The sequence below is a fragment of the Leptosomus discolor genome, chromosome 11 (genome assembly GCF_034619465.1).
Source record: "Leptosomus discolor isolate bLepDis1 chromosome 11, bLepDis1.hap2, whole genome shotgun sequence".
Lineage (NCBI taxonomy): Eukaryota > Metazoa > Chordata > Aves > Leptosomiformes > Leptosomidae > Leptosomus > Leptosomus discolor.
Genome location: NC_141401.1, coordinates 20,533,619 through 20,604,617, shown reverse-complemented (window position 1 = coordinate 20,604,617; position 70,999 = coordinate 20,533,619). Strand labels below are relative to the sequence as shown.

Below are 70,999 nucleotides of genomic sequence, written 5' to 3'. Positions count from 1 at the left end.
AAGCCCCAAATGTAACTGAGAGGTGCCTAAGGGCTCTTCCAAATTAGGCTGGTGAGAAGGTTTGTGGAGGAACTTCTGCACAGGCTGGAGATGAATACAGAACAAGACCTCCCCTGCAGCTCCTGCCATCAAGGTCTTGATGCCTCTCAGATCAGTGTAAAATGAAGCAAGTGGAGGAAGTCTGGAAGCACTGCCTTGATGCCACTAGGATATCTCTGCATGACGTAATGAGCCACGCTACCTGGAAATTGTAAGGGTGGGAAATGCAGGTTGGGCATTTTTTAATCCGTTTGGGTTGATGCTATTAAAATGCTTAAATCTAGCTGTTAAATAAAGATGAGTGTGGCTAAAACATCTGTACTCAGAAGTATTGCAGGGTGAAGCCAATGGCGGTAACGCAAAAGTAGGTATACAAACAGAAGACCACTTTCTCAAGCTATCCTTGCTATTGTGGTTATAGGTATCTTGAAAAGGAATTATGATGAATTCTCTTCCATGCAACTAGACCCACTTGTATGTATATATGGATGAATTAAAAAACAAACCCAAAATGGTTATTACCTCTAAAACAAAACTTTTAGAACATGTTGATATTTTAGTTATATTCGTTTATAATTCTCTCAGTTTCAGTAACAGATTGTAGGGATTTATTAGTTCTTGCGGACTATTAAATTCCTACAAGCACATAACTTGATTCCATTTTAATGCACTTTCCAAAGTGGTTACTACTGGTGACATTTAAATTAGAGTTGATTCTTCATAGGGTTTTTTTTTTTAGCGCATTTCAAATTTGTTTCACTGCATACTGTATCTTCTAGTCTATCTCTGATTGTCTTCATCCTTTGGCTATAATATTCTCCCAAGTGTGACGGGTTTATACCGCAGAGGTGGCAGCCGTGTCAAAAGCAGTTGCGGTACGTCACTTAATAGGCAGTAATTGTCTTCAGGAATCACAGGAATCTTGATCTGCTGCATCAGACCTCACTTCTTTGACAGATAAAGCTGAAAAGACATTTGGGGATATAACCTAAAATACACTCTGTTCCAGGTTGTAGGGACTGCTCCAAAAGCACAAAGTGCTTAAGTTCTGAAAGAAAACACAGCCATAGATTTGCCTTGATTTATATTTTAGAAAATCCCTTCATTTCTATATGAACAAGGCTTATGTGACAACACTGTGTCATGCTGCTCCAAGTAGGGATTTTTTTAAAAATCCACTGGCCGGTTTCAGACACGCCTCACATATGGGTACTGTTCACAACAGCAGAAAGGTCTGATGCGTTTCAGGAAGACGAGGCAGAGCAGCGCTGTTAAGGTTTCCACTGAGAAAGAGGCTGCCACCGAAACGCATGCTTTTCAACAGCAGGCACCGTATGTGCAAGAGCTGCTTTCAGTGCATGGATGCTGCAGCCTAAGCTCTCACCTGTCTAGACACAAAAGTCAACCAACCATGAGACACAAACTGATAAGAAACCTGTTTTTGTCCCTGCCTGTGCTCCCAGAAGTAAGTGTTGGTCTAGACTCAGCAGAGGGAGGGCAGTTGAAGTTCTGTTAGTGTTCCTAAGCTAATCCTGCTTTTGTGTGATGCGTAATGCAGCCGTACGCTTTTCAGATGTTTTAACTTGATGTTCAGCTTCTGAGGTCAGAAATGCATTTCAGTACTGTCATTGTTCTAAAAAAATTTTCAAGGATGTGTAAGCAAATTCCCATGGTTGAAGCCCCTTATGCCATACTTTCTCTGTGTATTCATGCAGGGCTTATTGTTTTGTTGGTGGCTGGGAGGGAAGCTACGAGTTCAAGGCCATTTCTAGCCATTTTAGCTGAACTAAGTCCACAAATTTGTTTGGGTTGTCTATTCATATTTTGTTTTGAATATTGTAAGCGAAATATTGTATAATTAGTTCTCTCTGATAATTATCTATTTTCTGTTAATCTTTTTTCAGATACATTATATGTCTATGTGCTCAAAAGGGAAACTGTCCTCCTTTGTCTGAAGTGAAGCAGGACCTGAAGCATGTATCTCAGACATACTCATTGCTCTTTGGGCCCAGAAATGATCTGACTGAGGAGGGGAAGCTGATCCTGAAATCTCCTACACAGTCCCGTAGCGTAGGACTGCACACCAGACCTGACTTAGTCTTGTCATATCACTTACAATTTTCTTTTTTTTTTTTGATAAATGGTTTTCGGGTTGGCACCTAAACTTCCCATTGGCTTGAACTCCTATGATCTACAAAGTAATGGGAAACTGTGCACTTACTATTTGCCTCATTAATTAAGAAAACACTACAGAAAAAGTGCTTTGAGAGAGCATTTTCTTGGAAATTGGGCCTATTTGTGACTGGTGAGCTGTTTTTAAAAAAAAAAAGTGTCAAAGTGAGATTAAGGCTTTAAAAACTTGTACAAAATACTACGTGAAGCGTAACAGTTAAATAGGTACAGTTGTAGTTAACCAGTAGAAAGGCAGATTTGATTTTGACTGTAAAAAACAAAATTAGAACAAGATACAAACTAATTTGCAATGTCTCACAGCAACAATTATTGGCCTAAAGGATGTGACTTCTCATTATGACGACTATCACCAGTAGGAGGATCTGACAGGTGGCTGAATCATGCCCAGTGTAGTCACACTGAGCATATACATACATCTACAGTATTTATTGCTCAGTCAAATTCTTCCTTTTATAATTCTGGATTGCCACATTTGCAATTATATTGCATCCGGCAGAGAGCTCTGGGATCTGTAATTACCAAACACATCTACAGCAGACACACAGCAACAGAAGAGACACTCATGTACTTACGAGTGTAATATCAAAGCACTGCATGTGATACCTTCCTACTTGCCTATGTATTTCGGGATATGACTGGAATAAGAGATGTTTACCGGACAGTTTATTCTCTGAGGCACCCTCCCAGTGTAATGATGTATAACTGATAAATGAAAGAGTGAATAGGTGCAGTTCAGTTCATACAAGCCAAACAGCGTAGAGTTGTTCTGGAATTTTATGTTCTTTGCAGTATCTTCAGTGTCTGCTTGGCTAGCTGTGAGAAGAGGGTGGCTACACAGACCCTAGGTGTATATACACCTGCAGGGATCCTGGTGCACCAGAAATGGTGGGGCATTGACTGACCCATGCGTCTTGTTTCTCTATAGAAAGGGCAGAAGATGTGCATATTTATAAATCATCTTGTTGTAGGGAGTGAGTGCCCCCCGTAGGGCTCAATCTATAAGATGGGAGTGTTTAAACAATAATCACAGTGGCCAGGAATTGCCAGTGTAATGATTGGAGGTGCAGCAGTGTCTGCGTATATCCCAACTACAGGGGCACATTAAAGCGAGAGAGGCCTGTCTTTTCTCATCTGTCTTTTCTGTCTGAGTCCAACTCAGAGCAATAGAGCTGTCTGTGGGGCTTTCCCGGTCCTGATACCGTCTCCAGGTGAGCTAGTGTCTTCCCCTGAAAGGGGAAAGGCTATTCCCTCTAGTGTCACGGGGCCATGATACCACAGGCACTTTAATCTGCACAGATCTGGGACCCTGGTGAAAAAAGGAGCCCTATCACCGCAGCAGTTTGTTCCCCCATTTTCTGTGGTGGCATTAGCAGTGCGCTGCACCCTAACGGAGTGGGCTCAGGGCACAGGAAGGGCTGCAGCCGCGGGGACGCTCCTGGCCTGCTTTGCCAGGCGGCCATGCAGGCCTTGAAATGAGGGACGGCGCAGGCCCGTCCCTTTCGGGGAAACTTGCATTTCTGCCTGATTAAGGCGGTTGTATAACCACGGCCCAGCTGACTCCATTGTTTCTCCGCACAAAGTTGTTATCAGTGTGAAGTGAGCGGCAAGCACGGCGCTGCCAGGCAGGGCGGTCAGTGGGTGTGTGAGGGAAGGCCATCAAGGCAGCGGCCTCCCCTGGGGCCAGGGACACAGGCGAGGCCTCCTCCCCTCCTTCGCAGCCACTCTGGCTGGGCGGTGTGAGCGGGCGGGGGCACAATCTTCCGCGGATCGGGCAGTTCGCGCTTTGAATCACCGCTCATCAGGCGCCTATATATGTATGTGTGTGTGTTTATGTGTGTAAATCCTTACAGCCACGGGCGCGCACTCGTGTGGCAATACGGGAGCGCCTGTGTAGCTGTACGGGGCGAAAAGGGAGAGCCGGCAAGCGGTTGGCGGCGGTGTGGGAAGGGCCCTTCGCGGGAGCGGACTGAGGCGCCGCGCCAGCCTCCGCCGGAGCGTGGTGAGTGAGGTGCCGCTCTCTTCCACGGGGCGGGAACCTGCCTGCCAAAGCACTTGGGGGGGGCAAGCAGGAGGGGAGGATGCCGTTAGGGTGAACCGACTAAACCGCAGCGGCGCCGTTTGCAGCGCCGCCAGGGCAGCGGCGGCCGCGCTCCCCGCGGCCGGCAGGCCCCAACCGGGCCGGCACTGTGTCGCCATGACAACCGAGTTGCTCGGCGGGCGGGCAGCCAGGCAGGAAGTGAGGGCAGGGGATTGGCCGCCGTTGGGCACGTGAGGCGGGCGACGGGCGGGGCGGTCGGGCCCGGCCCGGGGGGCGGGATGAGCGCGGCGCGGGGCGGTCGCGTGCAGGCTGCGTCCCGCGTTCCCCCCTGGCGGCGGCCGGCGCGTCTTCCGCTGCCGGTGTCCTGCCGCGGCGCTTCCCTGCCCGCCGCCGCCGGGCTGTGATGTGTGTGCCCCGCTCGGTGGGAGGCGGGGAGTGCCCGGCGGAGAGGAGGGGAGTTAGTCAGCGGCGAGAAGGAGGAGGAAGGGCAGAAGGCAGAGCCATGGAGAGCAGCGCTCCGCGACGGCGGGAGGGGCGGGCTGTCTGACCGGGGCGAAGCGCGGGGGGGCACGGCCCGGCAGCCCGGGCGGCAGCGGCGAGGCCGGGAATGAAGGTGCCGAGCCGCCCCCCGCCACCAACCGCCGGCCGGTGACAGGCCGAGGGCCGGGGGGGTGGGGGGGCGCTCGCTGACCTCCTCGGGGCCGGCGGGAGGGAAGGGACTCCTGCCGGGGCTGCCATCGCCCGGGGCCGCGGTGACTCAGAGCCGGCGCGGCCGGGGGTGAGCCGAGGTCTGTTGTTGTGGGATTTTTCCCCCGGCAGGTTATAAATAGCCCCGCTCGGCGCCGTGTCACGGAAGGACACCCTGGCCGGGCGCGGGGAGAGGCCGCCGGAGCCCAGCCTCCCCCGGCTGGCCGCCGCCAGCCTGCCTGCCGGCGGGCCCAGCTGCTAGCGGCGGGGTCGGGCGAGCCCCCGGCGGCGCGGCTGGGCTGCGGCTTCGCTTTTTACACGCGAAAAACAATTAATATCGTTCGGGGGAGGCGGCGACGGCCCGTCTTCGCGGGGAGAGCGGCAGAGCGCCTCGGCTTCTTTCAGACCTCTCGGAGGAAACGGAGAAAATGAAGCCGGAACGAGGTAAACGGTTCATCAAGGGTTTTTTTTTGTTTGTTTGTTTGTTTTTGGTTTTTTTTGGGGGGGGTGTGTGTGTTCTCTTTCTGTGATTAGAAGTAGCCTGGCATTTTGTTTCAGTGTTATCGCTCTACCTCCTTATCCCCTCCCCTGTCATTTTGGGGGATAGGAGAGAACCCAGGTACTAGGGAAATGCTAATGAAGTGGGAAACTGGAAGGTACCCTGCGAAGGTGATTAACAGCCCCTTGTCCTGCCTGCCCTTCGGCTTCCCATTGTCTTGGCTGGATGGAAGGGAGACGAGCACCGTAGCAAACTGCTTTTCCTCGGAGAATGCTGCAGTTTGCGTGTCAAATACAGTCGGCTTGTTAGCACAGAACTGCAATGCTGAGGCGAGAGTCGGTCAAAGGCAAATCGGACATCGACAGACGATGCCGGCACACGCACAAAAATGTCAAAATATACCTGAAAAACACCTGAAAATAACCCTAACTTCCAGCGGTGTTGTTTTATAACCCGGCAGTGGGTTTTGTTCCGGTTATAAAGGAGATGTATCATAATAAGCATGCTGAAATAGTAATTTTTAACGATCCCTTGGTTACATCTTACCTGGATTACGGATACCCAGTTTTACGGAAAAATAAAGTCGACCGACTACGTATGTATGTTTATAACACTTCAGCTCTTTTGCAGTGTAGCAACAGCTGCTGGTGCCCCTAGAGTTGAAAATATGTCATGACTTCTATTTTGATCCACATGAGCAGCGATAATTCGTTCCAGTTAGTTAAAGCAAGATTATTTTTTTAAACCAATCTTATGACTGTTCATCGTAGAATTCTGATTGTTAAATAAATAATAAAAAAAAAATCTTGCTTAGATATTTGGGTTCCTTAAAGTTTTGATGATTCTATTGTTTACCTGGTTGCTTTCAGTTTTAAAAACACATTCTTTTTGTGTTATAATCACGTTGGTGTTTTGTGAAACACTTTAATATAGCTTAGATAGCCGTGTATTAAATACTAACACTTACATGACATACACATCTTAATGAGGTTTGTTAATGACATGTTTGCTAATAGCGACACCACATAAATGACCACTCTTAGGTGGATTTCTTGTATGTATATGCTGTAAGGATTATATGGTGTGAATATAGCACAGATAGTACAAAATGATCATAAACATATGTGTAAATTAATGGGATTTAAGTACTAGCGATTTGAAATGGGCTTTTCTCTTTGATTTCCTCGTCTCTTATTTGCTTAAGCCTTCACCTTGATCGATTGCAGCAAGGCAGGTTGTTTTTAGAATCTCTCTAGATTTTAATACCAGACCCTCAAGTTTGAAAATTATTTCCTGTCAAGGTGAACTAAAATTTAAAAATAGCCAGGTAAACCCCAGTTCAATATTTGCAGCTTTAAAATGTTTGCTGTAGCAGTTCCAAACCTCTGTATGACCTTTGTCTATTCTTTTCTTTAATTTTTAGGCAGAAAAAGTTAAAACGTTGGAACCCTTTTTAGTTGCTGTGTGATAAGTGATGAGATGCCTTCTTTTAACCCATCTGATGCAGAGGAAGCCCAGTTTATAGAGAAAGCAAGTTATTAGGTTGTTTGTTGTTTTTTTTTTTCCTAAGCTGATAGTTAATAAATTGAGATTCCTATCCGTTCTACAGTGTCTATCACAAACTGGGTGAAACTCTTCAGAAGTAACGTCTCGAAATTATTTTAAGATAATCTTGAAATAAATTGCCAAACATTGGAGAGTATCTCCAGTCATTTTAGTGGATACATTAGCACACAGTTAAGCTAGAGGTAATAGAGCAATATCATGCATAAAGGGGATTGTGAAAGTGCTGCCTAAATGCCACATGCGGCCCACAGAGACTTAGGAGGCACAAATCATGCAAATGTTTACATGTGCTGCTTTCTGCATAGCAGCTGCACCATAGGATACAAGCAGTCAAGTGTGCAGTCACCTGCTACCAATTGTCCAAAATTAATAGCAAAGGACAGGGGAGAAGCAGACCACTCAGCTTGTGTCAGTCTTTGCTTTTCTACAGACCCTCAAAATCCTGAGAAGACCGTGAATCCACACACCAAGTAAAATGTGAAGAAACAGACTTAAAAAGTCTTTAAATGTTTGGGGTTTTTTCATTCTTGCAAATAATTATATCAGAATCCATTTGGAGCAGAGAGATGTAGTTCTTGTAGTTAGAATTAAGCTTAAAACTATACTTAGTAAGATTGTAATGCCCAGGCATGTTGGGAGAAGGTATGGTTTAGCCTTTGTTGTACTACCAATAAAATTCTTTTTATCACCAGCAAAAATGGGGGTTGTGCGAGAAGAAAGGGGAGATCTAAATACATGTGCAACCACTTTTTGAACAGGGGGAAATGTTATGGAATATTTTAATTTAGGGAGGTGAGAGGGATGAGCAGAAATGAAGAAAAGAGGGAAATTGGGCCTTAAGGTACTTAACCTTCTGTTATAATAAGGAAAGTTTGAAATTACAGATATAAACGTGCAGTGTAGGAGAGCAGCACAGAGGAATGTGGAGTGTTGCATAGCAAACCCGTGGAGCAGTTTTACGAGTGAGGAAGAGAGGTTTGAAAGTGCAGGCAAAAATGTGGACTTACTCCTTTGCCATGCACAGGGCACATCTCGTGAGCATCAGGTGGGGTGTCAGTGTGGAAGGGCAGTGGTTGCTCTGAGCACGTTTACTAACTGCCTCTGTACCAGGTCTAGGAGCTACTGGTGGCTGCTGCTGGGCTTTACCTTTCCGATGCTGCCATTCTTAACGTGAAACGTTGAAGCATCTTAAAATACGGTGGTCGCGTTGCTTCAGCTGAGGCTTCAGTGCCAATGAGAAGATTTATCTCCTGTTCTTACAATACAATGCTTTTGGAGCGACTTTCGAGTTTTGGGATTTTTTGTCTTTCTGTAGTAACAAAATATCAGCTTACCTAGCTTTGGTCTGCAGTATCATCACGATTTAGTTCCTGCAGTACAGCTGCCTAGTCAGCTGCTTTGCGTTGCGTGTTTGGACCGCTGTTTCCTTTCTCAAGTACAGAGCTTTGCTCTTGCTTCTATTGAACTTCGTTCTAATGACTTCTGATCGCTTCGCCAGTTTATTGCGTTTGGAAGACAGAACTAGACTTCGTAGCAGTGCTTGCAAACTCCTCCAGTTCAGCTTTGTTCATAAACTGTATAAACACAGTTTCACCATCAGAGTTAATGAAAACATTGCCTAATGTCAGGGTGATAGCTTCCTGCCAAACTCAGGAGGCTTGTTATGTGCTCTTGGAGTACACTTGGTGCACAACTGGAAAAAATCTTGTGGTTTAGATGAATCTACAGTATAGTCATATTTTACTGTGGGAATGTTACAAGACATCAAAAGTCTTACTAGAGTCTAAATGGCTCAGAGTTACTGCTCCTTCCTCTTCCCTCCCCCTCACTGCATAAATGATCAGTTAAAGGAGGAAGACAGGCTTGTTTGTCTCTAAATGTATGCCGGCTGGTTTTTATCACCTTATTCTAGTCTTTTCTTACTCTTTTATTACCTTGCTTTGTTTATTCCTCTACTGTGTGTACTCCATGTAGAGACTATTCTGTTTTCACTTACAAATTAAGCAAAAAGCAGTTGTGTCTCATTTTCTGAAACATTAATTCCCTCCTTGAGATTATCCTAATTTAAAGAAAGGGCTTTCTGTCTACAAGAGAGGAACAATCAGTCTGAAGATTGCTTTTTCTGTTCTCCTTCCCTCTTTGTAAGTCAAACTCTGATGTGTGCCCCTGGGTCTGTTTGTAGTAACTGGGTTAGGAGACTTTCTTCCACCTTATTTGGTGATTTGGTATGGAAAGAGTAACTATTTGGGTTCAACAACAGTCTGTTCACTACCTCTTGATGGAAACATAGCTGAAGGATTTTTGGATGTATCTGTGAGGAAAGCTGGAGGAGAGATTACTAAGATGAACAGTTGAATGCTTTTCTTCAGATTCTTAGGAGGAAGGATGAGGAGGCATGAGATTGGGGGAAAGTGAGCTGAACCACTGTGTTTAGAAGTTGTTAAGTTAGGAGATCTGGGTAAGGTCCTTGTTTTATGCCCTGTATTATTAACTCCATGAAAGACTTGGTGGAAAACTTTTTAGCAAAGATGATGTGCTACAGAGTATGCAGATCAGGAAGTGAAAATATCTTTTGAAAGAGGATGAGTGGTATTTTAATGTCCTATGTTGCACTGCGATACAGACACTTTAATTTTGTAATACCTTCGCAGTGAAATGTCGTGAAGCACTTAAACTTTTCCGTGGTGGAACGATGTATCCAGTAAACAAAGTCATAAACTGGAAATGAGGTGCTTCCTGCTTAGTGGAGCTGTCACTCCAAAAATGTTTGGGCAATGCTTCGGGCTTGGTTGCCACAGGTAAGTGCAGGTTGAGTGATAATGAGCTGGAGGTGACGCTGCTCCCTGGCCCGGGAGGAATCTGAGCTGGCAAACACGCTCTGCTGTGTGGAGGCACGTGCGAGAAGGTGCGTGCGGCAAGGGCGGCTGGCTCTGACAGGCAGGAAAGGGTGGGGGGTGTCTGCTTTTCCGGCGTGGATTACTTTCAAATAAACCCAGCTTATTCTTTAAAAGAAAGGAAAACTAAAACTGCTTAGGATAAAAAAACCCCAACCAAACCAACCAAACTGACAGGTGGTTGGGATATTAGACTCAGATTCCATTTATAAGGCATGAAGCCATCTAGCTCTAAGCTTTGGAGAGAGCAGATTTGTCCTGATAACACATAATATGTAGATGCAGTAGATGAACATGAGTGGTTTTTTTGAGTGGAGTCTATATGCTTTCAATACAGCTCTGTCCTTGCGCCCAAGAAATGGGAATATATGCTCTTTTATTAAATTTCTACTATAAAAATTTAAGTTGCAAGAATTTTTAGCTTTTTAGGTGCTTAACTTTTTTTTTTTCTTCCACTAAAAATAAATCTATAGAATCTAATAAACCATTTGTAGAATTGGAAAATCTTAAGTTTTTGTTTGAAATGCTTGCTTATGTGGGAGTTTTCCTACCTGTTCTGAAACTCGTACCTAGATGTCAGCAGCAAGGCAAGTCTTTCTGTTGTAGAAGTGCCTCTTGGGTTGGAAGAGTGCTTTTATCAGTGTTCAACAGTGATGAGGGTTCTTCGCTGTGTGCCTATTCCTCGGAGAGACGAAACCTTGGTAGTAACAACTTTGCTGTTTTGTTTTTGTTTGGTTGGTGTTGTCCATACTATCCGCCTTCAGAGGGGCTCTTGTTGCTAAAACAGATGCTGCTGGAGTGGTATTTAGGTGGATATTTTGGGGCTTGTGGATATGCCAAGCCCATAGGCTTGGGCTGTATAACTGACCCTTCTGACCATATTCTTTACTTGCTGAAGTGAGAAACTTTGGCATGCCAGATCAGGTCCCTGGGCTGAAGCCTATTAGGTTGGACTTTGTTGTTAAGGGCAGTGTTGAAACTATTATTGGATCTGAGGTCTGCCAGCTTCTAAATGTTATTAAAAATAAACTAACATTTATAAATACAGATTCTCATGAGAGAGGTGAGTTTGTTGCCAAATGAAATTCTGATTATTAAAATTAGAAATATTCTGTGAAAACGGAGTAACTGATGGGAACAAACCGGCTATATGACATTTGTTAAAAGAACTTGCTCTGTCTGCTTCACTGTTTACAAAATGTTTCTTTGTTATTTTGACAAGCATTTGGTAATAGCAACTGTTAAATGGTGGTGAAATAGCCATAGCCTTTTGTCCTATCATCAGCAACAAGTTTAGGATAACAGTCTGGCAGTTACTAGCTGTTCTTTTAGCCAATAGGGTCTTGCAGTTTAACTGTAGTTATAGCTATAATAACTGCTTTCTCCATTCTGATGTGATACCTGGCAAAATATGATTTTTAGATTTTTGAAGATGTCACATCTTGGACATTCAAGGTGGTAGTAAATTGTTCAGTCTTTGCAGGTCATTTGTATTTAATGTTTAGACAGAAGCCGGTTTTTAAGTTTAAATTGGTTTAGAAGTGCATGTACAATTGCATTGGTTACCTTTGTACTACTGAGTACAAAAACTTCATGTACAAGTAGGCAGTTGAGGATGTCTATAAACCTGGGTGAATGCAAATACAGCAGGGTGCCTCTTGGACTTGGGTAGGTAGTTGGACTTTGGAAGACTACACATTCGTTACATATTCCTTTTTCTGCTGGTTGCGTACAGGGTGGGATGACTGTAGTCGTAAGCACACAGCCAAAGCCACGTGCAGTTATTCTTGATCTGCATGCGTAACTACCAAGATTGGAAGATTTTTTTTTTTTATAAAAGCTACTTGTAAATATACTTGTAGAATATAATTGAGTTATACTTGTACAGTATAATTAAGTAATAAGAGAGTCACAAAATTCTCCAGCTGTCCTTAACAATTCAGTGTTGTTCTGACCAGGTCAAATCAAACTCACTTGTATTAATAGATTTTCTTCCTTGTTAAATGGGCCAGTTCTTTTGGCTGGTCATTGTTGTGTTATGTTTTAATGTTAGCTTTGGGACCAAAGCTATTGCTATCTGGGATAGTATTACTACTTGATGTTGACTCAAAATGCAAAGATGTAATTGGATAGTATGGATGTTCTAACAGATAATTTGGAGAGGAAAGCTGTGCATGAATCAATGGAGGCAGATAAATACATGAGGAAGGAAGCACTCCGTGTGTGTGAAATACTAGTGACACTTTCCTGTCTCTTCTGAATGTAAGAATCCTTATTATGAATAAAGGTAAACAAAATAGTCTTGCTGAGAAGTCTTCTGGACATCTTTGTTTCTCTAAGTGCAGTAAGAGGAGTGCTTCAGCTCTCCCCATACACATTTCTTCTGATTTGGTTACTTTTCATTTTGTGGGAAAGCACCCAATCTCTCTCTGTCCAGGTATGTAGTAGCCAGTAACCACAAGGCACTTACACTTCTCTCTTAGCAGTGATTGATGCATTTCCCAAACCTATTGCCAAGTATCAGTTTTTTGTTCCTAGGGAGAAGAAAGCAAGTTGGATTTTCTTCTGACGTGTGATAAAAAAAGAGGATGTATCTGAAATTGGGAAATCTCTGCTTGCACATGAGCCTTGTCATCCGTTTTACATTGTGTATCCTGTGAAGTTAGTGATTCCCCCCCCCCCCCATTATGATCCCTGGGAACCAGGTTAGAAAGCAGTATATTTTGGGTTGTGAGCTTCTTTAGTGAGAACACAAGCAAGTGACTGCTTATGCTAATTTAATCTCTTAATGAAGCCGTGCGTGCAGGGATTCCTTTTGCCCACTGATGAGCCTTCAGGATTTCTAGGGCATGTTTCACACTTCTTTGTGCTGTAATAAATTAAGCTTCTTTCTCAGGGTACTGTGCAAGTATCATCTTGTTGTTCAGTGTAATGGGGGAGGGAAGGGCAGAGAGAGAACTTCAGTGGAGTTGAGGAGGGTGGCAAGTATTGGCTCGTATCCTCGGTACAGTCAGTACCATGGTGGGAGGTGGGAGGGTGGTGGTGATTTCTTCTGAGGGAAGGGAGAAGGAGAGGTGCAGGAAGAGCTGCTGTGGTCAGCATGCTCTTTTTTGAGTGACGGGAAGCCCCTCTCCCATGCCAGGTATTGTTCTCCTTGGTTCCCTGCCAGGGCACTAGCCCAACAATGTAAGTGAAACAAACCATGGCTCAAACTCACGCTTGCAGGCAGGTCAGCAAGTCTGGTAGAAGGCTTTTTCTGCAGACTTGGAGGGGCAGAGGGGGCGGTTAAGAGTAATACCCCAGTAAATGTCCGTGATGACTGCTTGCTGAAGGCATGACTTCTGTGTTAGTAGAGCATAAATTTTTGATGTGTTGGTTGATGCTTTTTTTCCCCGTGCAGTGTTCTGTAAAGTCACAAGTATTGGTGCGTTATGTTTGCTTGTTAGATCTGAATATTTACAACACAGCCCCAGTAAGGCATCCTGTTTACTTGTTCTTTTTTGTTACAGCTCTTAGTTGGACTTGGGAGTAGAGGGGAGGAGAACAGATGCATCAAGAAGAGCAGAGCTTTAGTAAATATTCCAGTGATATGGAGTAAAAGAGAAGGAGTTTCCTACCATTAGAAACTGAACAGGGACAAAATTGTCAAGATCGATATGGACGGGCAATGCACAGTTAGGTCAAAGGGGTAAATATCAACACTTACACTGTTCAAAGATAAATGCTTTTGCCTCTGCTGTATAATTCTTTAAAAATGAGTTTTCAAGCATATTTCCTATGCAAAGTTTCCCGCTTCAAATGCCTTTCAGTGAAAAGTATGGCTTTGTTTTGCTTTATTTTGAGGGGGAAGCAGCTTCTTCCTTTTGAAGCACATGCTATTTGAATGGCCCAAGAAATTTTGTTTACTGTGGAGAAGCCCCAACAAAGTATCTGAAGGACTAGAATTGGAGGAGAGGGCTGGGTAGTGGTTGCCAGTAGCAGCACTTACAGTCTAACTGCTAATACCACGCTAATGCAAGCAAGGTGTGGAGGACCCCTTTTAGAAGCGTGTATGCTGTTAAAAAGTGAATGAGTAAAACCAAGTAGCCAGTTTATGACGCTGAGACAGGAAGAGTAGTTGATGATACTAGAAAAATTTGAAGGTAAAGGTCAGGAGATCAATGTAAAACTGCTAGAATACACATCCATCTCATCTTACATCGAGCAATTAAATCACTGAAATTGGCATAACTGGCTATTCTTGTACTGCCTTTGGATGTTTCCTACTGATAGTCTTGCTGAATTAATGAGTTTCTATGAGAAAGTATTTTGGATCCACTGGAGAGAAAAGGTTAAGTGATGATGCTTGATATGTGTTGTATGTTCTTTCATCCCATCTTCATGTTGAGAATCTATAATGGCCTTTCATAAATGTTTCAGGACACTTTTTGTAAGCTGTCTGTATTCATCCTCTGTTAAACTTTTAGTATGAAATTTTGAGCAGCTTTATGATATGCACTGATTGTTTTGTTTAAAATTGTAGTGGAACTGTTAGCATCTGATTCTTTCAACTTTTCTAGGTATGCTGTAGACTGTATGGAGTCTCTCTTACTCTAGAAATTTGAATTTAAACATCAGAAAAAGGAAAACTATACATAAATTAAGACTGTGAATGGTATATATCTTACCAGCTCTTTAAAGTGCATTGCAAGCATCAAGACCTGACTTCTGCTTTATTCTGAGGAATTGAGCATCTGGGCGGGAAGAGAACAGGATTGTCTGCGAGTTAAGAACCCGATCCGTAATGATTGTTTCATGCAAGAGATGCATTGATAGAAGTGTGCTTTTTGTTTTAGCTTGTCTAACAGCTAGGCTGTGTAAACATAAGGTGCCATGAAGTCACTTCCCTCCGTAGGGGTCATGTGCACACCTTGCTTTTCCTGCACAAGGCATGGCTGGAATCTGAACTAGAGTGTTTTCCTGAACTGGCTCATTACTAAGCATCCTGTGCTTTGGCACAGCCCTCCGAAGGCTGAAGTCGGGCGGTTTTTGTAGTGTAGGGGTGGTGCCAATTACGTCTACTGGCAAATGCCTTGGAACTGATGCTTAGTTGACTTGATACTGAGATGGACCGCACTTGGCTGTGATTTCCTGCTTTGTGAAATGTGTGGGACTGTTTATTCATAAAGTTTCCGTTGGGACAAAACCCATTCTTATCAAGACCTCATCTTTATTTTAGTGTTATCCTGTTGGTGGCAAAAGGTGGGTTAAAATACAGTCTGTTTATCTTGCTTATTACTTGTCATTTTGCACAATATTAAAACCTCAAGGCTATTAGTATTTTAAGTGCAGCTACTTCATGATGATGGAATATGCAGCCCAGGATAAAGTCCTATGCATATCTCCATGTGCTACTGTATTTTCTTATGTTCAGTCATGCTGGCAATGCCCTGTTGTCATACGTATCTTGTGCCTCTGATGGAATTTGTGGAAGAGTATGAGACCAAACCGGTACACAAGTAGCATGCTTCAAGGTGGGGTTTTGGTGGAATTTCTAATGTTGCAGTGTCTAAATTTAGCGTTTTATTAGTCCAGATGCATTCATTTGCTGGGTGTACTTCCACAAACAGGCACAGAGCTCAGCTCTGCATACCTGTGGCTGGCTTAGGACTGTAAGTTTAAAAGCTGCGGTGTCAACATACTTTTTTCTGTATTTGAAGAATATCAAATGTGAAAAGGATCTTTGTGGCTGCATTCCAGGAGCCCAATGTGCACTGACTGTTCAGGAGCATTATGGTGGGTAGGTATGTCTGTCATCTAAGGGCAGCTGCTCCTCACTAAAATGTTGATAGTTGTCCTGTAAAAACAACTGGTGGCTCCTGAATACTGTCTCTGCTAGCCCCCGTGGGAATTGACTCGAGATTGTTGCTTCTGCCTATTGTTAGCAAAACTTTTAAACATACTGTGTTTATCAATGTGATAAACGTTCCTCTTACTCCTCCCATTCCTCCTATAGATATTGAATAACTGTTTCCTAGAAAATCATCTGAGTACTTTTTTTCAAAGGCTAGGTGGTTGCTTGATTAAGAAAACTTGAAGTTGCTTTTTAGATAACTGTGTAAACTATGGTGTGATTGTAGAAGTAAATGTTCCATGAAAGAAAAATACTTGGAGAGCAAACTGAGATAAAATATACAGGAAGCTTGAATGTCAGTGATTAATGAAATGGTATGTTTTGTGTATAGTTTTCTTTAGGGCACTATCTGTATCAACAATCTTTAAATGGGCCAACTACTAAAAGGTATCCAGCCTTCCTCAGATAAAATGTCTACTTAAAAATGTTGTATAGGCTATATTTTCTCACAACGACAGATAAATGATACTGCTGTATAAAATGTGAGTGGGGAAGAGTCATTCTGTGAAGTAAGTAGCATGTTTTCCATGCTCTTGAATGGGTTAGTGAGTGCTACTGCATTTTGAATGTGGTTGTGAAGTCTAGTTTGATCTGGACTTCTCTTAGTTTCATGGCATCTGATTACAGAACAAGGGTTTTAGTCTTTCGTGACGCGGTTAGGCTGAGAGTAAGATTGTGTGTGTGTGTGTGTGCTGATTATATTTAACATAGTGAATGTCATCTGACTTCAGTTCTTGTAAATAGGTAGGATGAAATTGTTTGATGTGGACAACATGTTGTTTAGACTGCACTGGAATATGTGCTGTTTTGAGACTGCTGTCTTGAAACAACGTCATGAACTAGTCCCCAGAAGTGCCCACTACAAACCTGAGGAGGGGGTCATAAAAAATACTGAAGTAGGGAGCTCACCCTGTGGGTTTAGGAACGACAGTAAGGCGAGGAGAGCCAGCGGCGGGGTGTTCTCCTGCTGTGTGCCCGTGAGGGCTGGAGGGATGCGGTGGCTGAGCGGCGCGGTGGAAGGAGCGCTGCGGGTAGCGGGCGGTGCGGACCGGGGAGGGCGGGCTGTCCCCTTTCCACTCCAGATGTCAATGTTCACGGCTGCGCGGGGCCGGCTCCTCCGCGCTGGTGCTGCGTGCGAACGCTAGAGGTGCGGAGCCAGCGCGCAGAGGGAGCTGCTCTGAGCTGGGGGGTCACTGGCCGGTACGCCCCCCGGGCAGCCCCTTCCCCCTCCTCTCGCCGCTGGGGCAGAGCCAGGGCTTGCGGCGGCTCTCGGGTCCCCTCCGGAGGGAGCAGGGACCGTGTCGGGGTGGTGTCGGCGGGGCCTGCAGAGGGTGCCCCGGCCCCTCCCCGCCGCCCCGCACCACCGCCCCCCACCCGCGCGTCGGCGGGGCCGCCCCGCCCCTTTCCTTCGGCGGGGCGCGCGTGGCCGTCGCGCTCTTTGTCAGCCCCCCCCCGCACCGCGGTCGGTGGCTGCTGCCGCTGTGGGGTTTTCCCTCGCTCCCCCCCCGCCCCCCCCTCTGCGTTCACCTGCCCCGCCGGGGCGGTGGAGCCGGCGGGGGCGGGGGGGCCGGGCCGGGCCGCCGAGGAGGCCGGCGCTCGCCCGGCGGGGCCAATCGGCGCCCGGCCCTGTTGCTATGCGCGCCCCTACTCTGCCTCCTTTGTGGAAGATGCCGTGGGCGCCCACCCGCGCCGGCGCGGCGGCGGGGCTCGCTGCGGGAGCACGGGAGAAGGTGTGTACCGGCGGGGGGCCGGCCCGGCCCGGCCCGGCTGCTCCCGCGTCCCGGGCGGGACGGCGGCTGGGCGCGGGGCCTGGCGGCAGCGCCCGCTCCGCCGGGCTCGGGCTGACCTTGGACCGGTAGCCGGCGGCTGGGGGCGAGGGGGCTCCGGGGGAGGGCGCGGGGAGCAGCGGTAGCGGGGAGGCTCGGAGGCCGGTGGCACCGGGCCGGGCGGGCTGCCCGGGCTCCGAGTGAGTTCCGGCGGTGTAGCCGTAGGAGTCCTCTGCAGGTTTTGTTGGTGTTTTTGGAGGAGAGGGGGTTTAAAAGCCGTCTGTGGTGAAGTTTGCCTCTCCGATTGAGCCAAAGGAATGTGCTGGACTTGGTCTCTGAATAGTGCCTTTACAAAACCAGTTTCACCATATGCTCTCCCTTTCGTTCGGTATCCCGAGCCTGTGAAAGGTTGGATTTTTGTGAGGTCTTTTCTTTCAGGAAACTAATGGACAGCCTAAAGATTAACTCTGTTAACTCATGGCATTGTTAGGGCAAGAGTATTAAATGGCCTGGAGCAGGAGGGGGATGGTTTTAAGCCTTGAAAGTGAGGCATCTAGTGAAACGTCAAATCTGCTAACCGTTGTAGTTGGTGTAGCTATATGTAACTGCTTGCCTCTTCATTGTTACGGAGGGAAAAAACCGCTACCCCCCCCCCCCCCCCCAAAAGCACCCTGAAGCTTAACTGAGTTACTGAGTTTTTTCTGTGCCTTGTTATGTAGGTCAAGTTTCTCTCTCTCTCTTCCCGCCCCCCCCCCCCCCCAGCAGGAGGAAGCTATTACAGTACTTTGTTTTCTGCTAGAAACAATGCATGAAAGCATTATCAGCCCTTTGCCACTACTTGTTTGTCTTGGGGCAAATGAAGCTGATGGAAAGATGTCAGCTTTGGGGGCAACTAAAAATACGTATTTTTAATTAGCTTACTGGTTGCTCAACTATATGCTATGTTTAAAGCTAATTAAGCAGCATACTGAAGTCGATGCTGAATTGAGGATTATCTATTCCTTTTTATGCAAACCTGTTCTCTAAAAATGTAAATGTTGTTCCAACCAAATACTTCCCTATATTTTCATCCTGGGTCTAGAGCTTGTTGGTGTTCCTCTGAAAGGTACTGGAGCTCTAGCTTAGGTGAGCCTGCTAACATTAGATGTTCACCTTCTGATAGAGGGGAGGACGAACAACAATTCCACTAGTGTACTCGTGGTTTGTGTGGGAATATTGCTTTTGAATCACTGAAGCATTGCTTTATAAAGTAGCAAAGAATTTTTGAGAGGACAAAGTGAAATTTCATAGTTGCATATATTAAATTTTAATTAAATGTTAATGTCTGCAATTTTGCTATGTAGAAAATTACCATGTATTAGGAGAGAAGGAAGCAAACTAGATTCTTGGCTGAAACTCTGTTAAGCCTTTAAATTTTGACCCTATGTAACATTTTATTCTTTTGAGTATCAGAAAACTATTAAAACTTAATCACATGACTTACAATGTGGAAACTTGTAAATAGCTGAATTGTGTTATGTGACACAGTTCAATTCTAAAACTACTAAAAATGTTCTTTTGTTTAATGCATTCAAAATTCTGTAGCAGGCTCTGGTGTCCATTTTAAAATGAGCAGTCTTTTACACAGCTTGAGAGTTTTAATGTCCTCGCTTATTCTCCCAAATAAAGTTTAAAAACAATTTTATGGGCCTGGCCATTCTCCCAGAAATTTTGTTAAATGAGAAGCATATATGGTCTCTTTTGTAACTTTTTTACTTTCACAGGTTACTGTTTAACCACTTAAGAGCAGGCCTTGTAGGTGAAGGTTAATAGCATTGGGAAAAATTACCTGAAGAGCTTCGTGTTGCTCCACCATCATCAACTTCATCTCTGTTCTTTCAGAGCTCCTTGCATTTCTGATGAAGAAGTACAGTCTGCCTTTGGTCTGCTAGCCTTATTCCTTTCCCTCCACCCCACCCTCTAAATAATCTGGACTGCAAATACTGAAACATACCCACTGAAGCTGGAGGTAGCCTCACTAGCTAGGAGGATTTTGGGTGATCAAACATGTTCTGACAAAGTTCCACAAGATAAATTACTCACCACTTAGATGACAATGAACAGGTTGTAACATCAAAGTTTTGAGAGATGAAGTAGGAAAGCACAAAGAGAAGATGAATACAGAAAGAAACTGCGGTAGAAGAGGTCAGATGTCATGAAAATGGTTTGCTCTGGGCTTTTAGTTTTGTCTTTTTCTTTACTTCAGATGAAATAATGGGATTCTTAATCTACATTCCTCACTTGAGGACACCTTCTAACAAGTCCTATACTTTTTTTCCTGTGTGCTTTTTTTCGAGTACCCTGATAGCTAATTCTGTTCTAGCAGCAGTGCTGTGTTTCCAGTTTTTTGTAGGTGTGATTTCTAACTGATATGATGTTGTAATAAAGTTATAAGAGTATCAGTTCCTACTTAACATGCATACTATATATCTAATGTTTAATGTGTTGACCAGTAAAATAAAATTCTTAAATTCTTGAGTGTTTCTATCTCTTCTCCTTGTGAATATTCTTTAAAAGCTTTATCAGTAACAGTGCATTTGCACTGTTTGGTTTGTTTCTCATTTTCTTGTTTTTCAGTTACTCTGGGGAAATAATAATAATAAAAAAAGGCAGCTCAGCAGCATTAGTAGGTGCCTCACACGTAGGTACAAAATGTGCTTAATAGTTCTTTCCCAGTGTGACTATATTTATCTTGGGCTTAGCTATGCCATCAGTGCTCACATAGCCTCTTGGAATTGAGTTCTGGAGTTGATGTGATTTGATAGTCAGAAAGCTGCCCTGGGTGTAATTCACCAAGCCTCCACATTTGAAGTGGAGTTTCTGTAATGGAGTCCTGAACATACTGAAAGAAAAAACTTTTCAGTCACTTTTGGACTGTTTAGTTGCATTGTTCTAATGGGAACCGGAGGTAATGAAACTGTCTGGGTTCTTGTTTTCGTACAGTATCACATGGGTCTGTAAACCATCGTGTTGTATTAGATCTCTCCTGTGCATATGTGTTGAATCTACCAAATCTCTCATCTTCATAGAATCTGACACGCTGAAATTGCTAGTGCATATAACAGCCTGGAAAATTCTGTCTTTTGTTGTTTGGATGGGTGAATTAGTCTTCTGATGCTCTGCAACTCTTTTTCCATATTCCCACATAAATACTTTTCAAATTTTTCTTCTACTTGTTAAGTTTAAAGGATCTGAGCTTTACTGGCGACACCTGTGAACAGAGTGCTCTTAGCACATGCGATGCAGTGTTTAAGGTGTTAAATGACTGAAACAAGGACTTCCTGCTGAAGGCCTCTTACTTGCTCCTGATAGTACAGGGCTTTTTTTTTTGTGTGTCTGAAGTAGTTTTAGGAACCAGAAGGAACAGTCATGTTGTTCCCCTTTTGTCATTGTATAGCCTCCCGCTTACTTCTAAGAGCGTGATGAGTGAGGAGCAGCAAGACTGGCCTGCTTTCCCAGGACTAGATCAAGAAAGTCACTATTTTGCTTTAGGTCATATAGATTTGAATGAAGATAGTGAGGTCAAGATAAGGTAAAAGATTTTTTTAACTCCAAAATTCTGAGCTTGGAAATTTGAGAACTAAGTTTTTGTTTTCTTAATGTGTACAGCTAGTAGACAAATATATTTCAGATTCTCTTAGAGGATAAAAGGCAGTATTTCCTTGCTAGTAACACATAGTTAAGTCAATGCTATTCATACTCTGAAATAAAATTACAAAACTGTTTTCTTGTGTAGTGTGGAGAAGGTGGATATAGAAGGTCAAGGGATATATAACATATAGTAGTATATTGGGAATATAACATAGAGTAAAATATGTTTAAATGGGAGGGATATAGCCTGTCTTCATGAAATTCTTTTCAAATTATGTCTCTACAATAAAGCTACTGCTTCCAGAGGTTGGTACCTGCATAAGTGTATGCTTTTTCCTTGGTGAGAAAGGAGAGTATTGACCAAGTTTAAGTAATGGTGGTCATCCTACCTGAAAGATAACTGAGCCCTCAGATGAATTTCCACATTAATTAGGAGATTTACAAAAGGGCTGAAGGTGGGGAGATAGATGCTGCAGACTTGTAGAAGGCACCAGTGCTAACAAGCAAGACTGTTGTTAAATAGTTAATAACAGATGGCTGAACTTCTGATGCAAATGATCAGACAGAACAAGAGAAGTTCTCTGCATCCTGACCCAGCGACTCCTCACTGCTGCCATGGCAACTAACACTTCTTTTTCTTTCTAGTTTTAGCAGAGTTTATGGAACTGAAGATAACTTGTTGGGTTTATGACTTAAAAATAAATTTTAAAAGGCAAAGCAGACCAGCTGGAGGAGGAAAAAACATAAACTAAGAGAATGTGGGTATGAATTCCTAGAGGCATTGAGTATTTTAGTTCCTATAAGGTCTTTCTAAAAGATGTCTGAAGTACTATGTACTTTAAAATGCCTGGAAGGTAAAAACATCAGTTTAAATACAAAAGTTTATAGTCTGAGCAGATTTATCAGAATGCTTTTTGTTTAACTTAACATGAAAATCACCTACTGCAACTTGAATAGCATTGCAAGAGAGAAAGAGGTAGGAAGCTCTGTGTATTTGGCCTGGGCATGTACAGAGGAGCAAGGAAGAACCTGTAGCTTGTGGGTTGGATGTGGCCTTTCATCTGACTTGCACTTGTAGCCAGGCATTTGTCCTCCTCAGTGGGAGTAGGAGAGTGTCACTGCAGGGCAGTGGAGGTCGTAGCGGGGGCCACGGAGGATGTTGCAGCTGTTTGCCACTCAACAGGACAGGACTTTCTCTGCCCCTTTGGTTCAGGTGTTAAAGACCAGGAGAGTATTCTGGAGAAATATCGCAACAGCCCTACTTTGCCTGTGGTCTTTTTACTAAGGTGCTTGTCTTTGGCTTCTGTGAGCAGGATGCTAGAAGGACTTCGAGAGCTTTCCTATTTTTATAGCAAAGTTACTCTACAGTTCCTGTACCTACTATAGTTAAATTTGAAATAGAAGGTTCAGTATCTCTGAACCTGAAGGAGCGTTGGGTATAGACTAAACTTCATGGCACTGAAACTGCTGGAGGGAAGTGCTTCTGGGACAGGTTTTGATCTGGTCGCCTGGGAAAGCCATGAACAAGACCTGTGTATGTTACTGAATGCAGGTCGCTTCTCATAAAGCGTAAACAACCTGCTGTAAGTCTGTTTTCTATCAGTGCTGTTAAGAACACATAGTTTCTTCAGCTCTTGCTGATTTTGTGAGGTACATCTATGCCTGTGGGTCTTGCACTACGACAGTGGTTTCTTTGCAGAATAAGTCCTTCACGTAGATGTGTACCAAGCCCCTGTATTCTCAGACTGTATTTCTGGAGTGTATCCTATTGCTTTGTTTGACTAGATGGATCAAGGAACTCTTAAGCCTCCAGGTGTACAACTCGGTCATACAAGTTCCCTGAGTGGCTACCTGAAGATTGTTATTTGTTACCTGTGATACAAATTCAGAGGCACGTTCAGGTATTGCGTTTTGCTGGGTATTATACAAGCATGGAACAAAAGATCGTCCTCACCTCAGACCTTATGCAAGTGTCAAACACGGAATCAATGACTTCCAACAGAGCGCTGTAAGGAAACAAAGGGATAATACTGATGAGACAGATAAACTGTGCTCCCAGCCACAGGCTAACAAGCCTTTGTCACTGTAACAGAGAAGCTGGAAAGCAGAGTCATTTTGCATCGTGTGTTCTTCCGAGTATAGGACAGCACAGAGGGGAGGAAGTAAAGGTAGTTAAAGTAATCAGAAGCTAATTGGAAGTTTACTGCAATCGTGAGTGGGAGACGACAGGACTGGTGGTAAGCCATGGAAGATCTTGAAAGTTTAAAAAAAAAAAAAAAAAAAATGAAGTTACTTCTTATGAAAGAAGACGTTTTGAGAGGCAAAAAAGACAGCAGGAAAACATGGTTTCCTGTTAGACACCGACCAGACATGCCTTCCTCACAGGGCTGGATGCTGGTGAGGCATAGTCTTTTCTATGTCTTTTTCACACTCATTTTCAGTGATGAATTCCCTGAGAAATCCTGCGGGCTCCGCTGGCACTTCCCCAAGCAGGCGGGTGAGGCACTACCATCTGCTAGCTGAAGCCCGGGTGGCATTCACAGGGGCTGTGCCTGGCCCAGGGGTCCACACTGGCAGGGTGTGTTTCCAGCTTCATCACAGCTCAGACTGGGAAGAATTTATCTGAGGAAAATCTTAGGATTTCAGACAGTGTTTTTCCATAGTCAAGAGTAAAACCAACTCGTGCTGAAAGCAATTCTCTAAATGCTATTTCCTAGGGATCCAACCCAGGAGTAAAGGGTGTAGTGAACCCAATTTGCACTTTTTTCCTGGGGATAAGGGGCGCAGGTTGCTGCTTGTCTGGATTCTCGTGCCAGATTCTGGTCCTTTCAAAATCAGCCACTAATTCAGACGGTACAAATAAAATGTTCTGTGCTAAAAATCTCAAATATGTTTTTTATTAGTTCTTGAAGATAAGTGATTGCAAAAACCAGCTGTTTATAGTAATAGCTAATGTAGTTATATGTAAACTTAAAATCTCTTTGACTATATTCTTCTACATTTACTTATTTGTTATCTCTTGAAAAAAGATCCCCATCCTCGAACAAAACTGTGTGTTGTTGTCACTTGATAGTAATGAAATTTGTTTTATTGATTGATTTCTAACAGAAAATCTGTATTTTTTTTTGGTAATTGAACAGATTGACAAAGCAAGTACATCTGTCAGGCACTTGGATTCTGTAGTGTTTGTGGGGCGCTTTTTTTTTTTTTGTCTGATGCTTAACTTGAGCATTCACAATAATTTATTAAATCTATTAAACCTGATAAGTGGCCAAATCCTCAATGTTGCCTGAACTACACTAGTAGCTGATATGTAGCATTTTTGGCATTTCTGAGCTGAAAGCAGCTTGGAGCAGTTTTCCCTAAAAGAAAGTAATTTTGACATCTTCTGATTTAAGTTTCATTGAATATTTACTTTGGACATTTATACCTTTTCAGCTGGTCCCAAATTTGACTTTTTTTTTTTTTTTTTTTCCCCCGCCTGCTGTGTTCTTTTGATTATGTATTTGCAAGTTAAGGAGGAACTAAAGTTGGTTTTTATTTGTTTATTTGTCTTTGCTTATGTCAGTTATTTTTGCACAGAATACAAGAGAGACTGTGGAGGGCCTTGAGCTTTGACTGGATAAAAACTGTTGTTCTTCATATGCTGCTTGTCTACACTATTTTTAGTGTAGTGTTTTGTTTTTCCTAATAATTTATTGTTCTGTCTCTTGACTCACAGGTCACCTGATTTTAGAGCACACAAACGTAGAGGTTGGGTCCTTTACTATTCTGTATACTGCTAGTTTATCTTGAGGAACAGGGTGCTGCGGCTGAGATTGGGTTGGAAGTGGTCTTGAAGGGATGAGCCCTGTCCTTTCGGTTCTCTGGAAAGTACGTTCTAAGAATACACAGTACAGGGTGTTACAAAACACACGTGCAACCAATAAACTTGGAGCGGAGGCCAGGGATGATGGGTGACTTGAGGTCAGTGCTGCGCAGGGAGACTTTTGCCTGCTGGCCCTCACCGTGCTTGTCTTCGTTCTGTGCCAGCAACGGCACAGTCATCCATGAACTCACTGTCTCCCTTGAGAAGGGAGAATTGTTTTGAACAGATATGTTGTGAATACACCACTATTATTCTTGCTCCAGTAATGTTAATTTTGGCACTTCGTACAAGTGGCTTGCATCTAGGATTGTCATAAACTTGTTTTGTTCCATGAGGTGCCCAGTGGCTGGATGTTTCTGGTAGCCTTCAAAGCTGCAATACGAGCCTGACAGGACAGTTGAATGAAGGGGAGAGGGAAAGCAGACACTTAAATTTCGTAAGCAAACAAGTATATTATTTGAAATATCAGTGTTCAAGTGGGCCCAGTTTTTAAAAAGGTACTTTCCAAGATGTGTGTGTGTGTGAAGGGAAAACCTAACAAGGTCTGAATGCTCCAGAGTTTCATTAGTTTGTTTTTTTTAAGATCTTAAAGTAAATCTGAACTGTGACAAGATAAATGTCACTCAGCTAGATCCTGGCAGTACTTCAAATTGCCTGAAAACAAAGAGGAACAAAACCTGCATCTGTCAAGCTGTTCAGTACTCGCACAGATGAAATAGGTCTAGACATGTAAAATGACTATTCTGATGGTTTGGATTGAACTAAAAGTTCATTAGTGCCCAGGCACTTGCAGATTTTTTAATTCCTGGCCCATGAGGTCTTTTCAGCCTTGTGGAAAACTGCACAGACTGTCATCTTCTCTAGAATTTTAAAATAAAGTAAATTGACTTTCACCTATCTGGATCTCAGGTTAACTAAAGCAGGGATATCAGCTGACCTGGGTAACAGTGCTGGCATCCTCAGGGCTTTCTTCTCATTTGTAACATTATAGTTTTTAAAGATTCCTCTAAGACAACAGTTCCTGACTTCAGAGTCTGAGGGTCGTGGCTATCAAAAAACCATCGATTGGGCTTGTTGGCACCAGACTGTAGCGTGAAGTCGAGAGTTTTTGGCTACTGGTTGGTGAAAGTTTTCAGACTGTGTGGAAGGCTGAGCGCTTTACTGCTTACAAAACTTCACTTGCTTTGACAACAGTACTGTGTCAGAGGCTGAGTGCTTAGTGAAGGGTTTCCATAATGTGCGATCACATAAGTTGCATGGTACTTTTTTCAGGGGGTTTCCCTGACTCCAGCAGCTGTGGCGTCCCTGCTGATTCCACCCAAAAATGAGTCAGTGCTTTCACATTGCCCTTTTTAAATTCACTTTGGCTTATTTTCAAGAAGTCTGACTATGGTCTGAAGCAAATGGCATGTGACATAACCGTTCTTTTTCTTGCAGTGATCTTAGGGAAGAAGAATACCAGTTTGTGCCTGGTGATTATAAACCGAAGTAGAACCTGTGCTCACGCAGGGCGTTGCTGGCCTTCCCCACAGGAGTTTTGTGTGCTCCCATTACAGTTTTGTTCAGGCCCTTAGTGACTCTTCCAAATCATTCCCTGTTTATGTTAACAGGAAAGTAAGCGCAAGACTACTTGAAAGTATACTGTCAAAGTTTCTAAGCACAATAAATATATAAGATGAAGAGGTAAAGCAAGAAATACCCCATAGAGATTAATTTTTAGTGTTACTGGGGAAATTCTAGAAACTAGCATTTTTTGGGAAGTGTAACCCTACATCACTATGAATGTTGTTACCGAAGATTACATATATTGGGAAGGTGATACGCTACAGGGGAATAAACCTGAGTAACTCTTTAGCAAAAATCCGGTCAGCACAAGATGCAAACATGTCATGTTTTAATTAGAGGGCTGCTCTCTCTGGCAGCTCTCATAAGCATTGAAATACCTACTGTAGGGGTTTTAAACAGTCCCATGTTGTCTTCCAGTAACATCTGAGAGTGATTTATTATCATAAATTACTGCTTTCCATCTTTAAATCAATTTCTATGTAAAATATTGCAGAAACCTGCAAATAGTTGAATCTTTGTCAAGCTGGATTGTTAAACAAGTTAAAGAGGAAACTTATGTCTGTCCTCCTGAATTGTATTGTGTTTAAGGCCTCAAAGTTTTTGGCATGCATTTTTATTCATGTATTACAAAAAAGCTGTCACAGCTGGAATTTAATGCAGAGCTGCTGTCAACCTGTTTAATGGGAGGGATGTCTTGTCTTCCAAATGGAGTTAGGCTCCGCAGTACTCAATTGCTACAACTGTTGTGTGGATGATACACCTTCAGAAAGAGATGAGGCTTAGCCAAATACATGTGCTTGTTCATTGTTGATTCATGTTGGGTTTCTTTTGAAAAGAAAGCAACAGCTTTCCTTTGAAAAGAAAGCAACAGCTATGGAGCCACTGCAGTATGATATTTACAGCTAATGTGATGTTGAGTAAGTTGATGAAAGCCTTCAGTCTGTATGTCTTCAGCCATGTAGTTGCTGCGAAGCTGGTTCTTGAGTTAGTGAGTAACAATAGTGAAGATCGTAATCAGCCATCGTCATCCTCATCTCCAAACAAAATTCCCTTGGCTGGGGAAGCCTTGATGAGAGGTGAAACAGTCGTCATCATCTTCCACATCAGTGAAGGAGGCGTGAAAAAAAAATTTTAATGTATACCTGGAAATATCATATTGGAAAATCTGTATTTTAACATAAAAGTACTTAATTGGTTTTCCAGAAAACACCTTAGGAAGAAATTTTCACATATTCTGTAAGCTTAAGTGCACTCTCTTTTCTAGGGTGACACATGGCTCCTTCAGCTCCCCAAACCAAGCATGTTGGATGCGGTTTCACTTTATGGTGGCAGTGTTTGTGAAGCTAGCCTAGGTCTGATCTCCACATTGCCCTTGCTTCCTCCTGTGAACTAGGGTGGGATTTAAAGTGGGAGCATTTTGGTCATTTGTTTTCAATATAATTCTGCAAAATTTGTGTCAGCATACTTAGGAGAGTGGTAAATCACTGTACTGTGAAGGCTAGATATAAACCCTTTATTCCCTTCCAGTTACAGCTGAGTGTCTATTCTGTACTTAGTGCCACATACTTTTTGTAAAAGAGATGTTTTCTCCTAGTTGTTTTCTTTGAACTAACAGAAATACCTGAAAAAAATAGTTTTGAATTGCAGAATTAGAAATCCTATTTCTTTGTCAGTTGTTTTTTTTTTTAAAGTGTTTTTGTTCAGGTAGGTTTATCGAGTCATGCAGTTTGTTCTAACTAGTTAATTTAGGCAGAGCGTCAGCTAATCAAGGGAAAAATGTAAAAAGAATGAATGGAAAACTCAGAAATTACTTAGTCTGCTCCTGATAGGTGCGTGTGTGTTTCATTATATTATAACTTTGGAGGTTTTTGTGTAGTCACATTTAACAAAATCACAATATAGGAAACTGTAATGTGAAGAAAACACAAAATGATATGTGCATAAGTAACAGCATTGGCTGAGACAAGTCCTTTTTGCTTTTGGTACCTGTCCGGTGATAGCATGTCTGTACAAGTAGCAGCGTTTGTAACCCATTCTGCAAACTATTAAGCTGAGGAATCAGCAAAAAGCATATGTTCTGTTCCTCCAACTGGCTTATATTTAAAATGCTAAATATTGCAGCACCGAAGATCGTACAGTGTTACACTGACATTTCAGCACTTACCCATGTCAGGATACAGTGGAACAACTGTATTTTAGAATATGTGAGTTCTCTTGCAGCTTTTGGTGAACTGAGGTTTGAAATAAGCTTCAAACTTCACGTTTTCAGGTATTGCTTTCCTTCTGCTAAATACAGATGGTGAAATCATAGTGATTGACCTACTTCACAATTTGCAGTTTCCTTGTGGAGTAAGAAATAATTCAGCTAATGTAATTTGTTCTTAAGTATTCCTTTTCTTTGTCCAGTTAAGAGAAAATAAAACCAGTTTCCGTGATCAAAATGCAAATATTTGATTTAGAATTTGGTTTAATGCCAAAAAATCAAAAGCAGCAGGTTAAACTGTTGTTGCTTAAGTAAAAATAGAAAGCTACAGTTGGAAGAAAAGTGACTCAGTAAGCAGTATGGTGATGGCAAAATAGGATGTCAGCCAAAATGCAGGAAGCAAGATGGGAACACCCAGATCAGTTTAACAGTCTGCATTTTACGCTCCCAAAGAGCTACTGCTTTACTCCAGGAAATTTAAGCTTTAAATGAATTTAACTGAATTTTATTTCCATACTTGCTAAGCTGTTTGAACCTAAATAACTTTTAGTAAAATGTGAATTGTACATTTGTTTATTTTTTCCAGGCTGGTTTTAAGACCAGTCTCTTTTTGGTAACTTTATTTGTGGTAACGCTGCCTGGAGATTAGCTCTGGATGCTGTGAGAGGAGTGCAGCAGAAGCGTGCAGCAGACAGGCAGTGATACACACGTACCAGGGGAGCCGCTGCAGCCTGGAGTGGAGCTGATGGCACTGATCGGTACTGATTGATTTTTATTTCTCTGGAGCTCCGGAGTAACTTAATCAACTGCCACGTAGCTGTGTCTTGATTTTTAAAAGTCTCCTCTTACTTAAAAGATGGTGTGTTTTGTTTTTCTAATTGTAAAATGGCATAATGGCACAAAAGCAGGTGAATTTCTTCCTGTTCTCCTACACAAAACTAAGTATTTTCAGCAATTTTTTATAGCTTATACACTATTTTCTTTGCATAACAGGTATGTATCAACCCTAATGTAAAGTTCCTATGCTGCCATTTCCTGCCTACAGCTGAACTGCTTTGATAATCAGGTAGTGGTTCAGTTTGGTACCCTAGAAAAAGTGAGGAGATGGCAAGAGTAAGAACTGCGCCGCTCTCATATTTTTATAATGGCTGTCCCTGAGCTCAAAGACCTTGAGCTCTAGGAATCTAAGACGGGAGTCAATGTCGGGGGGGAAAAACAAAATCTGTAAAGGAGTATTCCTAAAATAAGGTAACCAGTTCATTGCGTTTGCTTGAATTTAAGTAAACTTAACTAATAGCTTGTTTCTTGAAGCAAGTAGATCAGCTCGTGACTTTAACTCTTGATAGCTTAAATTATACTTAAACTCTTAATGTTGCAAGGCTTTTTGAATGGTGTGACTTCAGATACAATTACAGGTTTGTCATATGCAGACACAACATGACTGCTCATTCAGAGAATTATGCATTTGGGGGGGGTTCAAGGGCAACTTTCTTTTGAAGTGAAGCACAATGTGGAATTAGTTAACCAAAGCATCCATAGGTGTTTCTAATTTCAGAAGAAAAGCTGTTAGTCAAGTGTTTACATTGTGTTTCATTTCCTTTACAGTAGTTTCTTGAATCCCTGCCTTACTCTTAAAATATGGAACTACCTTTAACCTACTTCTTGGAATAGCGAGATAATGACTTATTCAGAGTTGACTGTTTGGGGGGAAGGGCCAGAGGGCTTTTTCTGTAATTTTTTAAATGCCAAGCGATGCCTTTGCCAGTAGGTGATGGGTTCTGAACGCTGACAGTGCAGCCACTTCTTCTCCAGTGTACTTGACACTCTTGCCATGAGGCTGTTAGACTGAAGCATGTCCTTACAGACTGCCTGCACTAAAAATATAAAAAATAAGATCCAAGTACTTAAGCAATATTTGTAGTCTTTCAAAAAAATTGTAGCACATGAAGGAAGCAGAGGTCAACCATGCCATGGTACTCACTGGACAGCTGGGGTAGGGCAGGAACAGGGCTTGCATCATCTGTGAATCCGAACAGCTTACACCATGCACTTCATATTTTGTTTAGTGTTTTGCTTACTGGGTTTCAAGTTTCTAAGAAATGAAATAGCTATTTCAAGTCTGATTACCTTAAATTGGTGGCCTTCAAAATCCATTATGGATGCCTAAAGTTTTTCCAGGGAAGGTCTGGACTGTTATAGGGCATATTTAGAGGCAATTGTTGGTTGTTTCGTGGACTCTCTAAGAAAGTAGCCCTCCACATCAGTGAAGGTCAGGACTAATGGATACCTCAAATTGAACAAATTTGTCTTTGAAGAAAGGCACTTCACCAAAATGAGCTCTTCTCCTGAGGAGGACAAGTTTGGTAGATATTTGTGGTGTCCAGTGCAGTGTGAAAGGTGCTAGGACAATAAAATAAGCATGGACTAAGAAAGATTATAGTTGTAGCACTGCCTGGTCACGATAGGAGGAGGACACAGGGCAGGAGGAGCTCTTCTGGGGCTGTTCCCTGCCTCGCTGTCCCCAGGCAGCACAGGGCAGTGGCTTGCAGATGTACCTTCTGGTGGCCCCTGGAGCACACTGGGTTACATGACACCGAATGTCTTTGTTTCCTGTCTAAGCCTAGGAAATAGATTAAATGCTCTTCTGATGCACACATTTCAGGAAAACATTTTCTGTGATTGTTACAGAAAGTGCTGCGATAGGAAAGGGAAGGGAGTTGGTCCACACAAGCATTACCTAGTTGGGAAAGGAGTAAGCTGGGCACAACTGGATTAACTGAAGTTTTGGGAGAGTCCTTGGGTTACAGTTAAGTGGATTTGTGACTCACTAGTACCATGTACATTATGTCATGGATGTTTTAGGATTTGAGCCAACTTAATTGGGGGGGTTGTGTGGCAGCAAGGGGGGTTGAGTTCTTATTCTTTGTTCCAGTGCTCCAGTAATTATGCACATGTCTGTAGTGGAAGGGGGAGGACAAGCATTTGAAGACTCTCTTTATGACATCTCTGGTTAAATGGGCTTTTCTGTTTGTCCAGAAGATGTAGAAAATCATTCTTTGTTGAGATTGGTATGTGCAGGAGACAAAGGAAGGCAAAATGATGCGTCTCCAGGTTTCAGTTCTTCAGTACTGTATGTTTTGCTTTATGTGTAGAAGCTTCAGTCTAAATTTATATTTTTCTCTTTTTCTCTCCTAGAGTGGTCTGACATCTGCTGCTATCTCATGTGACTACCTGGTCAATAAACTTTGGTTTCAGTGTATTGATTAAAGAAGGGCTGTAGTGCTTTGTTACTTTAATTTCTATGTACTTGTGTCAACTAACTGGATTTTTTGCTATTTTGGGAGAATAAAACCCAGACACTGCTGGGATGCGTATTTTATGCTATATACTTGCATGTTCCATTGCTAGAGATGAAGCAGAATAATAATAATCATATTTGTGTAGTCAGATTATAGGATTGAGGTTATTCTATGCACAATATATGGTGTGTGTCTTAAACAGGGCTGATTCATACACAGAAGCAAACAGATACAGCACACAGAGTAAGACTTTTTTAACTGACACTGAGTTTGCTGTTTCTATAAATGTCTTTCCACCCTTGTCCTCAATTACATCAACTTGCATCATCTGTGCCTGTTGTACAGGAACAATTACCAGGCTTCTCAATATTTAGGGTTTTTTCCTTTAAGACTGTTAGAAGGTGCGAAATGATACAGAAGTCTAGCGGAGCTAAAAAAAGTCAATATGCCACGTGAACTCTGTAGGAAAACTTATTTCTCAATATCTATTGCTATTCAAGCTTCAAAATGTTTTTTAAAAAGTTGAGATCAAATACCTGGTTCCTTACATTGCTGGCATAATTTTAAAATGTTGCCCCTGTCTTTATAATGCTGTTATGAAAACAGTAGCATTTCCCAATTTGGTACTTGCTGTTTATCATCCTTTAATGACATGCAGTATTTATTTTGAAACAACATCATGTTTTTTGTAACTGCAGCCAATACAAATATGTCTGTCTAGCTAGTTGGGTCTCCTCTTCCATCCTTATGGGAAGAAACTGGTTGGTTCTGAAAAATAATAGGTCTGAAACAGGAACAGAGGTGGTGTTTGCAAATTGAACTTAAAAGTAAGTTTTATCTGTTTAGATAAAGTAATATCTTGTATGTATTCTTAATCTTGAGTAATGATTATTTCAGATTTATGCTTTATTCTCTAGATCTTGCTCATTTACTAGGTTCACTGGATCTTGCGTTTGGACATGTGTAAACTGTCTGTGGCTTGTTAGGTCAATTTGTGATACATGTCTGTGAAGATGCTGAGAGTTTTAAGTATACAATATGGGCTTTGGTATCAGATTTTTTTAAAGTGAAAAGGGGGTGGACTTTTTACCTGAATCTAACCAGCTCAACAGAAGCACTCAGGCTATAGGATTTATTTGTTAATTTGTGTCAAGTCCGGAAGCTTTTAGTCAAAAATGGATTCTTTCTAAAAAAAAGCGCCAAATAATGGAATACTGCTTCGCATGGTAAGCTGCTAATTTTGATTAAAGGGCATGTCCGTTTTACTGTTACTTGCCATTTAAAATTCTCTAGTGTAAATTTTCAGGTATCGCATCTTTCTGTGCATGTTTCTGTTACAGCAAGAAGGTGTTTGAGATAGGATCTGTCTGCATAAGCATGCGCAGATCTTGATCAAGCTCTTTAATTTTTTTTTTCTTTAAAACCGTAGATGTTTTTACATATTTTTAACTAAACAGAAATCCTCTTACAGATTTTCTTAAGGATTAATTCCCTTTCTGTTTAGTCTGCTAAGTATGATGCAATTCTTGTTTAAATTAATGTCACTCCTGCTGAACACTTTCTAGATTTTTGGAACTTCTATGTCAGAGCAGGAAAAATACTCCAGTAGTGATCCTTCCTGCTGTGGCTTTCTTAACATTAGCATGGCCTTTGGACGTACAAAGATGAGCATGATGCTTGTGTTAGCAGCAAGATAATGCTGCAATTTTTTTTTTTTTTTTTTTTTTTTTTTTTTTTTTTTTTTTTTTTTTTTTTTGGTCAGCTGTAATACCCAAATCGTTTTCATAGTCTTTCCCTGTCCCTATGTATGGCTTGCCTATTGTTCACCAAACTTTCAGCTGAAAAAAAAAAAAAAATATTGCAGGTGCCTAGTTTTGTCAGTGACTCATATCACTACCTAAGTGTCTTGTACTCTCTGTTCTTTACCATTCCTTTAATCTTTCATGTACACTTTATTAGTCATTTTCTGCCATCTGTCAGATGAATGACCATTTTTAACTCATGCCAGATGATTTAATGTATTGTTCACATGCCATATGGGGTTCTCCAGGGTAATTCATCTATCCTCTGGCCTTTCTTCTGCTTGAGGGCAGGCGGTGGCCAGAGGAATTGTCCTGGCAGCACCCTGTTCTTCCAGGGACCGTGGTCCCTTCCTGGTCAAGTTGCTCCCCAGGGCAGGCAGCTGACATGGGCTGCTGTTTTGGAAGAGCCCCTTTCCCATTCTCCCCAAAGGATGGAGCCGTAGGACTTGTGCTGGTTGTGCAATCCAGTGCCCTGGCACGTTTTCCTAGATGTGTGCATACAGATGTGGCATGTACGGCACGAGTCAGGAGTGCCATGCCACTGGCCGTGTGTCCCGTGGACAGATGTGGGTGCACAGTGGGAAGAGGGTCCTGATTACAGCCCATCCCTGCCACCCAAAGCAGCTGTGTAAGTGCATTCCTTTAAAAAGGGAGGAAAAAAAGTCAATAAAGATGAGGATTCCTGTGCAGTGAACTGGGTTCCCTGGCAGTGGGCTGACTTATCTTATTTACCTTGCGTAGATCACTCAAAAGAGGCTGTAAGCCCTAGGGTCTGCGGAGTACAAGCCTGGGCTAGGCAAATATGTACATGCAAAAGCTGGTTTTACACACTTTACAATTTGCATATGCAGGTAATTGCACGTTTAATTCGAGCTTTTGTTTCATGCATCCCTTCGTGTATGGATCTCTGAAGTCTGTCTTGCCATATTTGCCAAATAGTCTGCTATTAGGGGATGAAGACAAAAAGACTTCTGAATTGTTTTTTTTCCGAGTGAAAAGGTATTTTATGCATGGTAATCAAAACATGAATAGAAGTTAACTCTGTCCCTGTGGCAGTTTTGTTTTGGTGGATGACACAGGACATTTAAGCTAAAATTGTGAAGATGTCATGTGCTTTTGTTCCCCTAAAGCATAAAAATAAAGGTAAAGAACTGCTGGCAGCCTTGCCTCCACTTGCTTTTCTTTGCTGCTCTTAAAATAGACTTTGAAATGAATGTATTTTAGCTTTCTCGGAAAAGAGATTTTTCTGTAACCTCTTCAGTAACTAAATCATTTTGAAACTTAAGCATTTCCAAGCAGAGAGGGGAATGACACGATCTGGTTATACTTGAATCTGTTTGAATGATGTGTGACATCCTCGTGATGAGGGAGGAGGAGGAGGAGAAGGGTGCTCTACAAAATGCCATAAAATCAGGGGACTGGTGCATCCTACCTCTGCAGGAATCGAGTGTGCCAGGGTAATTCATGAAAACCAATGCCAGCTGCTGCTTTGTCTACGGAGACTTGTTGAGTTGTAATTCTTTGCACGAGTTTAGACTGACCATAGTACAAAACAGTCAATACTCTGTACATTCCTTGGGAACCTTTCCTATGTGTTAATGGTAACTAAAAATGGACCTCTCAAGTAAGCTTTGCTCTCAGCAAGAGGGACTTGCAATAAAAATCTTAAAGAACATTGTGTCCCACTTTTCCTGATAGAAGTAAATCTTCCTATTTTTCAATTTTTAATGTGTTTTATGATGTATTGTGGCTTCTGTTTCTATCTGTCACATGATACTAACAGTGCCAAGTCACACTGCCATCAGACTTCTCCCACTGGAGCCCAGGAAATGTTTTTTTTTTCTTCTAGAGAAGCTGTGATCCAGCTGTGGTTCACAACACAAACAGTTGTTTCAATTTGGTGCATTGACCAGTTACTATGTGAAGCTTTCTTTAGAATTTTTCTAATTTTGTCCGCTTGTAATGGCCACCTTAGAAGATGAGAAAAGTTGTTTTGTGGTGGCACAGTAACTTGTGCCTTGTGGGGAGTGCAGACAGTCTGATACAAAGATCCGTTTCCCATAGCTTTTGTTTTAAGTGTAAATTGAAACAAACTGCAGGGTCAGACAACAGTTGAAAGCTTGTTACACAGCAGATGCTGGTTTTTTTTTTTTTTTTGTCTTTTTGAAATGACAGATACTTTGGATGAGTACTTTGAGTATGAAGCTGAGGAGTTCCTGGTCTCCTTGGCCTTGTTGATCACTGAAGGTCGAACACCTGAGTATTCGATCAAGGGCAGAACAGAGGGCTTTCATTGCCCGCCGGCACAATCAAGTCAGCCACCAACAACTAAGCATGAATGCAGCGACAAACTGGCTCAGGTATGACGGTACCCATTTCGTTTTGAGAGTTGTGGCATGCATCCTTGCTACCATCATTAAAGTCAGCTGAGAATCCTGTGGTAGATTCACAGTTAAATATGAATAACAATTGCTTTCTTTCAGTCCCGTGTTTAAAGGAGTATGTAATTCAGTATTGTACTAATAATAGATCTGTCCTTAAAATGAGAGATCATTAAGCCTTTTATCCTTGAATGTGAAGTTCCGCACAACTACCGGAAGGCAGTACATATTTGAGTCTTTATTATGCAAATGGCAAGCGCTATACTTGGCATTCTTGGTCTGATTTTTTTTTTTTTTGTGAAAATGTAGGCTGACTTGCCTAAATTTTTGCTTTTTCAGGTATTCTTGAAAAGTTAGTGATCCAAAAAAACCAAGCACATCAAATCTAGATAGTCTGTTTGGGAGTAAGGTTGGAGCATCCCATCTCTCAAGTAAAAGCTCCTAAGTACTGTGTGATTTAAGTTGTTATTCATGCAGAAGCTAGCCCACTCCGAGACACAGAATTTTTAAAGATACTACTTGAGTGTGTCTGTCCAAGAGGATGACTTGTGGAGAGAGAGAAGTACAAGGTAACAAAGTATAGGGGTTGGGGAAACGTATTTTTACGAGCTCTTGTAATTCTTCTACAGAAGTTGCTCAAATGGCAACCATAAAGAATTGGTTAATTATTTTTCATTTAATAGCTCTGGAATCTTATCTCTGATTTGGTGAAATGTAGTTTACAGAATTTGACCCTTATCCTTTTCCAATACTTTGGAAGATGTATTTCAAGTAGATTTAAATCGGGCTAGTACTTTTATGGCTTGCATATGTTGGCATTTTTTCTTTCGCTCAGTGTCGTCAAGCCAGGCGAACCAGATCTGAGGTTATGCTACTGTGGAAGAACAATATTCCAATCATGGTAGAAGTGATGCTACTTCCAGACTGTTGCTATAGTGATGAAGGGCCCACCACCGAGGGGAATGATTTAAATGATCCTGCAGTCAAACAAGATGCATTGCTGTTAGAAAGGTGGATTTTGGAGCCAGTTCCTCGACAGTAAGTTGGATATTAGGATTAGCTGATAGTTGCAAGAATCTTATTATATTAAAGTCCTTAAAGTAATCTGTTAGTGGTTTTGAACTGGCCCTTTGCTATAACGACTGATCTAAGAAAACCACTATTTACCAGCAAAATCTAAGCATTTTAATCTTAGTCTTCCTGTAGTCATACTTTCTGTAATGTACATTGTGCAATCCAGAATATAAAATGGTCCTAGCTGAAGGTGGTCATTTTTATACAGTATTTGTTATGTTAAATTGTATAAACTATTATGTGGATAAAAACAAATCAGGCTCTGTAATCTTGAAAATGTTTGAGGAGTTTCATTGTCTTGCTTGATTCAGCTGTGCTTTATTTTCAGAATGAAGATCTGAAACTGTCCTAGTTCTAGTTCTAATAGTTGTCTCTGTATATTCTTATCGACATCCATGTGTTTCTCTTAATATGTTTTAGGAGTGGAGATCGATTTATTGAAGAGAAGACCCTTCTATTGGCTGTTCGCTCATTCGTTTTCTTCTCTCAGCTAAGTGCATGGCTGAGTGTTTCACATGGTGCTGTTCCCCGAAACATTCTGTACAGGTATGTCTGGGATGGAAAAAACCTCGTTTGCTGTTCACAAGTTATTGCAGCTAGTCTTAAAACCATTCTTCCCTCCTGTTTTCCTGTTTGCTTCCAGAAGGTGCCATGCTGTTGGCCCAGTACTTTGGTGTATAGTATATATTTGGTTGTATAGGATTCATATACTTTGCAAAGTACAGCAGCTGCTGGTATCTCTAAGTGCTTTTTCTTAGGCATTTGTGTTATGAGGTAGATAAAGACACTTCATTTAGATGTTTCTGTAAACGCCCTTATGTGTTGTTTCAGGGTGAGCGCTGCAGATGTGGACTTGCAATGGACGTTCTCCCAGACACCAACCGAGCATGTCTTTCCTGTTCCTAATGTTTCTCACAATGTGGCCTTGAGAGTCAGTGTCCAGTCCTTGCCCAGACAATCGAACTACCCAGTTTTGACCTGTAGTATTCACACCAACCTCAGCTTTTATGAAAAGCGAATGCAAGAGCGTAAGTTACATCAGCAAAATGATTCCAGTGTGGCACAGCATTGCAGTACCTCCAGTCCACAGCGCTTCTGTGGGAAACAGACATGGACAATGGCACCTGAAGGCCTACTTAATGGAAAAAATGCGCATGAATTTACTACGTCTATCAGAAATTTTAAACTTTATCCATCTATGGGACTTGGGTCTGACTTTGGGGCATCGCAATCTAAAGTTCAGTGCTATAATGCTACAGCAGACAATAAGACACAATCTCATGAAACACCTGTCAGAACTTTTAAATCCTTTTCTCTAGTTGATTCCTGCATTTCGAATAGTCATTGCTCTCATCAGCCCACAGGTGAAACCAATCCTTTGATAGGCTCTTTGCTTCAAGAGCGACAAGAAGTCATCGCAAGGATTGCTCAGCACTTGATTCACTGTGATCCAGCTACTTCACCAGTTGTTGCTGGACGTCCATTCACCATACATGAGAACAGCTCAGCTACGCGGAAAGCTTTTCGGAGTACTTGCGAAGATGAAAACTTGACGAGGAAAGGCAAGGAAACCTCTGCTGTTTCTATTGCCAACTTAGACAATGCAACACAAGATGATGACAGTGAAGGCAAAACTAGAGATCCAGAGATCACGCTGCTTGATGCCCATGTTCCAGTGAACCACGGTGGCCGTCAGTCAGCAGGAGAGAGTAATCCCCTGATTGATTCTCTGCTCCAGGAGCGGCAGGAGGTGATAGCAAGGATTGCCCAACACTTGATTCATTGTGATCCAGCTACTTCTCATGTTACTGGGCGTCCATTCAAAGTGCATGAGGCTAACCCGGTTACTTCAAAAATTTTCCGAAGTACATATGAAGATGAAAATTTGCTGAAGAAAGGCAAGGAACTGTCTTCTGTTTCCTTTGCTAAATCCGATTTTTCTTTGTTAGAAGACAGCGGTAAATCAAGGACGAAGGCACCTGATACTCCTATCAGTCCTTCTAGGTTTGATGGAGAATTGAAGGCTTCTCTGAAACTCCAAGCAAGAAGAAAATTGGTTTTAGCAAAACCCAGTGAAACTGTCCGAAATGCATTTCATCAGACTTCAAATAAAACTTCTTATGCATTTACTAACATTCACACATCATCAGCATGTGTTAAAGAAAATAAATCTGAATTGCCAGATAAATTGGAAATGATACATTCTGGTTTTGCACAGAAAGACCAGATAACCAATAGAACTAGACAGTATTCAAATTTCAGCAGCATCGATGAACAGGTTTGCACAAATAAACTTAAAGAAAGAACAGTCATTAGTGAGAACAACAGCATGGACAGTTTTAACAGTATGCAGATAGGTAAATGCAGAATACTTGAAGGTACAAAAAAAGCAACTGTGATGCAGGTATCTGACTCTTTGCACAAAAATGAGCTCAAGTGTTTAGATAAAGACCCAAAAAAACCAAATATTTATGAGCAAAATACTCAGCTTGTTAGTATTGAAAATTATTTAAATAAAGACCATGACAGTTTCAAAAACAAAAACAAACAAGATAAAACGAAAATTGCACATGATGAGAATGAAGACCCAATAAGCCTCAATTTCCAAAGCACTTCTCAGAAGAAACCTACAGAAGACAGCATAGTTAAGAGTGAGCGGCTGAAGAACCCAGATGTACAGGTAATTACAGAGAGGAAAAGACCAATTCCTGTAGCTACTCTCAGTCAGATAGCTTGTACCCTATATCTGCTAAGGACCAAGTATGAAGAGGGATTTAAATTTGACTTTGTAGGAAGCAGCAGGTTACTATTGTCGTCTTGGTCTGAAGCAATGTTGGGCTGGTAGTGCCTCCCCCAAACCTTAACACGGAGAAGAACATTGTCTTACTCTGCTCACGGTGATAGCCTTATGAATGACCGTTTCCATAGGCAGTTAGGCATCCTGTCTTATTGTAAAGATACCAGTGTCTGAATATGGTATGTGGTCTTTATTGAGCAGTTTGTGTGACTGCAGAGTGAGTCAAGGGGGCTTTATGCTGAGTATTTCATAATACGCTAGACTGATCCAGATTCACCAGGTTCAGAAGTCTTCTCCGTTACCACAAGCAAAGTATTAACATGATAGGCCATTGAAATATCCCATTGATACCTTGATTAAATTTGTTTTGCTGACAGAAAGCACCGTCTCTAAAACACACAGATACGTGGCGGAAACATAATTTTCGATCCTTGGATGGCACTTCAACCAAGGCTTTTCATCCCAGAACTGGGTTGCCTCTGCTTTCAAGTCCTGTAAGTTATTGTTGAAACTGTAACTTATCTTCTAAATGAGAAAGGAAGTATTTTCTTCTTTTAATATCTGTGTATGGTAGAAAACTTGACAAATTACCTAGGTGTGTGTGTTTACTGTCAATGTTGGAGTGAATACTCTTGCAAGTGGGAACTTGAGAGTTAACGCCAAATGAAGTTGAAACAGTAATTCTGGAAAAGAAAATACTAAAGAGGTAGTTGTTGAGATCCTATCAAGATTAACAAAAGGTGAGATTAGAAAACTCCATGGCAAAAAGAATGCTTTGGTGCTATTTTAGAGCACAAAAAAAGGGCATTTTGAAGATTAGTGTTTTAAGTGTAAGCTAACATATTTTGTCATTTAAGAGTTTTTGTGTGAGTTATTAATAACTGATTGTCTATTATTCCATAGCTTTTGTTTCTGTGAACAGTTGGTACCGTATATTCTTCAGCAGAGTTGTCATTGAATGAATAAGTGATACAAAGCTGCTGTGTTAAGCTAGAAAGACGTTGGGGAAGTGTTACAGTTCTTGGTAGGTTATTGGGAGTTCTAAAGAAAAAAGCAGTCTCAATTAAAACCACTGAAGTAGTGATGTTCTGTAATCAATACATGATATGTTTGATTCTTCAGTGCTTGTAAAGGCTGTTATGTTTTCAGGGAGCTTGGATGGAAGTTGTTACAGCCTGTTTATTAGTAATGTTCTGGACTGTTCCAGAGACACGTCAGCCTCTTGAATGAGTCTTTTATTTAAGTACTTCCTGTTAATCAGAATTTACAGTCTTGTCATTAATAATTTTAGAATTTTCTTCACTGTTTAGAATGTATAAGAATTGCTCTCTTCTGCTCTGTTTTTATAATTTTGTAATGTCATGAAAATCCTTGGCAAACTTGCGCTTACTTGGCAAAATTGTCCTTACTAAAGGTACAGTTTTCAAATTAGCATCTTCTTTCCCTCTTGAGGTTCCTCAAAGAAAAACACAGTCTGGCTGCTTTGATCTGGATTCCTCACTGCTTCAGTTGAAATGTCTGTCTGCAAGAAGGTATGTTTTATCTACCAGAAACATTAAGAATTTGGGGGGAGACATAATGTATGCAACAACAAAGCATGTTAGCAAAGACAAAAGATGTGTGCCTTTCAAAAGAATCCTTATTTTGAAAAAAGGCTTGGCAGCTGAGTTGCCCCAGGGGTCTCCAGTTTAGCACAGCTCGGGACATAGGTAACCATAGTACAAGAGCTGCTGCTGGGATGAACTCTGTCCTGTGCAGGGGTAGGTATGCTGTAAGATGCACTTGAATTTTCAAACAGAAAAGGTAGTAATTGTTGATTCTTCTTCAAATCAGTGTTATTTTTGTTATGTCTTGTTCTTAGTGTTGAATGGATTAAACATTTTGCCGTAACTTGTTCAGAGAACCTGACTTTTAAAAGGGAGGCCGACCGTGGCCTTTTATACATGAATACACGTGAACAGCTTTTAGTATGGTAGTTTGATGTTGGAAACTTCAGGGGATGAGACAAAAATATCTGCATACAAGAGAAAACAGTCTGATACTGTGGTTTCTGCTGGTGGAGTTAATGAACAAACTTAAACGTTCATTGTCTTTATCCCTTGTAATGTAAAACTTGTGAAAGTATTTTTTTTCAATTGACAAGACAATGTTTTGCTACACTATTAACAGGCAATGTTCAACTGTTACTTCTGTAGGACAACATTTTGTAATAAAGTAAATTATTCTTTCTAGAGCTGTTTATACCCAGAAGACAAAAGCAAATGTGTTTATCCTTTATATTTATTCTGTCTTTTTTTAATAGCCCACAACAATGTATAAACAGAGACAGTGATCCAGAGAGCCATGGGAAACCATTTCTAAGTTCTAGTGCTCCACCAGTAACAAGTCTTAGCCTTCTGGGAAACTTTGAGGTATTGCATATTCTCTAGAATTCTTGTGGTATATTTAGTATTCTTCTGTACTGCTTTTAAAAGTGCATTAATGTGAATAATTCCAGCCTGATTACGATGTAAATGTTCATAATTAAATTGAATAAAATTTGTTTTACTTTCCAGCTGTAAGGGCACATATTTTATGCCCCAGACATCTTCTGTATCAGAGATTCAGTTGCAAGTTGCTTGTAACTTTTATTTCCCACTATGGTCAAGTTAGGTGTTCTGTTGACTTAAATGACATTTAAGAACCTGTAATTGTTCGTGTTTATGATGTATATACCTAGAAGAGGGTTACGTTTTCACTCTTAAAGTCTACTGCATATGTCATAAAAGCTGTATTACATCAGTGTAGTAAACAATGTATTTGAAGCGTAGCCTCCAGCGTTTGTCTTCATGAGATGTAGCATATCAAACATCAACAACTAATAGCTAGTGCATTAATGGGTTGTATCATACTCCATATTTGTGAAATATGGGGTGAATATGTTGAGGAAAGTTACAGATTATTATTTTTTCAGGTAGTATATGTCAAGAGAAATCATGCATAAATCCTGCTGCAGTAATATTCTCTGTGGGCTTTTGCACCAGTTTCAGTAGGATGAAGAGTGGATTTGGATGATGCTTTCTCTTAAAGCTATCATCTTGCCGAATGTTCCGCTGTTCATCGTAATTTTTGCCTCAGTGTTGATTTTTGGCAGGTCACCTTGAAAGACCCAAGTTCTTATATAAACTTGTTTCCTTGTTTGTTGCTTAGTTTTGCTACATTTTATTTGAGGCGTTCCCAACCTCAGCTGTATGTGTTTTTGTTTTTCAGGAATCTGTCCTAAATTTTCGCTTAGACCCGCTTGGCATCGTGGAGGGTTTCACAGCAGAAGTGGGAGCAAGTGGAGTCTTTTGTCCCACACACATGACTCTGCCAGTTGAAGTGTCATTCTACAGTGTTTCAGATGACAATGCACCCTCTCCTTACATGGTGAGTGTGTGGTTGAATTTATTTTAAGTAAGCTCTGATAGGTGGAAGTGAAGAACAAGAGCTCAGGGAGGGTTCAGGAAGTGGGGATTTGCAGGGACCTGGGTTATTTTCAGCTGCTTATGATGGAGTTCTCCTGTCCCTTCTTCCTTTCCCTAACTGGTGCTTTTCCTTCCATTGCTCTGCCCCACCATCCAACTGCTCTCATGTTCGGATATTGAACCTATTTGTCTCCCTTCACACTGGAGTGACCAACCCCCACCATCTCTCTTGATCCATCTAACTTAAAATAGGCAGTGAGGCAATACCTGGACTTAATGGGATACATTTTGTTGTCCCAACAAGCAGCTTCCCTGGGCAACTAACCGCTCTGCCAGCAAGCAGCTTAGGTGCAGGCCAAGGTACAATTGATGGTGGAGACCTTAGGCTCAGAAGTTATTCAGCCCTTTCTTTTAAAGCAAATCTTGTCTGAGCTAGCGCGACATACGGCGCTCTCACAAGCTGCATGCTTTGCTTATGTTCACACCGACACAGTATTTGTGTTCTCAGTATCTGTGTGCTAATTCTTTTACACATTTCTACAATGACAGCACAGTTTTTGGACGTCTAAAGTGCTGCCTTGTAAAAAGCCAAAGCTGTCTTGTATGCTAGCTTTGAATCAGACAGCTAGACTTGTTCAGCACGCCTGTTAAGGAACCTCAGTGTTCACCTGGGTGACAGATCTAGAGGTTTTCATATGTGCACATCTGTCTGAAATATGGTAAATGGTCCGTTTAAACATGTAAGTAAAGCATTGAACATATGATTGTGCCAATATTTAGATTTTAAATTCATAGCACTCACCATATTTCTGACCTGATGTTTTTAAAAGTATTCGGAAAATGAAATGGCTTTGCAGGTTAGGTTTGAGTAATAGAGTTTAAACTTGTATATGTCTTCTCTTGACCACTGCAAAGAAGTATCTATTGTCTTGCTTTCATCTTTCTAGATTATTTCACCTGATTTTCCAGGAGGTGAAGGGATTCTGTTGTTCCTCAAATGGTTAAAGTAGCATTGCTTATTTTCCTAGCTGAGTTTCATTGTTTCAGGTTTTTCCACATGCTCTAAACATGCTATTATGGCTGAGTCTCACAGGATTAATACAGCATTTGTATAGTGCCTCCCTCATCAGAAACATTGTCTCTGTCTGTACAGCTAGTTTCTCTGCTCTGGGGTCTTTTTAAGTCCCGTGCAGTGGGGCACAACAACAGTTGTGCAATGCAGGTGAATCAAATGTGTGCTCTAGGGCAGTACACTGAGGGTTGCCTCAGCAGGCAGCGTTACAGTGCTGTGTGGGACACTTGGATGCTCTCTAGATCACAGCTGGTACAAAAGCAGATGTCATCGTTGCTAAAGTTTGGATTAGAATGGAAGATTAAGTGCATCTGCTGCCTTTGAAAAGCAGAAATTAATTCTGTGAGATTTGGAGTACTATTGGTGCAATTGTAGGTGATACAAAAATGGAAAGGAGGAGGTGAATCTTCCATTTTTGACTTAAAAGCCGTTTTGAAAAGAAAGCTGTATTTTGCCATAGCTCCCTGGCTGCTGGTTTGAAGATGTGGAAACTTGGATCTTGTTTCAAGAGGAGCCTGTATCCATTATTACACAGCTTTTAATGACCTGCCGAAGTATCTGTAAAGCCCCTACCGTTGATTTGTAACTGCATCTTAAACGCGTTGCCTTCTCTGGTTTTAGTTTTTATACGTTACTGATTGGGTTTTGAATAAATACAATTACATGAATAGAACATTTTGATTTGTTTATATCTCTTCCTGTGTGTCATTTTTTTCTAGGGTGTAATTACTTTAGAGTCCCTTGGTAAAAGGGGTTATCGGGTACCGCCTTCAGGAACAATACAAGTGGTACGTACTCAGCAGATACCGGTGCCTTGAAACCGCTGATCCCAATAAAGTCATGCAGAGGAGATGAGGTTATTGGAGATGAGCATGAAGCTAGCAGTGGAAATGTGCATCTCTGTAGGTGCTGTAGTTATTCAAAGTAGAAATCTGTGTGTAATTTGTGGGACAAAAAAGACTCCCAACCTTTGAACCCATCTGTGCTGTGAAGAGACTTAAAATCAGTTACTGAAAATTCAGAATAGTTGGGGACACTGTGGCTTTGAAGAAGTAATGGAGAAGTAATTAGGCCACAGTTCAAATTCTGAAATCCTTCCAAAGGGATTAAGATCAAATACTCAGTCGTATCTAAATTTTGTAACATTTTAACACCACCTATTTTTTGTAATAAAATCAGAAAGTAAATCACAGTCATTGCTTAGAACGAACAATCTGCCTCTTTCTTTTAAGAACGCGGTCCAGGGTAACACCCTGGTGGCTTCAGGTTTAAAAGTGAAGCCCACCACTGTGCTTCCTGTGAGTGTATTGTGTGTAGAAAACAGTGTAGATGAAAAGCTGACTGGAAAAATAAACAACAATGAGGATGCAGATTTGTAAAGTAATGGTAGTCATATAGTAGTGTTTCAGATTAGGGTCTGTTTAGCATTATATTTAAAAATGAGAATTGCCAGTGGCTGAAACAGAAAAACTGCACATTGTTTTGACATAAATGTTAGAAGTGCGTAAAGGACAGTGACTATTTTGGTAGGCGGAGGGTTTTGTTTTGTTTGAAGTTTGTAATGTCTAAAGAGTATTGTGTTGAACTGTTTGTCTTTTCAGACCTTATTTAATCCTAACAAAACTGTGGTGAAGATGTTTGTGGTAATCTATGACTTGAGAGAAATGCCAGCTAATCATCAAACGTTCCTACGGCAAAGAACTTTTTCTGTTCCTGTGAGACGAGAAATCAAGAGAACTGTCAATAAAGAAAATAGTCAACAGACTGAAGAAAGGCTACTACGCTACCTCATACATCTGAGGTAAGCTCCTCAGAGTTAAAACCACAACAAAACAAAACAAACAACCCACAACTGAACAGAACCCGAGCACCTGCCAAAATTTATCTCATGATTTCTTTCCTAGCCAGCCTTTCTGTGTACAGACTTACTTTAAAAAAAAAAAAAAAAAAGAATGCTTTTAACTTGGCCTTTAAGCTAGATAGTAGAGGAAGAAGAGCTAATAAATAAGTTGGATTCTGCTTGGGAAAAATATAAAGCTCTTTCTCGGCATTGAAGCATTTTGTATAGCCTGGTAAAGCTTAATTCTTTTCTGAGCAAGAGAGATTTAGTTCTGGCTGGATCTGGCTTGTACTTTTTTTGAGGTTACAGGAAATAGTGAGTGTGGATGTTACGTAGGCAAAAGCCAAAACTAAGGATCATTGTTGAGAAGGTGCCCAGAGTCGTACACACATGCCTCTTCACCAGAATAGCTTGTAACATGAGAAGTGTTCTGAGTTACTCCTAAAAATACAGTGTTTAGTGGTAAAAATGTAAATACCTGTCTCATGATGCAATACCACTGATAATGCCTTTCACTTTATGAAATATTCACACAATCTTCCTTAAATGATTTACAAAACACTGCCTGAAACCAGATACTGTGCTGCTGCTCTTGGGATGTTCTGGAGACTGCAGTTCGAAACAAAGGAGGAATGAAGCATAGGAGGAATGATGGATATATTCTGTCCTTCTGCAGTTTGCAGACTTTTGCTTGCATTATTGTAGTAAATAAGCCACATATATGCAGACCCAATGCTTTCATTGCAGCACTTGGAAACCTGACAGCAGCTGACATTCTGAAGTGAGCAAGCAGAACAAAATCAAATCTCTTACAGTTTTCTCTTTAACTTGTTGTAAATTACTTCTGGTACATATTATTTTCCCTATTTAATGGCATTGATTTCTACCCAGCAGACTTTTGAAACACAATGTTGTCTAGGGCAGTGATTCCAGGCCAAGCTTTCCTGTTAAATGAAAGCTGACAATCATAAAAATGTGTGTTGGTTTACTGGAGTGTGAAAATAGCATCATGATGAGGCTTTTGAACTGTGTTTTCATTCTGAATTTTAGCCTGGATTGAAATTTGTCCTTGCAGGCCACACTAACTTTCCATGTCTAACTTAACCACCTTCTAAAAATTTTCTTCTGAGGTAAATTCTGAAAAGGAGTGCATAGCCCAAATAAAAGGCTTGTAATGTTGATCTAACTGAAGCAGAGGAAATGTAGCAGTTCTGTTGCTTCTAGTTTTGAAATACCTGTACAATTTAGCTCAGTTTTCAGACCTCTGGTAGGGATCAACTCAGCAATTTATAATGTGTAACTGAAAATGCATCCATTTCTGGATGGAAGACAAACTGATAATTACAATGCTTAGCTGCTTACTTTGGGAAGTGAATACCTGCAGAGTATGCCGGAAGCTTTTTTGCTTCAGAGATGAACCCAAACAGTGGGTCCTGTCTTAAAACAGAACTGCAAATCTCCTTGAAATATTACAGTAGTGTGTGTTGATCAGTCGTATGGTTTATTATACAGAGTACTTCAGATTTTACAAAATACTCGGGTGTCAATCTAGTAGCCTTCTTTAGTAAAGATAGATTTTAATTAGAGTCTTACTAATATATTAATTCATATGGAAGTTGGTTTTAAAACTTCGTTTTTAAAAGCAGCAATGTTTCCTCAAACCTGTTTTACTGAAAAATAACCTAAAAGTTTTAAACTGTTAATTTTTTTTTTTTCATTATTCCACTTGGCTTAGAACAGCCTTTCAGTTTTAGTTGCGGTAGTTGTTGAAAATTAGCATCTTAAGCTTACATGTTGAAATTTTGCTCAAAAACCCCAATGAAGTCACCACCAGTAAGCTGCATTGTGGTCGCATCTGCTTTCAAGGCCTTAATCACCGTTGTCAGCACTCGCATTATGAAAGCTTCTTTTCAAGTGGTAATTTGCCAAAAATGCTTGCATAGGTCTGGAACTTAACATTGGCCGCCAGATTTTCTACAACACTCTTTTAAAGCGTCAGATTTATTGTGTATGCAGCTTCTGCATGCAGTTTGTATGTTTGAGATGCTGTTCACTATGCCATTAGGCTGTGTTTGTACCCACAGCTACAGCACTGGGATATAAAAGGTAGCTTGCACGGACAGCAGAGCTTCATTCACTGTAAGAAAATCAAGAGTTGCACCTGCAGTTTAAGTCATTTCTTGAAGATGCTTTGGGGATAAATTTCTTGTTGCATGTGAAGCAATGATTTTTGTATTGTAGTTAAATCTACGTGAGCCTAAGAGCTGTGAGTCCAGCTCTGCTCACGCCTCATTTTCTGCCCGGTGTTGTGAGGGTGACGACCATCCCTTGGCTTCTCGGTCACGTTCTGGCACCCTATAAAAGGCAGTTAAACAGTTAACCTGCCCACAGCTCAGCATTTTTCAAGTTTTTAAAGCTTGGTCAACAGCTTTAGCTACTGACATATTGCCTTTCTTAATTGCACGGAGGATAATTGTTGTTGCTTAACAGCTAAACAGGGGTTGTTACTGAAGTCTAGGTGGAGGGTAAGCTTGAAACTGGTTGTTAAAAGTAGTGATTCCTCAAGGTGTTGAGAAACTGTTTTTAAAAAAATATTTTCCTAATGTGGCATACAGTATATTTATTGGTGGAAGCTGAAGATACCTATTACTGATTTACTAGTTCCTTTTTGATCTTTCTGATCTCTCAGCATTTTTCCTGATGTAGAAATTTGTATCGTTGTCCTAATGATTTTACAAATTGTGTTGTATAGTCTTTTCCACTTGCAAAACAAGTCTTGCTACATATGTTTTTGTGATCATCCTGCTATATCCTGTTTCTGTGGCTTAGTCTGTTCTTTGTGAATTTTGATGACCTTTAAAAAAAATATATATAGGGGTTTTCTGCTTTTATTTGTCATTTCTTCAGTAATGTTTATCACTTTCTTTCCTCTGCCAGACTTTGTAGCAGATCTAATATTTGTGTGTTTAAGCCTTCCTTTATTTGTCTACTGTTACTGTTCCTAGGACACCAACCGACAGAGACTTCGGTTGTGTTTTTCTTGATTCCTTTACACAAATGTACTGGAGCCGCCACAGCTCTGGAGCCAGTCCCATGCTGGCCACTCCATCACCACCCCACAAGGGTGTATGTCATGGTTGTCTCTTGATTATTCCAATGTATGAAAAGCAACATTTTTAAATCCCAATTACTACGATAAACATTTCTCAAAGAAAAAAATTAGGTGATGAAAGCAGAGATGAGAAGAATCCCCTGAACTCTGTGGCTGTCTCCCTCTCATCCTCCTTCAATCTTTGTGAAATGTCGTGCTGAGAAAAGCCATGTTACAGGGAAACATTATTTACTGGGCAAAGCGGGTCTTGAAGGATTCTCACTAATAGGAAATGGTAAGATTGAGAAGTTTAAAAATAGACCTTGCTAATTATTTTCTGATAGATCTGTGTGTAAAATGGGAATTGAGCTCTCCTTTATGATGGTGCTTTGATAACTAGATCTGTTCTATATGAATAAATTTCATTCATACTTTTTCTGGAGAAGATATTTCAATAAAAATTTTTCATTTTAAAATGTCTTACGAGCTACGTGCTGAATTAACTGTTTGTGATGTTCAGCTTGTCCCTTGCCTCTTTCACTCTTCCTTCTTGTGCTCTCCTGCAGTCTTCTCTTAAGACAGAATCTTCTTCCCTTTGCCTACCAGGTAAGGAGTTTTCACACCGACAGGACCGAGCAAATAAGTAGTGATGGATGGGAGCTCTGTGGGAGCCAGTAGGGGCATTCTGCTGGACCCCACCACATGTAATGCCCTTGACAGCTGTATCTAGGAGAGCAGAAATTTCCTTTGTCTGGCTGCGGGGATGACTACAGGCTATTCTGCATCACTCATCTGAACTAAACAGTGGCACAGAATCCATTTCTACAACCTGCCTGCCCCAGATAGTGAAACAGTCATCTTCTGTGCTTGTCTGTCTTTCTCCTGCCTCTCAGAATTTCACTCTGGTTATGGCTAGGTTTATTCTAGAGATACTACATTTGCTTCAGTGGGGTCAATGAGTAAATGCTTATTAAAAACCTCTGCAAATTGTAATACGTGCAATAACACAGTGTGCGCTGCTCTCAGCATTTGTAACGGTATCATTTTGTCATTACACTAGCAATAACGTTTCTGTTGGTATTTCTATTACAGCAGCAATAGCTTTTCTCCCTTACCACGGCACAGTGATAGTGGTAAGTTCAGTTGCCATAAGAAATGCTCCTTAAGCTTTCCTGCATTTCGTGGTCAAAGGAAGGAAATGAAGGAGTTCTGCCAGATGAAGGCTATAGAATACAGTTCTCTGAAATGCAGATCTCGTCCATCTCTATATAATTGTTAAATCTCAGGGAAAGTGGAACTGGCACATTCCTGGCAGGTTTGGAGGACCTGAATTAGGCTGTTTAACTGCAGCATAAAAGATAAATGGGCCCAGGAATTGGCTGCTGTTTTCTTTGGTGATTGGGCCAGTGAACTATAGTCTCTTTGAATTAGCTCTGTATTCAGCGCAACAAGTTGGGGTTTTTTTCTGCCTGCCTGCAGAAATCACCATACCTACTGCTTCTGCAGTTGGACTGAAGTTTAGCATGTAGTATAAAGCAGTAGTAAACTTCTTGCTGGAACATTCATAAAGAGAGCAACAAAATCTCTCTGTATGACAGCTAGCACTGAAATACGTTTTTTATATGTATATATGCCTTCGTTGATACTTGAACCTTCCCTTTTGTGTGTGCTTAGGCCACTCTGGGCATTTTCAGGAGTGCTCAGTGAAGAGCACTTTTTGCCTTTCTGGATTGCTGAGAATCTTCAACACGTGTAATTGCAGCGTGAACTTCAAATATTCCATGCCACCTTCAAAGCTGTGCACTACTTTGGTGATTAGGAACAGAACCTTTAAATGTCAAAGGAAACAAAGTAGATTGAAAATGTTAGGTTATTCTTTCTTCTTTCATTTCAACTGACTAATTTTGTATGTTCAAATGGTTTTCAGCCTTAATCTCTCAAAGGAATGTGTGTAGTTCAATAATACTTAGATGAATCTTTTGTTTTAGATAATACAGGTGCTTGTATCTTTGCAGGTTCCAGAGTTCTAAATCTGGAAAGATCTACCTCCACAGAGATGTAAGGCTCCTATTCTCCCGGAAATCCATGGAAGTTGATAGCGGCGCTGCGTATGAACTCAAATCTTACACTGAATCTCCAACAAATCCTCAGTTTTCACCGAGATGCTAGCAAACAATGGCAACCTAAAGTATTCGTTTCACTGTTGATTACTCCTTGCAAGCGCAGATTGGTAGAGATGACAGTATAAAGTTAAGTCTGTAAAGGAATGTGAATAGCGCTTAAGAGAGAGGAAGGTTCTTATGCGATCCTGGACCAGTTTTTCAAGGTTTCTGGAATGAGCTTTGTGTATTCCAAGTAGACTGGAAACATACTTAAATCTAATCTTTTTGTACTGTTTGAAACCACTTCATTGGATGTGTTGCAATAGCAAATTCCCAAGTTAGTTTAGTGTTTACACTTTTTATTTTATTTTTCAGTTATTTAATATTTAATGTTTCATTTAATACTCAAGTGATGTTTGTCTTTAGTGTTCTAATGTAGCATAAATCCTATGTAAAATCATACTATGTATTTTTGGCATTAATATTGAAATCTGAAATATATACAGATGTCTTTAATCTGTGTGATGTTTTAAGTGATATTCATTTAAGTTATTGAAAATGGGGACAACAGGTGAATTTCCATAACATTTCATACTATGCAAGCATTTAGCTTTCTTCTTTTTTTTCTGTTTAATGGTACCCTTTTCCTTTTTTTCCTCACAGATTTAATAACACTTGTGACCATAGTGCAGATTATTTGCATACTCATGCATTCAGATCATTGGTTCAATTCATATTTTGCTCCCTCAATTTCTTTCTTTCTTTCCTTAAAGGCCACTTTTAATTTTAATTTTGCTTTCTGCTACTAGTTTTTCTCACATAAAATTTGCGGCCTCTCCCATTTGATTTCTCAGATTGTGTTAAAAGATGTACTGTGCAAACAAATGAGTATTTATATCTTAAATATATGCAAAAGCTATGAAACTTGTACTTTTTGGTTTATTTTTAGATAAGGAGGGTCTTCATTTAATCCTAAATATTTTTAATAGGTCAATTCCATTTAGGCCACTAGGTGGCCATGAGAAGTTTTACTAGAAATGCTACATTGGGCATATAAATATTTTCCAATATGTATGTGTATTCCTGAAATGAAACACAGTCAGAAAACAGTTTATGCCAAGTGTTAAACTGTGTAACTGAGACAAATAAAGTTAGAAGCATTTGATTATATTTGAGGTATATATTTAATAATGAAAATGAAGCTTTACAATGTTTGCTGAAGACCTTGGAGTTTCTCAGCTGTCTTACCTTTATTTGTATGGTTTTCTCTACATCGCTGTAGGTTTTCAGAGTTTCAGTAATATGAAAGGTGACCTTCACGTTTGGGAGTACAATGCGCATGGGAGATGAAGACTCTGGAGAAAGAATGAATGTGTATCTTGTATATTCAGCACTGGCTGCCCTTAGATGAGAGGAGAAGTCAGTGTATCGTGTAATCTCCAGGAAGCCTGCCAGGGAAAGTAAGGGAGACCAGACTTTCCAGATGACACTTATCAACTATCTTGTGCATTCAAATGACTGCTGTTATAAAAGGGCAAAGCTCAGATATTACTGAGTCTGTTCCCCACTTCAGCAGTATTTTCCCCTCTGTTACACTAGGTTTTTGAAGGTTAGCTAGCATTTATTTTACAGAGATTTGGGCAAAACTGTACAGAAGGAGATTGTTTGCAGTTTCTAGACATTTGTGTGCCCTGTAAAACTGAGGAAAGGTCTATTTTGGTAACAGAGGAGTCAAATACAACTGCAGTTGTACTGTGTACAGAACTAGGATCTAGACTAGTATAATGAGAATGTGTCCTAGTTTCTTTGTGGCTACTATTGAGTCATAAGCAAATAGCGTGTATCCTCAAAAGTACATATTTGTGCCGTGGTGCACATCTGCCTGCATACTTGATGAAAAAAGGATGAGAAAAGGACATGCGTTTAATGAAAAGTCACATTTCAGCTGTAATAGATTAACCTTTTGTTTTGCACTGACAATACGCAATATTTGTATGTTTGTATCTTGATAACTTCAAATGACTTCTTCAAGCCATCCTTTTCTCCCTTCAGAGTAATAACATATTACTTCAAACAGCAAAGTAGTGTGGATTTTGAATATGTGGTCACTACAAGTCATGTTTAGGAAATAAATTTGAATTGACTTAAATAGTCAAACTACACTTAGTCCCTGTATGGATTCTGAGTGAAAGTGACCTTAGATTATCCGTGCACTACTTAAATGATTTAACTAAGTCCATCTCCATTTACAGCTTGATCTGAGTTAACATTTTCCACTAGGGACACCCCTGGAGAAATACTGAACATTGATAAAATATGAACTGAATTCCACGTGACCCTCTATGCATTGGTTAAGAAATGAGACTAGACTAATTTTTGAGAGGTCATTTCCTGCTTCTCTTTATTCCTGAATAAGCTCAACCATAGAGAATTATTTTTGACAAATGTTTCAGTGGTTTATGAAGGCCTCCAGTGATGGATGCTCCGTCTCTTCCAGGGTTAAACTATACTTAGCACGAGAAAGCTATTTATGACGTCCAGCTACATCTTGCTGCAGTTAAAGTCAAATACTACTTGGCCTTTCACTATGAGCAAAGAAAACAATTTAGTTCTTGTGTTTCCCTTCTCAGTCTTATTTTCTATATCCAACACAGCCCCAGACTGTTCAGTCAGCCTTGCCTCGTAGATTTTATTTTCTGCACCTCTCATCGTTCTGCACCTCTCATCGTTCTGCACCTCTCATCGTTCTGCACCTCTCATCGTTCTGCACCTCTCATCGTTCTGCACCTCTCATCGTTCTGCACCTCTCATCGTTCTGGCTCTTTGCTTTCTTCTTTTGGTCTGAATCTGTCTTGAAGTACCTCAAGCTGGACACAGCATCCCAAGCAGGGACTCTATGTGCCAATTAAACTGGAAGGATTGCCTGATAAGTCTTATGGATTAACATCCTCTTTGTACATCCCATTATAATACTGACTTTTTAGTATCAGGAGATGTCAACTTGCGTTCATCTTGTTATCCAGTACAACAGAGGTGTCCTACCTGCTTATTCCCAATATGGTAGCTTTCCTGCATGTGTCATTACTGAACTTCATTATCTCACTACCCAAGATTTTGTATCTGATCTTCTGTTTGAATCAATTGCAATTGTTTTCTAGTGTTCTTCTAGCTCCTCTTATATTCAATGTAATCTACTACTATTAATGACATTTATAGTACATTATCTGGGTCACCAGTTAAACTGATGAGCAATATTGGCCCTGGGAAGCCCCTTGTGAAACCCTACTATACGCAGCATTGCTGTTTGAACAACTGACAGCTGTTTCCAACAAAACTTCCATCCACCACATTAAAGTTTCACCTACTTTGCGTGGGGAAGTGTCAGAAGCCTTGTTAATGCCAGAAGGTGTCTGGAACTTCAGCCACCTTCACCCACTTCTCCACACGGTCCGTTTCCTTTTCCTTAAAGGAAATACAATTGTGTGAAACCCTCTTCTTAATTATGAATTCATGTCTAGCTACTCAGTTTTGAGTTCTTATTTTAGATGATTTCTTAGGTAATGATTGATTAGACAGCTTAATTATATAGCTTGTGTTCTGTCCTCCCCTTACTCATATTTAAATTCAGAAAAATGGCCAAGCTATCAGTCTCCTGGAAATCCATTCATTTTCTATAAGTTCCCATACAGATGACCACTAATTAGTTGGAGATTGCTTAAGTCAGTTCTCAAGGACAATTTTTCATCCAAGTTGAAAATATTTACCAGAGAAGGAAGAAAAATAACTGATTCAAGTATCCTGTAAACTGATCTTTCCTTATTCCAGCTTGAGGTTATACTCCGTTTGTTCACTAGCTATCTTGATTGTGCCAGATGGAACAAAGAAACATTGAATCCTTTGATCTTTACAAGGTTTGGTCAGTAATTTTCAGTAATAATTCTGTGCCCCTTTGACTTCACGATCTGCTTTAGATGCACATCCTTAAAAAATTGACCTAGTTTCTGTATGGTGCTTTCTTGTGCTTTTCCTGAGGTTCTTCATTTACTTCCCATCCTTCCTCTGCATTTTGTATAGTTTAAGCTTGTTCCCTCTAAGAAATAATTTTGTTAAGGAACTGCTGAATCCTCAAAACTGTGTTTTCTGTCAATTAATTTCCCAAGAGATTTGAAAGAAATTTCTGAAGTTTATATTCTTGTGTACTGTCACTGCTTTGTTGTTCTGCTTCCTTTCAAAATCTCTGAAATTCATCCTTCCTATGCTCATTCTTCTGTGTGTCACTCTGTTCTTTACACCTTCAGATGGTTTCTCCCTAGCTGCTTTGCTAGAAGTAAATGTGGCACACCCACCATTATCACTGCTTTTTCTGTTAGGAAAAAAATACGAGTGTCTTCTGTGATTTTCCTGTCAATCTGCCCTGCTGTATCCCTTTCTGAATGAGGGATACGCATGGTCCTTGAGTTCCCTGCTACTACATGATTCTGGTCTCTGGATGAATCTCTGAGTTGCTCAAAAACCGCTTCCAACTACTGGTTTGGGGGGCTTTTAGAAAAATTCAACTATGGCAAAACCATTGACTTCACAGCTTCTGTTTTGGTTGAGAGACTTTTCTGACCTGTCTCAGTCTGTCTTTGGGCCTTAACCCCACAAAGCCTGTCATTGCCCATCCTTCCTGCGCTGTGCTCAAGCTGGTTCACCACACCTGCCTGCAAGGTTTGGTGGGTGGAGGGTGTGTGCTGGTTGGTCCTCAGCCCAGAGGGCATGCCAAGTGCAGGTGATACACCACGGTGGGAGGGCTGGAGGTCAAAATCACAGGGAAGTGGAGTAAGATGCTAGGAAAAGTGGGAGTGTACATTCATTTAAATGACTATTAAGTAAAATCTATATCTTATTGTTCACATAATCCACATATTTAGGGACCCTGAAAGATTTACTGACAGTGAGCTATTTAAACCTCTCCTTTACATTCTTAAAAGTCTGAGAGAGTCCAAAGGAGATTATTGTTCTGCCAAGAACCAGATAGTGAAAAGTACATGGGGAGGGAAGAAAATACTTTCAATAACTTGACACCATGCTGTTAGAAAGTGCCAATGGACTATCCGAGACCTCCTATACTGTCAGAGGGTGTCAGATTCAAAAAAGATCCTCAGGTAAAACTGCTGAGGACTCAACTCCTCGTGTTTTCATCTGTAAAAGCAGCCAAGAGAACTAATTTTAGCCAAGCAGCAAAGGTCGGTTTGTTTCCCTTGACGCTGACGTTGGGCCAGGGAGGCCGCGCAGGCCGGCCCGCAGGGGCCGCGGCACGGCAGGGTGCGGGCCGAGCTGGGGCCCGGGGTGCCGCGGGGGTGCCAGCGAGGCGCCGGGGGTGCGGGGCCGAGCCTCGGCCTCTGGAAGCTGCGCCCAAGCTGCCCGCGGGCCAGGCCCTCCCCTGCTGCTGCGGGCGGGTCCTACAACGGGTGGGGCTGCGCCTCAGGAGCGCCCCAGGGGCGCGTCCGCGGGCTCCCTCCGGCAGGGCCATCCGCAGCCCCGGGGATAGAGCCGCCACCCGCCCTACACCTCCCCGCCTGCCCGGCAGCGGACGTGACGTCCGGGGGCGGAGACAGAAGCGGTTCTGAGCGGCGCGGGGAGCGTGGCCGCGCTGCCGGGGAGGCTGAGCGCGGAGGAAGAAGTCTGGTCCCGCCGGCGCACCGTCGTGCGAGCGGCTGCCATCTTGTGCGGGGGGTGGTGGCAGCGCTGCGCGGAGGAGCGGCGGTCGCGCCTCCCTCGCCTGCGCTCTCCCCGCCGTCGTGCTGCCGCGGCGCCATGTCTGCCGAGAGTCCCGAGCCCGCCTCGGCCGAGGAGCAGAAGGTGGGTGGCCGCCAGCCCTGCCGAGGAGCAGAAGGAGGCCCGCGGGGCTCCTCACGCCTCCATCTGCGCGCTGAGGCGGAGCGGGGGCGCCGCGGCTGAGCCTCTCCCTCCCTCAGGCGGGGGAGCCTCGCGGGCCGCCGCGGCCCTTAAGGCAGCGTCTCACGGGCCTGGCCGCCTTCCTCGCCGCGCCCGGAGCCCCCTCAGAGCGGTGGTCCTCGCCAGGGCGGGGAGCCCCGGCCCTTCTGCCGCCGGGCAGGGGGAGCGGGGCGGCTCGGGCGGGACGGGGCCCGGGGCCCGCCGCGGGAGCGGCGTCGTGCTGCAGGCCGGAGCGGCTGGGCAGGCGCGGGCCCTGCCGCCCGCGACCGGCGGAGGAGTGGCACCACCATGTTGGCTTCTGCACTCGAGAATTTTTGTTCTTTGGTAAATCAGTGGCGTACTCTGGCCTGGACGGGCTAATGGCGCTTCCTCGCTCCCTGGAGCGCCCTCGGCCCCGCTCCCTGGCGGGTGCTGTGCTTGCCAGGGCGTCCTGGGGGAGGGGATTTCAGCTCACAGGCGCAGCGGCTGGAGACCAGCGATAATCCGGTAGCTAAACTTCTGTTCCACATTTAGAAAATTTTCAGCTTGTAATGTAAGCTATTTAGGAGGAGAAATATCCCAGACACAATGGCTGTGGCCTGTTTAAGGCATTTTGAAGTAATAACTAGGTGGGTTATCTTGCGATGGTACTCTTATGTTATCTCTGTAGTAATTTTACAGTTTCTTACGTGGGATTTGGCTTCATAAATGACTATGCTGTTAGTAGTTTCCCTCCGTTCGCTATGACTTTAAGAAGCCGTTTGTTTTTCGGTCTTGTCATTCCCATATGGACTCGGTTGCAATCTCCACAGTTATTTCTGGTAGGAAGCAGTTATGAAACACAAGTACTGCTTTGAAGGACGCTAAAAGGAAGACCTTAATCCACCTCCGCTGTCAAGTTTTTGTTTAATAACTTACAGTTTGTAATATGAGTTAGTCATACAAGTAGGCGAGCTTTGGGGGTTGATATGGAATGATACCTTCTCAATAGGTGCAGTAATCAGAACCAGCTTCTACAGCAGGTCTGTAATCTGCTCTTAAATGTGCATGTTCTGCAACTCGACTTAACGTTCATCTTGGGTAGACTGCTGAAGGGATACCGTTCCTGTTCAAAACCTATAAAAATAAGCCCCTGGCCTATGCAGCGCTTCTGGAATAGCTTCTGTAATAAAACCATAATAAAACATGCGGTAGCAAGTTTGTTGTGATGCCTTCTAGTGTGTTCTGATGAAGCCGGGTGACTGGGGCTGATTTTGCTGCGTTTAGGACTGAAGTCTTGAAACGCAGTGCTTACACACTGTTTTGAAAAATTACCGTTTATTTGAGAGACAGGAGTCCCTTACTGATCTGCTAATTTAGTTTAAATCTGATGAGGTGTTCAGACAAATTATAACATCAATAAAATAAAGCTTTGGTTTCTGTAAATTTATATCCTGTTAGGATACTCTGATACCAGCGCTAAGAGCTATTATGGCATTGCAATATTAACCTTCACTAAAACTCTCTGGGTAGGCAAAATTGAACATTGACTCAGTTAATGCTTAGCTCTGAAATACTTACATAAACGACCCATTTTTCAGGGCTTATTCATATGTATGCTTAAAAAAAAGTAAGTGAGCTTTGAGTCAGTGTTTTCATGATCAGACCTCTTTTCTAAACTTTTCTAGCGTCCTGTAAGAAGCTTGTGTATGTGTTAGGTGAAAGGTATTAAACAAGAGAGTGATGTAAATTGAAAACTTGCCAAAGACCAGTGTTTCCTGTTCTCGATTTGAAAATTCAGGATAGTGGCAGGGGGAAGTTGAGCAACAAAGAAACTTCAGACGTTGGAGAGCATGTGCTTGGTTGACTGACTCTGCTTTAAAAGCCTGTATTTTTCAGGAAGCTGTTAGAGGTGTTGCATTTTGTTTCTGGACTGGCTTTTGCCACATCAGTTCTCTGTGCAGTTAGTTCTGCTGTTGTCATGTTTTTCCCATTTTCTGCTTTACGTTTTGTCTTTTTTGCTAGAGGATGAGCTGTTCATACCAGGGTTTGAAAAGGCTGATGGCTTTTTTCTTTTTTTTTTTTTTTTTAGCCATGCAGTTCAGTTGTCCAGCAGATATGGAACTTTACACTGCTAGTACCTCTGTAAAGATTAAAAGCAGAAGCTATCTTTAAATGAGTTAGGTAACTACCTTTTAGTGAAGTAAGCGGACTTCATTATCTGTGTCAAATTCCTGTAGAGAGCTAAAATTATAACTTTTGTGTGGTTGTCACTGGAAAGAGGAGCATGGTATATCTTGGTTTCCCACCCTCCCCAGTCATTTCTTAGTCACCTGGTTGTTCCTTCTGTAACTCGGGAGAATGTTCTAACTGTATGACTAGCCTTGCTGGCTTAGGTTAAAGCCTTTCTGGCTCAACAGCACATCTCTGAGAGCGCTCGATACTATCTAGACCACAGAAGAATATAAGGTCAGGACATGCACGCAGTGATCTTCCCCCGAAAACTATTGTTGGCCTCGTCAGTCTGTGGTTTGGAAGCCTTCTGAGCTGCGAATGAACACAAAGTTGCTTTCTGAATCCATATAAATTCTTGGCACCCCCTGTATCCTTCATCACGGAATTCTGCGGCTTAACTATATTTTATATGAAGAACTGTTGTCTTAAGTAATTTTTGAACCTGCCATCAGCTGGTTTCATTTGACACCTCAAGTCTCTGTATTGAAATTCTTTAGTTTGCCTTGTGTAGTTTTTTGGGTCTTAGTTGTTCTGGTCATCAAGCGTAAGTGACCGTAGTCTGTATCCTTTTCAGCTGCATTGATGCATAACACAGTATTTTGTGTTTTGATTGCCTGCTGTGTGATGATTTGTCAGCCCTGTGAGTTTGCATAAATGTCTCCTTTGATGCAGCATGAATACATATTTATGTAAGCTATTTATTGTTGGCCCTCTGTTCTTAAAAAATACCTCCTTTTGGTTAGTATTGGCAAAACATGCCTTCTCAAATGCTTTGTCTGTTGGCTCAACAGTGAGTACCCAGTGATTCAGCATTAGATATTGAAAGTGTTTAGCTGAAAGGATTGCTTTTAGAGAAAATCCAGTCAGTGTCGGCATGATAATAAAGCACAATAGTAAGGATAGCAGCCGAAGAATGATCTTTATAATGCATGAAAGCTGTGGTCTTGGCTAGTATGGTATTATATAGTGAGTAATAGTATAGTTTTGTGTACAGTAGTGTCAGGGAAACTTTACCCTTTGTATTTATATGTATTTTGCGTTGTATTGACTAGCTGTGTTTTCATCTAATAAAAAGCATTGGTTCCTGTCCTCATAGAAACCATTCTTGAGAATTTCTATCTTTCATTGGTAGAACTGTTAATTTGGATTCCCACTGTAGTGTGCAAAGCTGTCTTTGAGAGATCTTTGCCTAAGGGAGCAACTAGACAATGTTATATTCTAAATCTGTTACAACCTTCGCTTCTGAGTGGTTGTGGGGTTTTTTTTACCAGAAAGATGTTGAATATTATAGAACTTCAAGCTTGCATAAGAGATACAAGAAAGCACTGGGGTAGGCTAGCGTGACGGCTCTAGTTCTTTGGCAGTTCTGGCTTAAGTAGCTCCCAGCTGCTTGTGTCCCTCTGTCTTCCTGGCTGCTCTGCGAACACACCAGTTTGCGGGGCTGCTTGGTGATCCAGACTGCGGAAGCTGATCTAAATGAAACACAGCCCCAGAAGGAAGAAAAAAGATGGTTGTTTTTCTGTTGAATGCTTTTCTGTAAGCCATTCATGTGGAGTACATGCAGTCGTGCTGACTGATGCAGTGCAAAGGGTGCTGACATGGATGGAAGAGCGTGAAGGGTCTGCCTAAGCGGCTCTACGGGGATATGAAATCTTAGTCACAGATGAATGTGAAGCCCTCTTGATTTCAATGGCATTCATCTTTCCTGCCTAAAGCCTTTCTGTGACTTTAGATGATAATAGCAATTCAAGAACTGCAGCAGTCAGTGCAAATCAGTATATATTTTCCCTGAACTAGCAATGGTTTGCATGCAAAAAAAAGGTCTTGGGCAAATACTGGAAAGTAGCCAAACAAGAATTTTGAATGTAGGATATTTTAGAAATTATCTAATTGATGTATGAAGTACAAGTTCTTCTAATTGCTACATGGACCAGAACAGATGAGTGTAGAGGTCAGTGTTGAAAGACTGGATGTACAAGTGGCAGTTTTTGCCAAATGAGTATCTTTAAAATATGGATGCTTAAAGTAATCATTTGCAGTATACTCATAAAATAAGCATTTTATTTGACACAAATGCGCTATCCAGCTGTCTTCATCCTCATAATTTTATGATAATTATAGACATGTATAAGGAAATATAGTATTGTTGCTATTAATATGGTAACAGGCACGTTTTTGAGACTGAGCTACTTTAACACTGTTTCACAGTGAATATCAATACGTTACAGAGTAGAGCAGTCATACAAACTAGATTATGTCAATGCAAGTGCTAGTCTGTCCGTGCAACTTCATGGTCAAACAGGGACAATTAAAAAAAAAAAAAGTCTGGTGGCTTCTGCCCAGGTTTCAACACTTGTTTGTTCTTAGTGGAACCCTTGTTTTGACCTTTTTGTTTGGGGATTTTTTAATTTTTTTATTTTTTTTTTTCAAAATTGAGTAATTTAATTTTCATATAGACTACTTTTATGTGAAAGAGAAATGCATTGATTAGATTCAAACACATCTCCAGGAAAGGTGCCTCAAATGGGAGGCTGAACTCGTACAGTTGCTGTCAGTATTCAAGAGAGAATGTATGAAAATGTCTGTTCAAATAATTGATACGTTCACTCGGTAGCAGCAGTTGGTGTGTTGGTGAATTACCTGCAAAGATATTCTGCATAAATAGTTCATTATTGTATATTTTATTTATAGTATTGCTGATTGTCTTTCAGGAAATGGAGGATAAGGTGATCAGCCCAGAAAAAGTTGAAGAAGCAAAATTGAAAGCAAGATATCCTCATCTGGGCCAGAAGCCAGGAGGCTCAGACTTCTTGAGGAAGAGGCTTCAAAAAGGAGTGAGTTCTTTATTGTCCACAGGGTATGGACAAGAAATTCCAAAATTCCTGTATCTGTGATTTCCCCCCCACACACACACACACTCCACAGGCCTTTGCATGAGTAAGAGTGCTAAGAAATTTAAACTTTGTCTGTGAAAGTGCAAGGAAGATAAATTTGTTTCCACAAAACAAATGACAAATTGGCAGGATAGCTTTTTACAGCATCAATGGCTCAGCTGCACTTTTTAGAAAATTAAACTTAGAAGCTGGCTCAGTGCTGCTCTGATATACTTCCTAAAAACATTATAGTAAATGTGAAGGCTCAGAACCTCATCCCTGCTTTGTACTGATCTTATGTTGCCCATTCTTATGTCCCCACTATAGTATGACCACTCTTCTTATCCATGTTTTTAGTACATGAAAGCTTAGTGTCTGCTGTGTTACACTGGGCACCATCTGACATCGGTGGCTTGAGAATGGTGGTGTAATTCTGAATATACACCCGAACTGGAAAATAATGACGTGAGAATGAAGAGTGAGTTAGTACTTCGGTATTGTTCCACATTTAACCAGTGTCTCTTATTTTCTTAGTTATTCAACTGTTTGGGGTTTTTTTAGTTTAATTATTCATAAAGTGATTATGTAATGCCTTTCAGGCATGCTAGAACTCTGTTCTTGAAATAATCCTAGTATATCGCTGCTTCTGATGGTGCTTTCATTGCTGTCATGTTGTTGGTTTTTTTTTACTATTGTCTCAGTGCTTTGAGTGCATGCAATGATTCCAAATATAAATCCTTCACAAACCAGCTGTTGGAGTTCAGTGCTGATCTGAGTCTGTGCTATCTGGTAACATCTCCTGGGAATTGTTACTGTTGGCAGGTCTTTTGGATAAGCTTTCTCTCCTAAATTGGAGCATGTGCAGCATAGTTAATGGCTGCTGGGAATGGGCAGGTGGTAGATTAGGTGCCTCCTTTTGTGAGTTACGCTGTTACGTGGTCAAAGGTGGCCTAAATGAGACTTCAGTGGTTCAGTGTATGTGTAGACACAGAAGGGAGAAGGTAAGTATGTGTCGTGATGATAACTTGGAGAAACAGCTCGGCATCTACTCCCTGAGGATTGATGGCCATAAAGGAATTATGACTGCTTGCAGTCAGTGCAAACATGAGGAAAACTCGTCACCAACAGTAACAATCTGTACCATATCTTCATCTCGATTACAGCACTATGTAATGCAAAAGTTGTTACAGCCTATATTTTCAAATTTGAGCAGAGGGAGACTGTCTTAATTGGGTGTCTTAATTGAGTAAGTGTTTGGGATTTTGCTACTTTGATGAAAGATGGCATAAAGTTTTGGATTCCAGTTTGTAATATGCCTGCTTCAGTTCTCCACTCTGCTGTGGTGGTAATAACTTTCTTTCATTTTACTTTTTACTATTTTTGTTTAGTGTGCTCAGTGTCTTAAATGAGGAAGCATCTTTACTTGGTATAGACGCCTGGTGTACTTCAGGCTGCCTGGATTGCTGAAGTTAAAATAGAGTGAGGATAGTGAGTATGTTTGTGACACGAAGATATCTGGACAGACATAGTCAGTTTGAAAGGGGTGATCAAATACAGGCCATCTATGAGAAGCTAGAGTAAATCAGAGGAAAATACAGCAATAAGTTGAAGGAAGAAATGGACTAATATTCTAATGCATGAAAGTTGGTAGGTTTTCTCAGATATTCTTTTTAAATGTATGTAGTCAACTGTAGCCCAGATTTTCTTCCAATTTGGCAACTAGGACACGCTCTGCCCGTTGATACTTGCTCTCCAGAAATGTTCTGTGTTGGGTGCACACTATTATTAGCACACTTTGTCCAGAATAAGAGTAGATGAGAACCATGCTACACTGCGCTCCTGTAGAGGGATTCTATTTGGAGGTCTTGCATAGGTGGAAATAGATACGTGTTAACAGCAGTTACACATAGAAAGCTTGAGCAATTCTGTTATTACCTAGATGCTGTTTAAAAGTTTCTTCAGTTGCTTCAGTCCTGAAGGGCAAAGTGTGAAAGCCTGTTTCCAAATCAGATTATGTTATAACTTGAGGTCCGGTCTGCAGATGCCGTGCTGGAGCATTATGGTGTAAATAGGGATTACACCATCAAAAGGATTGAATTGGGAAGGTTTATGAATAAAAGCATGTGGTTCAGATGTACTATTGACTGCATGGGAAAAACAGATTGGGACACTTTAAGGCTCTGGGAGGGAACATGTAAAGCCTTCTTCAGGAGCCCTTGCAGAAGCAACCTTCACCCTCCCCCTGACCCTTAGGTGAAGGCCTGTTAAATCAGGTGTTCAGATTACTTCTCTGGCAGCTGCTGCTACTGAACATTTTGCAGCCAGTTAGTACTGGAGAAAATAGAGAGTATGGCAGTAACGTGCTGCCTGGAAGCACTTATGCACAGCAGGTAGTGATGGCTGTTCAACTGACTGAGGATAAAGCTAACGGGGGAGTGTTCTCTTCAGAGATGACCATGATTGTAAGCAGCAGTTGCTAGTGTAAATCTTTCTACTGAATCTAATTTTTTTAGCCTCATATGACAATCTGTTCAAAATCATGAGTTACAAGTACATTAATAGTAGACCACATAGTTAAGATGTAAACAAAATACAACTTTTCCTGCAAAATGTGTTAATGAGCAGTTGAAGACTTGATGCAGGCCTTGGATGAAATTCCATGCCTCCCTTTACTGTGATGCAGCTAAAGTATAACAGCCATTTGGCTTTCACATCCATAAGTAACAATATTTTGAGAAATCTGACAACAAAAAAAATCCTTAAAGGTAATGCTAATAAAAATTTGCTGAAATATTAAGGAACACTGTTTTAGAAATTCAAACATATTGCATTGACTTTTGTATTCAAAAGAAACTTGGAGCGTGGGATAAGAATTTCCTTCACATAGTGCTTTTCAGAAGGACTGCACAGTAGATTTGACTTTGCTAAATAGTTGGTTTGGGAACTTTAGGGATTATAGTTTCACTGTTTTAATGTATGCAGATGAGAGGTTTTCTTGTTAGCATGCAATTTCATTGTACTTTGATCTTCTGGTATGATAGAGCAGGCTCTGTTCTCCGGCTTTAGTTCATGCATTGTTTGGTTATTCTGTGTAGCAGAACTTGTTCACTGCAACAAAATTTACAAATGTCAAGGTTTCACTTGCGGGAGACCTGAGCTCTTGGGAAAGCCAGGGCAAAACCTATGTTAATGTATGATATGAGTTGAATGGTATATGTAGAACCTTAACTGTATACTTGCCTAGTGTTACGAGTTTAGCTATGTGTGCTTGATAGTCTTGAAAATGTATTTTTTTTAATTGACATAGAGTTATCTTGCAAATCAGAAAGATTTTATAACTGTTCTTAAAATATAAAGAATCTATTTAACCACGTAATTCAGTGTATGCATCTGATGTCAGGCTTTTAAATGTATGTGTGTTTTGTCTTCTAGCAAAAGTACTTCGATTCTGGTGATTACAACATGGCTAAAGCAAAGATGAAGAATAAGCAATTGCCTACTGCAGCTCCTGACAAGACAGAAGTCACTGGTGACCATATTCCTACTCCACAGGATCTTCCACAGCGGAAACCATCTCTTGTTGCTAGCAAGCTGGCTGGCTGACGAGAACAGCTGAACTGCATGATTATTCTCATTCCTGTTATTTCTCCTTAATAGTTATTTCTCACCCTCACATCCCCCTTTTTCTTTCTTACACTAAGTCATGAGACTGACAGCTTTGCAGGTAGCGATAGCATGTGCTGCTATTGTAAGGGAGTACTGTTAAGAGTAAAACGTGTAGTATTTGGACTAGTTGAGAACAATGCACTGATTAAAAAGGACAAGTTTGGTTAGAGCAATGTAATCTACTTGAAAATGTACATATTGCCCATTTCCTAGTGTAGGACTGGTTCCAGCAAGTGACATCGCAAGTTTTACAACTTCTAATGTTTCTGCTTTTGTTATTTCATCTTAATTACAGCATATTTGTATTTAATATAACCTCCAGTTGTGTTGGGTTTTTCTTCTGTGTTTGGGTTTGTTGTCTAAAGTAGAGGTTTAGACCACAAGTTGCTAGATGGTAAAGCATGTATAAAAACAAAGACAGGGCTCTGGTTGAATTTTGTTTCTGCTTTTGAACTTGAACGGCCTTAAACCTGTTTCAGCTTTAACAATAGAGTTTTTACTTGGGCAATATTTGCCCATCCTGGTGTAACTCTTGTGAATCTAGTGCTTATTGACAACTGCCTGTTGAAGCTGGTATTCTTTTGAGTTCCGTAGCTTAGGACACACTTATGTTGAAGATGTGAATGAAGTGTGCATGTGCATAGACTGTTGAATTCACTCTTGTGCCATTTTTGTAAATACAATAGTTTTGCACAACCTTTTGCAAATGTCTTAGTTTTACATTTTAAAAAGCAGATAATGTGCCAATCAAAGCACAAGTGATTCTGTATCTTTCAAAGTCTTGTCCTGAAACCAAGAGCCCAGAATCTTGCTACTGAAAGTAAAAACTGTGTACCTGAAATTTGTGAAACACAACTTGCACTTGACTCAGCCCTCTGCTTTTGCGGTTGTGTATTTTGTTTTGCAATGATGTCCAGTATTCAAGTATAAGTCTGGAATTTGTACCTATATTTGGAGGCAGGTGCCCTTTCTGTTCAGCAGCTCTTGAAGCTTTTAAAGCTGAAATGCTCTGTCTGATGACATGGAAGATGGCTAAATGTACTGATCTGGAGAGCTTCCTGTGTGGCAAACACCAAATCTAGGCTTGCTAAGTTTCGATACGCAGTTGGCTTTGGGCTATTTTAGACTTCTGGAAGCAGAAGGGTATTTTTTTTTTTTTTTTTGTCTTGGACTCCTGAAGTGGTAGAAAACTGTCTCCTCTTCTCTTTGTTATACAGCAGCCCCTCATTGGCTTTGGGGAAACAAAGAACTGGAAGTGGTATTTGTATAATGACCTATTGAGAAATAGGTAACTTTTCATGTCAGAAAACAGGGATGAACTTCATTTCAGCTTTATGATGCAGGTCGTAAGTACTAGGTTGCCAAAATGCGTAGTTGATGGTAGGTAACTTGATGCATTTAAAAGCATGTTTGTTCAATGAAACCAGGCTATTAAAAGTGCAGTATGATCCATAATGTAATTGATTTTCATATAGGTTCTTTGGGAGTTTCTTTAAAAAGATCAGTTTACGGAAGACCTTTTTCCTTAAAGAGACGGTTCTGAAACAAACAGCCTATTGGAAAACAGAGAACCAATGTGGGAGAATTGAAAGAGAAAATGCTCTTAAAGATGCATGTTTTTGGATAGGTGTGCTTTGTGTTGACATATTCAGAAAGGTCTTACAGGATAAAGGACTGCTAGTCAAAACCAATGCTGGCCCATATTTTCTGCAATGCTGTCTTTCAAAGGAAAATGTAAGAAAATGATCAAGAGAAAATGAATAATCTCAATTTGGTCCTGTTTTGATCAGAAGGTGAGCAAAGTGTATCGGTTTCTGTATAATATCTTCGGTTCAGAGAAGTCATTCCAGAGAACTTCAAAATTGATAACCTGATTCTTTTCAAGTCTGTATAGCCCTTTTCTAGTAATTAAATGGGCTCTGTCAAACCTGTCCTTATTCCTTATCCTCCAGTAGTATTACAAAGAATTTGTGATTTTTGCAGAACAGGTTAAAGAAACTGAACTACTTGACTTAAGAAATTAGGCTGGGAGAATAGCAAGGAACCTGGATATATTGAAGCAAACTGCTTTTTATAGATGTTTGTCCTAATGTGGAAATCCCTCTTTATTTTTGTATGTGTAAATGAAATTGAAACTTAATGATAGGACTGGGCCTGAAACAAATTTTTGACAGTTTAAAGTGACTTGCTATGTATTGCCTGGTGCTGCTATGCTGTAGATCGCATAAGGTGAGCTTTCTTGATGTTTGGGAAGGTTTTAAAAAAAAAAATAGCCATTTGAATTTAAACATTCCACTCACTTAGCTACAACTCAGCTTGTCCTGCTGATTGGACAACACAAGCTCTTCCAATGTTCACTCGGTGACTGGCAGTTCTTAAGATGATTACAAATTCAGCTATGAAAATACTGTCCATGTGTATATTTGAAGTATTGTAATACTAACTAGGTCAGTGACTGATTATGAGCCTTCACATCTGACAGACCTCAGCAGCAGGCCCAGCTTTTTTGATTCTATACACTGTATAAAACTTAAGTCCAGTAATCACTTAACAGTAAATCAAACATGACTGCAAATCGATGCTTACTTTCAGCTTACTCCAGCAAGATAACTCAGCTATCCAAACTTCTGTACATAATGTATTATATGAGTTTTACCATTTGATAATTGCCTTTTTCAAAGAAAACCTGTCCACACTGTAGACTGGCAGTCCCTTTCATATCTTGCCTTTAAAGATAGGCAGTGTTTAGTTACTAGATTAGTACTTATGTAGGCTTATAATAGCAGATAGCACCAACATTTTATTTGAGATAGTTAAGTGGATTAATTACAACTTCACAGATATGTCCCCAAATCTGTAGCACCAAAGGCTTCCCTCTCATTGTTCTTGACGTAGTAGGACAGTGTTTGTGTAAAGGCTACAGGAGTACATTTTGTTGGACATATTTACACCCAGTCAAGATGTTAAGGTGATAAAAATGTCAATTGTTCTTTACAAACTTACACATTGTATAGTATACAGAATAAATTGATCTACTTAGTTTTTATTGCAATGTGGAGATTTGTCTCGTCTTTACTGTGGTTTCCTAAAAGATACTGCATACTCCGGTATTCTCTATGGAAAACTTCTAAAACCTAAATCTTGCTACTCTGTATCATTAAAAATAAGACTGGGCTTTGGTTTCTAGTATGTTAGACTACAGAATTACTTTAATGTAATCACATTTATATATATTTCAGTGCTTATTTTTCTAATAAGGCAATTAAAGCTTATTGTTTGAAAACTCCATAACAGATTACTGTTTTAGTCCCTTGCACTGAGTGAAGGGAATATCTGGGAATTACTGTGGCATGTAGGAGTTTGTATTGCTATAGACGATTGCCCTGAATATGGCGACATTTCCAAGAAATCAAGATGCTGGAAACAGCCCAGCTAATTTCATACTCAGACTGTGACTTAGGCGCTGATCTTTGTGCAACTTCAAGATCCACGTGGTACGTTTACACGGTTAGCTCAGTTACCAATGTCATAGTAACCCTCTCTACTCTGCATCTCTAACAAAATGAGGAGAAAAATGTCCGATTGCAGAAGTGTCATTCAGATCCGGTGCCAAGACAGCGCAAAGGCCTTGGTCACCCACAGTGACTGACCTGCCTCTCAGTGTGGGGAGCGGCATCAGTCTCCAGGCAAGGGCAAACCGTTTCAATACAGGCTTGCTGCCCAAACCTGGGGGCAGTGGGAGCTGAGGCAGGTCGGGGCGCCCAGCCCTGTGCTTGGGGGAGCTTTGCCTCCAGTGGCTGGGCTCACAGAACGTAGCCAGGCTGTTCGGGAGGGAGATGGGATTGCAGTGACGTGTTTATTGGATGGCTGGGGGGCGCTCTGTGAGCTTGGGGAGCGTGCAAGCCGGGTGAAGGGGTGGGTTGCTTTGTTGTCTTAAAGTGGAGTTGGGCTGAACGGTGGTTTGCTTCTTTATTCCTGCTTTAGTACAAGTGAGCCACCCTCTTTCAGATTCATGTCTTTGGTATTTTCATCCCAATTTCTGGCATCTATAGATCCAGAGTAACTTGAAATCTGAAAAGTTCTGTGCATATTCAAAGCGTTTATTCCCATTAAATATTTATATTGAAAATGTTTCTGGAGTACTAGCACAGAGGCAGACAGCCTTGAGCTCAACTGGTGTGATTGAAAAAGTTTTGGAGACAGATGACTGAATTGTCCCCCGCCTTTCTCCGGCAGTACATCCTTGTTACAACAAGGATGCTGCTTGATGCATGTTCATGATAAATATTCTTGCATATTTATAGCAGGCACAGAAGCCTGTTTACTTACTGCTGATAAAGCCTGCAGCGCTTTCAGATGGATGTTTATTTTGCGTTTGTTTCTAACTTTGTCTAAATTTAATAACAGATTTTCAGCTGGGTTTAGTTTCTTTACCTCATTGCAGAACGCTGTTGTAGCTGTTATTAAAAGAGGAATGTGGTTGGATAATCTGTCAGCTTCCCTTGACAATGTTACAGAATAACCCAATGGCTGTCACTGACATTCCTGGTACAGGTAATCTCCACAGAGACTGGATTCAAC

The 70,999-nt window shown here is 41.3% G+C and overlaps 2 protein-coding genes across 6 annotated transcripts; both read left to right on the top strand.

Annotated features, from left to right (window-relative positions):
- The first annotated feature begins 27,946 nt into the window (after positions 1-27,946).
- On the top strand, positions 27,947-52,161 carry ATOSA (atos homolog A). Of its 5 annotated transcripts, XM_086471466.1 has the most exons (13): positions 27,947-27,970; positions 30,363-30,381; positions 36,119-36,303; positions 37,160-37,362; positions 37,819-37,944; positions 38,230-40,078; positions 40,573-40,689; positions 41,648-41,727; positions 42,498-42,606; positions 43,445-43,603; positions 45,433-45,501; positions 46,315-46,514; positions 51,660-52,161. In XM_086471466.1, exons 1-13 carry the CDS (start codon positions 27,947-27,949, stop codon positions 51,811-51,813), a joined length of 3,294 nt encoding a protein of 1,097 aa, XP_086327592.1. In that variant the 3' UTR covers positions 51,814-52,161. The 5 variants fall into 5 exon arrangements, with proteins under 5 accessions (XP_086327592.1, XP_009949885.2, XP_086327593.1 ...); XM_009951583.2 differs by lacking the exons at positions 27,947-27,970; positions 30,363-30,381; XM_086471467.1 differs by lacking the exons at positions 27,947-27,970; positions 30,363-30,381 and having other exon boundaries at positions 36,127-36,303; positions 38,209-40,078.
- Positions 52,162-57,537: 5,376 nt separating this feature from the next.
- On the top strand, positions 57,538-69,457 carry ARPP19 (cAMP regulated phosphoprotein 19). Its single transcript, XM_086471559.1, has 3 exons — positions 57,538-57,590; positions 62,591-62,713; positions 66,185-69,457. The coding sequence occupies exons 1-3, from the start codon at positions 57,546-57,548 to the stop codon at positions 66,353-66,355; spliced, it is 339 nt and encodes a 112-aa protein (XP_086327685.1). The 5' UTR covers positions 57,538-57,545; the 3' UTR covers positions 66,356-69,457.
- The last annotated feature ends 1,542 nt before the right edge of the window (positions 69,458-70,999 follow it).

Excerpts from the sequence above, each read along its gene's own strand:
- ATOSA (XM_086471466.1), top strand. The coding sequence starts at position 27,947 with ATGCGGTTTCACTTTATGGTGGCA. Across the intron at positions 41,728-42,497 it reads AAATGTCTGTCTGCAAGAAG|CCCACAACAATGTATAAACA; the intron begins GTATGTTTTATC and ends TTTTTTTAATAG. Across the intron at positions 46,515-51,659 it reads CGCTACCTCATACATCTGAG|GTTCCAGAGTTCTAAATCTG; the intron begins GTAAGCTCCTCA and ends GTATCTTTGCAG.
- ARPP19 (XM_086471559.1), top strand. The coding sequence starts at position 57,546 with ATGTCTGCCGAGAGTCCCGAGCCCGCCTCGGCCGAGGAGCAGAAG. Across the intron at positions 57,591-62,590 it reads CCTCGGCCGAGGAGCAGAAG|GAAATGGAGGATAAGGTGAT; the intron begins GTGGGTGGCCGC and ends ATTGTCTTTCAG. Across the intron at positions 62,714-66,184 it reads GGAAGAGGCTTCAAAAAGGA|CAAAAGTACTTCGATTCTGG; the intron begins GTGAGTTCTTTA and ends TTTGTCTTCTAG.